This window comes from Notamacropus eugenii, chromosome 7, assembly GCF_028372415.1.
Source record: "Notamacropus eugenii isolate mMacEug1 chromosome 7, mMacEug1.pri_v2, whole genome shotgun sequence".
Taxonomy (NCBI): Eukaryota; Metazoa; Chordata; class Mammalia; order Diprotodontia; family Macropodidae; genus Notamacropus; species Notamacropus eugenii.
The window spans coordinates 24,181,764-24,253,852 of NC_092878.1; the positions used below are offsets into that span (position 1 = coordinate 24,181,764).

At 38.4% G+C, this 72,089-nt stretch overlaps 1 long non-coding RNA gene across 2 annotated transcripts; it reads left to right on the plus strand.

Annotated features, from left to right (window-relative positions):
* The first annotated feature begins 24,589 nt into the window (after positions 1-24,589).
* LOC140513537 (uncharacterized) lies at positions 24,590-57,635 on the plus strand. 2 transcript variants are annotated; one of them, XR_011970219.1, is made up of 5 exons: positions 24,590-24,689; positions 27,538-27,704; positions 31,991-32,128; positions 33,424-33,487; positions 46,551-46,677. It is a non-coding gene; the product is annotated as an uncharacterized lncRNA (long non-coding RNA). The 2 variants fall into 2 exon arrangements; XR_011970220.1 differs by lacking the exons at positions 31,991-32,128; positions 33,424-33,487; positions 46,551-46,677 and adding an exon at positions 55,267-57,635.
* Positions 57,636-72,089: the final 14,454 nt, after the last annotated feature.

The window sequence follows — 72,089 nt, forward strand, 5'->3', positions numbered from 1 at the left end:
TACTGAGTCAAGCAGGGACCAAATGATGACCAAGTGGGGCTTGGCCTTGGACCTGCTGTTGGCCAATCAGTGAGAGCCAGAACAGGTCCAGAAGACTTGTATATTCCTTCCAACTCTAATTTAATAATTAACATTTATTAAGCACCAGCTATGTGCCAAGCACTGTGCTACATCTGAGGGGTAAAAAGACAAAAATGAAAGCATCTCTGACATGGATTTCCATTCTACTGGGCAATATAACATGTGACAGATAAGTGAATACAAAGCATTTTCAGAGGGATGTGGGGCTAGGGCTGCTAGGTGGTGTCACAGTGCACGGACTGCAGAGCCTGGAGTCAGGAAGACTCTTTAGGAGCTCAAATTTGGCCTCAGGCACTTACTGGTTGTGTGACCCTGGGCTAGTCATTTAACCCTGTTTGTCTCAGTTTTGTCATCTGTAAAATGAGCTGGAGAAGGAAATGCAAACCACCCCAATATTTTTGCTGAGGAAATCTCAAATGGGGTTATAAAGAGTTAGACATGACTGAAAAATGCCTGAACAACTGGACCTGGGGCTGATAGAGACAGACAGACAGATAGAGACAGACAAACAGAGATGGAAAGAGACAGAAATATAGAGATACACAGAAAAACAAGTAAGCTTCTATAATCTCTAAAGGTTAGAAAGAGATTCCTTAGTATGGCAAGGGAATTAATTTCCCTGAATGACTCACTGTTAATATAGCCTTCCTTAACGTCTGAATGCAATTCCTCAGCTACATTTTAGGCCAATTGGCCTCTTATTTGAAATCCAGTCAGATTAGAGAGGATCTGGTCACTCTCCTCTGCCCAGCAACTCTTTATAGGATGTGTGGAAGGTTATTAAATCATCTTTCAGCTTCTTGGAGGATAAGGGGTCCTTTGGGAATGAGGTCTGTTCTCTCAAAAGCAGCCTATTTAACAGGGAAACCAAGTACCACATGAGTGAATCCACATCATGCTAAGAGAATCTGAAGTCTCTTTTTCCTGTAAGAATGTATATAAAAGCCAGCCACATTTTTTAAAAGTCTACAAAAAGTGTTTCAGCACTCTCCTGGAAGATGAGACATGTTGTTCCTCATGGAAAAATTCCTCAGCACACGAGTTTTTACAGCTAAATTATAATTTGCGGTGGACAGATATGCTCTGAAGGGTCCATGACTTAAGGCTTCAACAACGGTTGGGATGCTTATGACTATGGTCAGATAGGAGAATGGCGACCTGCTGGGATCTGGCCTCCATTTTCTTTCTTTTGAAAAATAGATTTTTATTGAGAGTTTTTGCGTTGACTAATTTTTTTTTTGTTTTGACATTGACTAATTTTTCCCCCTGTTTCCTTCCATCTCCCTTGCCAAGAGAACCATCCTTTATAACAAGGAATTTTTAAAAAGAAAGAGATTTAAATTTTTTTCAGTAAAACTGATCAACACATAGAAAAATCTGATGTCCCATTCCCATAGACCACCACCTGGCAAAGGAGCAGGAATCAAGGGCATCATCTCACATCTCTTCTTTGGGGTCAAGTTTTTTGGTATATTTTTGCATATGTTAATCATTTCATGGTGGTTGCTTTTGTCCTCTGCCTTTTTGTAGTCAGAGTATATTGTTTTCCTGATTCTAGGCACATAACTTTGATTTTTTTCCATCCTTTTCATTTGTTACCTTTTGTCAGTTTCTTAAAGCAAAATGATATTCTGTTTGTATGGTGCAATTTGCTTGGCCGTTTCCCATCAATGGGCATCTGCTTTGTTGGTAGTCTTGTGTTACCATAAAAAGTGCTGCAATACATATTTTGGAATGTCTGGCCTCCATTTTTATTGCTCAGTCCTTTATTTTTACTTTGTATTTCTAGGTTACCCCATTCAGTAGCTACCATCCTGGTTCTCTCAGCAGGCAGCAGACACAAGGGTCTTGTCCAGTGATTAGAAGCAATTGGAACCTATCACTGTCAAGTTCTCATTTTCTACCTGTTTTCTCCCTGTTTCTCCTTGACTCTCTCTCTCTCTCTCTCTCTCTCTCTCTCTCTCTCTCTCTCTCTCTCTCTCTCTCTCTCTCTCTCTCTCTCTCTCTCAATTTGGTCATCTGCCAAGCTGCCTGGCAAACTGAATGCAAGGTGAAATTTAAATTGAAGGAGGGAAAAATAGCCTTTCTGAGTGCAGAAAGTCCCCCAAAGAGTCTCCCTCAGTCCTCAAAGGAAAGTTAGTGAAGTTATAGTTCAACCAGGCATATAATGAAAGACTGATGGATGTGCTGATGAAAAAAGGCCAGAGAAGGAAAGAACAGGTTCATCTCAGGCATCTGCGTGGTATCAATGCTAACTTTTAAAATCCTGCCTCTTTTACATAAAAACTGGCAAGAAGTCTGCCTACTGCCTAACAGGCACTCACCTAAGTTGCTGTGCATACAGCACTGGGGATCTGACAGTCAGATGGATATTATCTTAACAAAACTGGAAATATGAAATAATATATTTTCAGAACAGGTCAATTAAAGGATGTCTGTAATGGAAAGTCCAGTGACTGGACTTGAAGTCAGAAGTCCCAGGTTTGACTTCAGCTTCATCACTTACCAGTGTTGAAGCTTTGGGGTTAAACTGAGTAGATTTTCTGAGCCTCATTTTTCTCATCTGTGAAATGGGGATAACAATACTTACATAATTTACTTGACAGTCAAAATCTACTTGAAAGTGAAAATTTAATGATTTGTGGGAAAACCTTTTAAAACTTTAAGTGCTATATGAATCTTAGATATGCAAAGAAGTATATATAGACGGAGCTTTACTTTGTCTGGAGTTATCATAGATCCCTTCCTTTCCCAAGATAAATTCTCATGACCGGTCATTTGTTCAAGAAGGGCTTCTTTGTAGATGTTCTGTTGTTGGAATTCATGTGGATGTTGCACATGGGGGCCTTTTGATTACATTCTTAAGTGTTAGATTTCTATAGGCTCCATATAGATATATTTGACAAATTCAATGGCATGTGTCTGTGATCAGTCTTCCCTATTGCTTGTTAAATGATGTCCATTTGTTCCAAAAGTAATGTCTCTAAGTTTTCAACCCGTTTATCACAAGTCATAATAATGTATATTATTAACCCTCCACTTTTTTTGTTTGATGAGTATTTTTTTCTAGCTGCCTTAAAAAGATCAGTCCTATGATTCATATATATCTACATCTATATCTATATCTATGTATGTATATACATACATGCATATCTATATATGTATATATACATACATGCATACATATATATATGTATACACAGACACATGCTTACACACATATACATATGCATACATGCATGCATATTTATGAGAATACATTCCAAATACATTAAGGCTTATTTTGTAGTAGAAGATATACATTGACATTAGGTAGGTTTTAACTGATTTAAACATATTTTTGTTAAGTTTTGATCTGAGAAAAGAAATAAAGAAGAAAGGGAGAAAGGAAGGAAGCAAAAAATAAAGAAACATGAAAGAAGAAGGAAGGGAAAAAGGAAGGGAGGGGGAAAGAGAGAAGAAGAGAGAGAAGGAAGAAAGACAGGAAGGAAAGAAAGAGGAAAAGAAGACAGGAGGGGATGGAGAGATGAAGGAAGGTAGGAAGGAAAGAAGGAAGGAAACAGTTATTTATTGAGTACCTGCCAGGCACTGTGGGGCAGAGTCAGAAGGGAAAAGAACGTTGATTGGCCTGGGTCTCTCAACAAAATAGAATTCTCTCTAGGAGGAACTCATCACTGGGGAAAGGGTAAGAACCTTGCAGAGGGATAATCCATAGTAAGAAGATCCCATAGTAAGAAGTTGGGCATTCTCCAGTAAATGGGCCCAATATACTGAGGGAAGCCCCAGAATGAGATGGGATGAGAAAGACAGTATGTCCCTTCTCATGTCCTATCATTTTCTCTTTGATATATTTATTCTCAAATGCCTTTTCTGGAGAAAAGCAAAGTGTTTGTAAGTCTTGTCTTCATCCACTGGTTTAATGTATCCATTGGATTAAATCTTTAAGCCTCTCATCTTTATATTTCATTGAAATATATTAAGAGTTATACAGGTATTGAGCCCAATGACACTTTGATATCAACGGAGAAAGATTCTACAAGATGAAGGAGTTATTTAATGGATTTTTCAGTGACACTACATAACTTTATTTCAGCCATGTAATTCAAATGATTAATAAGATGCTTTGATGTCTTAGATTTAGGAGGCATACTTTGTTCTTTTTAGTGAAAGGATAATGAGTGTAAGTCCAGGCAAAACCATAATGAATTTAAACTGTCCTGTAAGATGTTATGTATCATATCCATTCTTCTTGACTTTATTGAGTTGGTAGGATGTTTTAAGCAGAGAACAGTTTTTTATGTAGACATCAAATACTCAAACATTCCCTTTACACTTGGGTCAATTTTACATATTTGAAGTAAATGAATAATCTGTGAGTGTGGAAATGAGTCAAAGGCTTTACAATAATCAACAAAAACGGTATAAATGTTGTGACACTTTTGAGTACGCTGTTCAGTAATTAGCAAATCAAAAATAAATTTGTTTAGATCCTCGAGATTTTTTTGGCACATTCCTTTTATCTCTCTGCCAATTTGTTGTTTTCTTGTACACGTTTGAAGATCTTGTTAGTGATGTAAGCCTTGAAGGCTTTGAACGAAGTACATAAACATATAATTGGAGTATGTTTGGAGGAGTTCATTGGTGCTGTTATCCTTTGGCAATAGATTTGTAACGATTTCAATTAAGAAAGACAGGAATAACCTTGAATCTGAGAGGAAGCTAGTAAAATGTCTTGCTAACATTCCATGCCAACAGTAATGGATCTTATCTAGATTGAACACTTTCCAGTTTTTCAGGTAGGCTTGAGTTTGGGACGTGTCTCTTGACTTAAATGTTGTCATCCATAATATTAATACTGCTTGAAATTTCTGTTCTTTATTTCATTCAAATGTATTTGATCTGAGTTTTCAATTGTTGGATTTCTTATGACCCCATAGATGACCGGAAATTTCTCTATCTTCCTTCTTTGAGGATTCTGTCTTACCCGGCAACTTCTTTAATTCTCAATTTTCTTCTTTTTTTAACTTTCATTTAGTATTTTATTTTTCCCTAGTTACATGTAAAGACAATTTTTAACATTCGCTTTTAAAACTTTGAGTTACAAATTCTCCCCTCTCCTTCCTCCCCACCACTCCTCATTGAAAAGGCAAGCAATTTAATATAGGTTATACAGGTGTAGTCATGAAAAATATATCCATAATAGTCATGTTGTGAAAGAAAACATAAAAATAAACTCCAGAACAATAGAGAAAAAAGTATGCTTCAATCTGTATTCAGACACCATCGGTTCTTTCTCTAGGGAAGGATAGCATTTTTCATCATGAGTCTTTCAGAGTTGTCTTAGATTGTTGTACTACTAAGAATAGCTAAGTCATTCACAACTGATCATCTTACAATATAACTGTTATTTCGTATGTAGTACATTTTACATTGCATCAGCCCATGCAGGTCTTTCTAGCTTTTTCTCTCATCATTTCTGATAAACAATTGTGTTCTATCATGATGACATACCACAACTTGTTCAGCCATTCCACTATTGATCAATATCCTCTCAATTTCCAATTCTTTCTTCCACCTCCCCCCCTTGTCCCCCAAAGAGCTGCTAGAAATGTTTTTGTAAATATAGGTCTTTTTCCATTTTTGGGATATAGACCTAATAGTGATATTGCTAGGTCAAAAGATATACATGGTTTTATAGGCCTTTGGGTATAGTTCCAAATTGCTCTACAGAATGGTTGAATCACTGCACAACTCTAACAGGACATTAATGTCTCATTTTTTGCACATCCCCTCCAACACTTAGCATTTGCCTTTTTTATGCTAATAGCCAACCTAGTAGGTATGAGGTAGTACCTCAGAATTGTTTTAATTTGCATTTCCAGAATCAGTAGTGAGTTAGAATATTTTTTTCATGTGGTTATAGGTAGCTTTGATTACTTCATCTGAAAATTGATATCTTTTGATCATTAATCAATTGGGGAATGACTCTTATTTTTATAAATTTGACTCAGTTCTGTATATATTTGAGAAATGAGATCTTTATCAGAGGAACTTGCCTAAAATTTTTTTTCAGTTACTATTACTAGCTGTGTTTTTCTCCATCCCATCCTCCCATTTATTCTGTTCTCTTTCTCTCCTTTTACTTTATCCCTGCTCAAAAGTGTTTTGCTCCTGAGTATCCCCTCCTCCAATCTACTCCCCCTTCAGTCACCACCACCCCTTCTCTTATCTTCTTCTCCTCCTCATTTCCTGTAGGGTAAGATAGATTTCTATACCTAGTTGTTTGTATATGTTATTGACTCTTTGAGGAAATTCTGATAAGAATAAGGTTCACTTACTCCTCGTCATCTCCCCCTTCCCTACCATTGTAAAAGTTTTTTCTTGCCTCTTTTGTGTGAGATAATTTGCCCCATTCTACCTCTCCCTTTCTCTTTCTCCCAGTACATTACTCTCCCTCACCTTAATTTTATTTTTTAGGTATCATCCCTTTATATTCAAGTCATACCTGTGCCCACTGTCAATATATACTCCTTCTAACTACCCTCCTAATGAGAAAGATTATATGAGTTACAAATATCATCTTCTCATGTAGGAATTTAAACAGTTTGAACTTATTAAGTCCCTTAGGATTTTCCTTTACTGTTTTCCCTTTCATACTCCTTTCTAATTTTTAAGGAATAATTTTCTTCAGTGAGCTTTTGGACCTCCTTTTCCATTACTCCAATTTTTCTTTTTAAAGCATTCTTCTTGTTCTTGGCTTTTGGGACCTCTTTTACCATTTAGTTTAGTCTGTTTTTTTAAGGTGCTATTTTCTTCAGAATGTTTTTGTGTCTTCTTTACCAAACTGTTGACTTGTTTTTCATGATTTTCTTGCATCACTCTCATTTCTCTTCCCAATTTTCCCTCTACCTCTCATACTTTATTTTCAATATCCTTTTTGAGCTCTTCCATGACCTGAGAACAATTCATATTTTTCTTGGAGGTTTTGGATGTGGGAGCTTTGACTTTGTTGTCTTCTTCTGAGTGTGTGTTTGAATCTTCCTTGTTAACATAATAACTTTCTACAATCAGAGGTTTTTTTCCCCATTTTTTTGCCCATTTCCCCAGCCTCTTATAGGACTTTTAACTCTTTGATAAAGTAAGGGCTCTACTTCCAGCATGGAGGGTGAACTGCCCCAAGCATCAAGGGTTTTGTGTGTCTGTTTTCAGAGGTAATACTACGGACCTGTAAGTTTTCAGTTTTTCTATTCTAAGTTGGTATGATTTAAGGAAAAGTGTTTACTCCTCTTCTGGCCTGTGCTCAGATATGTGAGTGATCACAAGAACTCTTTTCTGCCCTAGAACTGCGAGGAGGGTTCCCTCTCCATTGCTGACACATACTCTACTATGCCAGTGCTCCTCCTCACCCCAGGACTGTAACCCAGATCCAAGTATGGCCAAAGCAAGATAATCCTGTCTCAGTACCAGCAAAAGAGATCTCTGTATTCTCCTTCTGATTCGTTGTTCAATGAACTGAGAGCTCTGGAAGCAGCCATGCCCACTGTTGCTGCTGATTCAGTCATTCCCAAGACCTGTTAAGACTGGAATTCTGAGAAGTGGTCCTTGAGTCTGGTTCCATGTATTCCACTGGAGATCATAACCCTGATTTTAAAAGACTACAATCACCAAAGTCAATACATTCTCTTCTAATATTTGACAGAGAAAAATCTTTTTAGGAACTTCACATGGTAGTATATGCAGCAACCACTACAATGTTTCACTATAAGTGGACAGGTAGAGCTATCAAGGGAAATGCCTAAGAATTAGTGTCAAACATCACCATGGTAAAAGTGACTAGGGAGAACTACTAATGTTCTTCAGAAAAAAACATCTTGTTCAAGTCATTTAAGATGCAGATTCTGTTTTTCTTATCCATTTGTATTATCTCTGGAGTTTACATTAAGTGAAGATGTTCTCATTTTCAGACCTCAGGATCTTCAAGTTTTCTCTCTTTAGATTTTATTTCATTTTTATTAGTTTTTATTTTTATTTTTCATTTTTAACATAGTTCATATCACGTAAAACAATTCCAACTTTTGGTCAGGTGATACTTCTTTTAAAGCATTTACAATATAGACCAAAAATGAATTTTTTTTAACATTAACCAACTGAAACACACATAATAACTATGTATACTAACTTCATAAGTCGTTGACCTAATTGTCTCCACATTATTACTAAGAATTAAAGGACCCTGACTTATTGTTGTTGGTCTAAAGTTCTAAGCCTAGTAGCTTAATTTTAGACTTGACCTCGGATGTTCCCCTACCAACAATCTATAATTTAATAGATCTGATATTAAGCTTCTGACTATAGGAAATTGCCACTAAGAGTAGGGACATTGCAGGGAAACAATATCTCCTCAACTTCATGTCAGTTCCAGGCAGGAGCAGATTTTCAACTTGCGTTTAGTGAGGCTTAAAGTCTGCCAAGTATCAGTGGGGAAATTGAGTCAGGAGAATCCTACCTCAGCCCAGGTTGAAAAGCTGCTGCCCCACCCTTTCCATGAGATCACCTTTTGCAGTTCATACTAGTATCTCACAGGCTTACTGGCATCATGGATTGGAGGCTCAGAGTGCCTTTGCTGCTAACCATACCTGGAGTTAGACCCAGAGAACAGTCACTTAATAGTCCCATAGCATCTAAAAACTAGCAAGTTCCAATAACCAGGTTCCAAATATGATTATAATTTCACTTTGGCTAAGGAACATCTTCTCAGGCAAGTCTTAAGTAGCTTCCATGCCTTTCATGTTCTAGTTCCTGATTAAGTAACAATCATAAAATCAAATTTACCATTAAAATCTTAACCTTTCCATCAATGGCAAATTTTACCCAAAGTTACCTGCCTCTAGGAAACTTAGACTAAAATCCTTTTCCCCAAACTAAAGATGTCTCTGATTTAGTCTCAGTAATTAATTCAGTCAATTGTTTTAATACTAATTGCTTTTCCATCAGTTTGTAACACGTCCAATTTTTCTCCCCATCTCTCCCCTCCCCCACCCCCTAATACCTTGCATTTTGATTACCCCTTCCTTCAAGGCATCCTCCCTTCTATCATACCCCACCCTTCTCTTATCCCCATCTTCTCTCTTTTCTTGTAGGGCAAGATAAATTTCTATACCCCATTCCCTGTGTTTCTTAGTTTCCTGGTTATATGCAATAATAATTCTCAACATTCGTTTCTAATACTTTGAATTCCAACTTCTCTCCTTCCCTCCCTACCCATCCCCACTGAGAAGGCAAGCAATTCAATACACACTAAATACGTGTCATTTTGCAAAAGACTTCCATAATAATAATGTTATGTAATGCCAACTATGTTGCCCTCTATCCTACTCTATCTCCCCTTATTTTTTTTATTCTCTCATTTGAGCTTATCCCTTCCCAAAAGTGTTTATTTCTAGTTACTCCCTTCTCCCATTTGCCCTCCCTTCTGTCATTCCCCTCATCCCACTTGTTGCCTCCTCGTCTACTTTCCTATAGCATAAGATAGATTTTCATACCAAATTTAGTGAGCATGTTATTCCCTCCTTAAGCTATATGTGGAGAGAGTAGCTTCACTTTTCCCCTCTCCCCTTCTCCCTTTTCCCCTCCATTGAACAAGATTTTTCTTTATCTCTTTTATGAGTTATAGCCTGCCCAGTGTTTTCCTCCCTCACCCCTTAATTTTTATTTTTTTTGTCAATATCATCTCTTCTGATTCAACACAACCTGTACTCTGTGTGTGTGTGTGTGTGTGTGTGTGTGTGTGTGTGTGTGTACGTACAATCCCTCCACCTATCCAAATACTGAGAAAAGTCTCAGGAGTTATAAATATTTTCTTTCCATGTAGGAATGTAAACAGTTCAGCTTTAGAAAGTCTTATCACTTCTCTTTTCTGTTTACTTTGTCATGTTTCTCTTGATTCTTGTGTTTGAAAGTCAAATTTTCTCTTCAGTTCTGGTCTTTTCATCATGAATGCTTGAAAGTCCTCTTTATCATCTAAGGACCATTTATTCCCTTGAAGTATTATACTCAGTATTGCTGGGTAGGTGATTCTTGGTTTTAAATGCAGTTCCTTTGACTTATGAAATATCCTATTTCAAGCCCTTCAATCCCTTAATGTAGAAGCTGCCAGATCCTGTGTTATCCTGATTGTATTTCCACAGTACTTGAATTTTTTCTTTCTAGCTGCTTGCAGTATTTTCTTCTTGACTTGGGAACTCTGAAATTTGGCCACAATATTCCTAGGAGTTTCTCTTTTCGAGTCTCTTTAAGGAGGTGATTGGTGGATTCTTTCAATATTTATTTTGCCCTCTGGTTCTAGAATATCAGGGCAGATTTCTTGGATAATTTCATGGAAGATGATGCCTAGGCTCTTTTTTTGATCATGGCTTTCAGGTAGTCCCATAATTTCTAAATTGTCTCTCTTGGATCTACTTTCCAAGTCAGTTGTTTTTCCAATGAGATGTTTCACATTAGCTTCTATTTTTTCAAACTTTTGGTTTTGTTTTTAATTGCTGGGTTTATCTCAGTCATTCATTTCCCTTAACTCAATTCTCTCTATCAGAGAACTATTTGGTTCAGTGAGCTTTTGAAACTTCTACTCCATTTGACTAATTTTGCTTTTTAATTCTTCCTTCTCCTCATTGGCTTTTTGGATCTCTTTTTCCAACTGAGTTACCCTCTTTTTTTTTTTTTGAGTTGCCCTGTTTTTAAAGGTATTATTTTCCTCAGCATTTTTTTGGCTCTCCTTTAGTGAGCTGCTAACCTGCCTTTCAAGCTCCTCCACTACCTGGGCTTAGTTTAAGTTTACTTTGGTGGCCCTGGAGGCAAGGGTCTTAACTTTCTGTGACAGTAAGCCTTGTTCTTCCCCATCTGAAAGGATGGGAGGAGACACCTGTTCACCAGGAAAGTAACCTTCTATGGTCTTATTTTTTTACCTTTTTTGGGCATTTTCCCAGTCACTTACTTGACTTCTGAATCCTTTCTCAAGAGATTTGACTCAGCTGCTCTATTCCCCTGGGCTTTGGGTGGGGGCGGGGCTGTCACTCAGGGCTAAGGCTTTGATTAGCTATTCCCTACCACCAGAGGCTGTAAGCTCAGCTGCCTGGACAATGGACCCAGGTTGCTTCCTGGCCACTGTAGATGCTTGCAGTCTGCTGCCGCTGCCTCTGCCATTGCCTAGGACTATTGCTGGAGGAACCGCTTCCCTTCTTGCCCAGTTGGGAAAGCCCTCCCACACTGACCTTTGGAGCTTTCTTTGTTGCTTGTGGGTTGAGGTATCTGGGACCCTCTCTGCTGGGAACTCTGCCCCAGAGGTCTGTTCAGGTTTCCTCCCAGTGGCACATGGTCAGGGCTGGGCTCTGCTCTGCTCAGCGTCCCATGAGATAGACCTTTCCTGTCGGCCTTCTAGGTTACCTTTGGCTGGAAACCTCTTTCACTCTGTTGTTCTATGGCTTCTGCTGCTCTAGAGTTTGTTGAAAGTCATTTTTTACAGGTAATTTGTGGGCTGTGGGGGAAGCGCTAGAGTATATGCATCCTTCTACTCCGCCATCTTGGCTCTGCTCTCTTTAGATTTTAGTAACTGCTCAATTTCTTCCTTATTCTTCCTTCCTTCCTTCCTTCCTTCCTTCCTTCCTTCCTTCCTTCCTTCCTTCCTTCCTTCCTTCCTTCCTTCCTTCCGTCCTTCCTTCCTTCCTTCATATGTGTAGATAATAAAAATAACAAAAATTTAAATTCAAATTGTATATACTGTACACGAGCAAATTACAAGTACACTTCTTAACCATTAAGTACAACTTTCCTCAGTTTAATACATGAGCTCGTTATCTCTCCCTCCTATATGTTTCCCCTTTTGTAACTATATACTCAGATAATTCTCCTTTTTGCTAGATAATTTACTAATTCTCCTCCTTGCTCTTCATTCACTCATTTCCCCACTTTTTATTTTACTTTTTTTCTCACTTTTCCTTCATCTAATTCTTCACTGAATCATAGCTATCTTGCCTTTTTTTCATGCTTCCTGCTTTTGAGCCAGCTATGGGTGATTGGTCTCTGTTTTTTGTCTCTCTGATTCTGCTGTCAATTGATTTAGGACTATGAGTTATATTTGGGACCTTTGAAATCAACTAGTTTAGTCCCTTCATTTAAAAATGGTAATAATTTATAATTATACAGCATAAAGTATATTGGAGGAAACTGAGACCCAGAGCAGGTTCAGTGTTTTGCCCAAGGTCACATGGATAACAAGTAGCATGTCTGTCTTATTAAAACATTAGTATCCCTAAAACCCACATTTGCAAGAGTATACATTACATCAATTCTTATCTAGAACAAAACAATTCAATTTTAATGCATTTGTAATTAGTTTAGCACACTACCTCCAGCACCTAGAAAAGTACCTGGCACAGAGTAGATATTAATAAATGCTTGTTGGTTGATTGCTAAGTTCCGGAGCTCATGACTCCATCTCAGTGCCATCCATACCATGAGAAAGGTATCCACCTCTTTCCTCTGTTTCATCTCTTAAGGTCATAGCCATAGATTTCAAGCTGGATGGAACTAGTGCATAACTGTCATTTTACAGATAAGGGAAACAGAAGCCCATTTGTCCAAGGTGACACAGGCATTAAGTTGTTATAGATGGGATATGAACTAGGATCCTCTGACTTGAAAATCAAGTTTCTTTTTGTTGATCTGATAAGAATTAGCACACATCACACAAACGCCCGCGCGCGCACACACACACACATACCACATTTCTGAGAACATCCATCTGTTCTGACCCAAAGTTAAACTATATAGATGATGTCACCCAATCTGTTGCTTTCTTGGCCCCTCCACCTGTTTCTTGTCTTTGACACTCCCCTTTCTCCTGTGATGGTGTTCTGTTGTCAGAGTGCCCGCCCTTGGATCCTTTGAACTGAAGATACTGACTTCCTGCCTGGCTACTCCCCTACCATGTACTGCCAAACTTCCCAGACATTTTACCCAAATGGCCAGACTACCTCCAATTATCCATGACTGAGATCCTTCCAGATTGCCTGCCCTACCTACCTAGTGGGTCTGTTTAGCCTCTGAATTCTGGCAATCTCAGTTCTGGCTCATCCATCCTGCTACTGCTATTACCTGAGCTCCAGTACTGACAGTACCAGAGTAATTGGTATTTATACTGATGGCCCCAAGCCATCCAGAAGAGGTTAGAATAAGTTCATTCCCTCTCTTCCTTGGAGCTTCCCTGACCATCCCAGGCCATAACACTCTTTCCTCTCTCTCAACACCTATAGCATTTGTCACCTTACAATCAAAATTATGTCTTCCTTGTTTTTTTTTTTAATATGAATATATCCTACCTCTAAATGGTTTGCAAGTTCATTGAAAGAAGATGGTCTTATACTCTCTGTATTATTCCCCCCATCCCCAACTAGTCTCCAGCATAATGCATAATAATGGTAGCAATGACACTGGTGGTAATTATAACTAACATCTTTCTGAGTGCTTTAAAGTTTGCAGAATGCTCTACAAATATTATCTCATTTTATCCTTACAACAGCTCTGGGAGGTGGGTACTATTGTTATCCCTGTTCTAGAGTTGAAGAAACTGAGGAAGACAGAGATCAAATGATTTGCTAAAAATGACATATCAATGAGACTAGATTTGAACTCAGGTCTCTAGGTCCACCACTACACCACTTGGAGACCTCTTGATTCTAGTAGACTCTCAAAACATTTCCATATTGATTGAATATTACTGATTATGAAATAAAAGAATATATGTTTCTTTGAACAGTCTTTTAAAATATGATTTTGAATTTGCTTAAGGTCCAGGAACTTAATTTGGGCCAAGATTTTTCATCTTCTTTCTTTTCTCCCTTCCTACTGACCTATCTCCATCCATTCTTCTTAAAAAAAAATAAATGGGAAATGTGATTTCATTGGTATAGGAAGTTCTTCATGGGAGAAACTCCCTTTTCCAATACAAATCTGTAACTATGCTGCAACTTATAGACTTAACTAGTTAGTTGGGGCATAAGTGACCTGCTCAGAGTCACACAGTAACTAGGTGGTAAAGGTGGGATTTGAATTCTTCCTGATTACAAAGCCAACTCTCTGTCCATTATCCTGTGCTGGCTCCCTCTTTCTTCCTGAAATGATTGTATAAGAAATAAGGGTATTAAATTGTTTCACAGGTTCCAAATAATGAGAGTTTAACGATGATTTAAGTCTCTGGCTAGTTGGCTCAGTTGCTTAGAGTATTCAGCTAATGAGGCAAATTTTGGGTCATGGTTTGAGTCCTACCCATAGACCATATCCTTACCTTCAGCTGTTCACCTCCCAAATGGAAAGCAATGATCACAAAGCGGAGCTGGCTACTGATGTAACTTCACCTTTTGTCTAGAAAAACACTGAAAAATAACCCCCAAAAAGCACCTATCAGGGTTGGGGACTGTGCAACCTCAAGGCCACATCTGACCTTCTAGGTCCTTGAATGTGGCCTGTTGACTGAGTCCAAGTTTTACAGAACAAATCCTTCTATTAAGGGAATCTGTTCTGTGAAGTTTGGATTTAGTCAAGGGGACTCACTTGAGGACCTACGGGGCCACATGTGCCCTTGAGGCTGCAGGTCCCCTACCCTGGTGCCCATGGTTCTTTGTGAATTTTTGTAAAATATAGTCCATTATTATGTATCCAAAAATCACTTAATTGCTCTCAGTCTCTGTTTTCTCTATAGGTACAGTAAGATATTACAGGAAAGAGTGGGTAGAAGTTCAGAAGGGGAAGCAAAATAATCTTTGTTGGGGGCCATTACAGTAGGGATATCAGGTTCAGGTAATAATTGCAGCAGTAATAGCACTTCTATGTCACTTTAAGGTATACAAAGCACTTTACAAGTACTATCTCATCTGATCCTCACAACAAGCCTAGGAAGTGTTATTATTATCCCCATTTTACAGATGAGGAAACTGAGGAAGATAGAAGTTCAGTCACACTGCTAGGAAGTCTCTGAGACTTAATATGAACTCAGATATTCCCGACCTCAGGTCTAGTGTTCTATCTTCTGATTGGATCAGAGTAGATAATCTTTGAAATTCTTTCTTCATTGTTTTATAAACTGGTTTACAAGCGATGTCAAACATAATCAGAAATAGGGGCCACTAATTATACATAAAGATCCTGGTGGGCTGCATGTTGACTTCATTTAAGATTATATTATTATCTATATTTTATTATATAGATTGTATATTGTACAGATTTCCAAATTATATTTTACATATTACATTACATTTGCATATTATATTAAATTACACATTACATATTTCCTAATCGCATTTTAATCACCTTCAGGCCTTGGGCTGCATGCTTGATATCTCTGCCTGGACCACAGAGGGGTGATATACTACAATGGTAGGACAGCTAGGTGGCACAGTGTATAAATCCCTGGGCCTGGAGTCTGCAGAATTCCTCTTCCTGAGTTCAAATCTATCCTCAGATACTAGCTGTGTGACCCCGGGCAAGTCACTTAACCCTGTCTGCCTCAGTTTCCTCATATGTAAAATGAACGGGAGAAAGAAAAAAAGATACTCCAGTATCTTTGCCAAGAAAAGCCCAAATCGGGTCATGAAGACTCAGACATGACCAAAACAACTGAATAGCAAAAAAAAATCTATGTTGCTATGACCCCCAGAGAGAGCGAGGGCTACAGAGTTATATTGAGGTGTCTGTAAATCTGTTAGTAAGAAAACATACCTTTTGTTGATCAGTTAAAAAAACAAACAAAATAATCCTGTCATTTCTTCTGTATAACAATCTCCAGGTGATGACCGCCCTCTTGTAGACTTAGTGCCTTCTCTACAAATTTAGTCTTAGGAGGCAGGACTAGAATGGCACTTTTTTTTGACTCCAAGGCCATTCAGGACTTAGCCCAGATCCTGGCACATTCCTCAGTGCCTAATAAATGCTTATTGCTTTGACTTGACTATACTATGCTACCTCTAGATTGAATATATCTTATACCTAAGTGCATTTTCTCATATTGGTATGATTTTTCAAGTGTATGTAGATGTTGTTAGGATTAATAATATCTGAATCCATTTAAAACATTACTGAATAAATTAATAGCTTTTTGTTATTATAGTATAGCAGAGGTATTATTTATTAGTGTGTCGTTAAAATTTTGTGTTATTGTTATTACGGTGATTTTCTCAGTCACTGCATACTAAGAGTACTATTCCTGCCCACACTGATACACTGTCTCCCACTAGAGAATCAAGGACAAAAATAGACCCAATGCCTGTCCTCATTAGGCAACTCTTCAAATTTCTGCTACTTAGCTTTTTCATATGTAAACTATGTGAACTGAAGAAGAGTAGTTGTAGGGTCCCTCCTAGGTCCAGAGTTTTGTGATTTCCATCCCAAAGAATCTATTGTAAGCTTTGAATCCAATTTAGAGATGTGGTGGAGAGGTTATCTACACCCAAATTGTCCTGAATGCTAAGTTGGACCTAGCAGGCTGGTATGCAGTATGGGATTTCCATGGGTTCTATTTATTCAGGTATAGGCTACACCTGATTCTAGAAGCTTAGACCAAAAGCCCAAGAAAAAAGCCATCTGGTCTACTTCCATAGAGGAGTTAATAAGCAACTTGAAGAGTGAATTGCTAAGGAGATATGCACCCACTTGACTGTTCCTGTGTTAGATGTGGGTCAGGTTGTGTTTCTTGTGGGCTGTTGTGGCCAGGACTAAGGGGCAGAGACCAAAATAATTTGATTATAATGTCTTGGTAGTTTCATTACATAAACTGTACTTAGTCTGCTTTTCTTCTCTTACTTAGAAGCCTCAGACATAACAGTTCCAGGTCTGCTAGTCAAGAGTCTTAACGTGGATTGTTTCTCTTGAGCCCTTGGGAAATCATTGGGTTCCCTCTCTGGGCTCAAATTCTAGTTTTCTTATAAATAATAAGTGACTGATTCCCAGAGTCAGGAAGTTACCACAGCACATCCTGAAGGAATGTCCCAACCAAGGGGAAGGAAGCAGTATGATGAGAAGGCAAGGTGGTACAGAAGAAAGGACACTGCCTTTGGTGATAGAAAAACACTTTCTAACACTGCTAATGTGATCTTGGGGCAGCTAGGTGGTTCAGTGGATAGAGCATCAGTGCAGGAGTCAGGAGGACCTGAGTTCAAATCTCACCTCAGACACTTGACACTCGCTAGCTGTGTGACCTTGAGCAAGTCACTTAATCCCAATTGCCTCATTCTGGGTCATCTCCAGTCATCCTGATGAATATTTGGTCACTCTGGGGGAGAAGTAAGGCTGGTGACCTGCACAGCCCTCCCTCATTCAAAACAAAGTCAAGTGCAAGTCACGTCATTATTCTCTGATGGCATGATCTTCTTTGGCAATGAAGGATGAACACACACACACACACACACACACACACACAAATCTTGGAGAAGTCACATAACCTCTGGGCCTCAGTTTCCTCATCTGTAAAATAAAGAGGTTGGACTAAATAACTTATAAGGTCCTTTCTAAGTTCATTTAGGTGGCGCAGTAGATATAATGCCAGTCCTGGAGTCAGGAAAACTCACCTTCTTGACTTCAAGTCTGACCTCAGATCCTCACTAGTTTTGTGACTCTGGACAAGTCACTTAATGCTGTTTGCCTCAGTATCCTCATCTGTAAAATGAACTGGAGAAGGACACTCTGGTATCTTTGACAAGAAAACCCCAAATGAGGTAAATAAGAGATGCACATGACTGAACCACACCAAAAAGGATCCTTCTAGTGCTACGTCTATTATACATAATTACACATTTCTCATCCCAGTTTCTTGCAAACATTTCCAGAGGGGGTTCTTCATTTAATTTCTTCCCCAAATTCATCCTTAAAGATCACCAGAAGGGTAAGGATGGGATGTGTATGTGTTTGAGGGGGCTGAAGAGAGGGTAGGAGGTGTTGGTGCTCTAATCAGGTGGGGGTGGGGAAATTGATGACTACCTGGAAGCTATAAGGAAGATGTGGTGTCTGTTGCTACCCTGTAATCAACCAAATTTAGCTTCAAAATCATAAAATCATGGAAGGGTAAAGCTGGAAGGGGAACTTAGGCTTCATCTAGTCTAACCCTCTCATTTCAATACTTTTCTTCCTGCCTAACCCTTTGATTTCATTGGTATAGGGAACCCCCTGGTTTGGAAATGTCTTCCATTGCTGCAGATGAGTAACTGATCTTTAAAGAGGAGTCTTAGAGAGTTGCCTGAAGCAGTGAGAGTTCAAGGGACTTGTCTACAATTACTTACTGACAAGGTGTCCAAGGCAGGAGTTGAAGCCAGGTCATCCTATCTCCAAAACTGGCCCTCTATACGCTAACACCCACAGCCTCTCCATTCATAATTTTAGTCACATTGAGGAAGATAATGGTGATTATGTTGATAATGAGATAACAAATATAATGAAGGTAGACTGGTCATCTAGACTGGTCAACAAACAGGTAATGGATGAGTACTGTAATGGCCCCCAAGAAAAGTCAAAAGTTCTAGAAGAAATCCCTTGGCATGTTGGATTGATCTTCTGTGAAAGATTCCTTGTAGGATAAAAGAAGACTTACAAAGAATGAGAAAGTATAGATACAGTTGTGGTCTGTGCTGATGGATGGGATCCATTAAAGCAATGGTGTCAGACTCAAAGAGAAGTGGATTCCTGCTGGCCACATACTGACTTAGAAAACCACAAATCAGTATTGTTTCATATTTTTATTTGTTTTGTTAAACATTTCCCAATTACCTTTTAATATGGTTGGAGCCAACTCAGTTTTGCTAATTCATATTGTGTATTTGACACCGTTGCATTAAAATGTAGAAGTAATAGTAGCTCTCTGGTAGCTAGGTGCACAGTAGATAGTGTGCTGGGCCTGAAATCAGAAATGCTCATGTTCTTGAGTTCAAATCTGGCCTCAGACACTCACTAGCTGTGTGACTCTGGGCAAGTCAATTAGCCTTTTTTGCTTTGGTCTCTCACTAGTAAAATGTGCTGGAGAAGAAATGGCAAACCACTCCAGTATCGTTTTTTAAAAAAAAATTTATTTTTTCTCCAGTTATGGGTAAAAATGATTTTCAACATTCATTTTTTAACAATTTTGCTTTCCAAATTCTCTCCCTCTCTTTTCCCCCTTCTTGAGACAGTAAATAATCCGAAAAAGGTTATATATGTGCAATTATGTAAAACATATAGTATCTCGCCACATAATTGTCACCACCGTATAATTATTGCATCCTGTTTTTTCAGTCCAAAAAATGGTTTATAACTTTTTATTGTGCTGTCATCATATGGTATAATTCTGTTCATTACACTGCTTAAAAGGTAACCAGAGTAGCAATATATTCACCAGTGGCATATGGATACACATTTAATCTCTCATTCATGAAGAGTCTTGATCCTAGAATTCTCAGCATACTTGCGTTGTCAGTATATTTCCAAAAGCCGAATTTTGTGATTTGTTTAGAATGCTACAGTACTAACAGTTTTATCACTCAACCCAATGAAAAGCCATAGACACAAAGGGAGGGAGGCAGAGGATAGGCAAAGCTGCCATGACTAAGTCATGTGATGTAGTAAGACGTGCATCTTTCCAATTTTAATGCATATTCATAAGTATTCTGTGAATCCTAATCTTGCACCAAAGACAGTTCAGTAAAAAAAATGATTCTTAAGTAATACCAGCACAATTTTTAAAAAAAGTCTCACATAATGGTTGCAACCCACTTTTTTGCAAAAAATTTGGTATAAAATCTGCAACAATTATGTGGTGAAATACTGTATTTACATATTAGTCATTTTGTAGGAGAAAATGAGCCAAAAAAAAGTGAAAAATAATAGTATGTTTCAGTCTGCATTCAAACTCCATCAGTTATTTCTCTGGAGGTGGATAGCATTTTTCATCATGAATTCTGTGGATTTTCTTGGGTTCTTGTATGACTGAAAATAGCTAAGTCATTCACAGTTGTTTGTTGTGCAATATCACTCTTACTGTGTACAATGTTCCCCTGGTTCTGCTCACTTCACTCTGCATCAGTTTATGTGAGTTTGTCCAGGTTTTTCTGAAATCATTCTGCTCATCATTTCTTATAGTACAATAGTATTCATTGCAATAATATAGCACAACTTGTTCAATCAACCATTCTTCAATTGATGGATATCCCCTCAATTCTCAATTCTTTGCAACCACGAAAAAGATGTTATAAATATTTTTGTACAAATACATCATTCCCCAACTCCCTTTTTAAAAAATCTCTTTGGGATACAGATCTAGTAGTGGTATTGCTGGGTTGAAGGGTATGCACAGTAAGCCCTCTGACCATAGTTTTAAATTACTCTCTAGAATGGTTGGATCAGTTCACAACTCCACCAATGGTGCATTACTATCTCAATTTTCCCACATCCCCTCCAACATTTAACATTTTCCATTTCTATCAAATTAGCCAATCTGATAAATGTAAGATGGCACCTTAGAATTGTTTAATTTGCATTTCTCTAATCCATAGTGATTTAGACTATGTTTCCATATGACTATAGATAGCTTGACTTCATTGTCTGAAAACTTCCTGCTCATATCCTTTGACCATTTATCAATTGTGAAATGACTTACATTTTTATAAATTTCAATCAGTTTTCTATTTCTTTGACAAAGGAGTCTTTTATCAGAGATCCTTACTGTAAAATTCCCAGATCCCACTTTCTACTTCCCTTCATCAGAGATCCTTACTGTAAAATTCCCGACCCCCACTTTCTGCTCTCCTTCTAATCTTTGTTGCGTTGGTTTTGTTAGTGCAAAACCTTTAAAATTTAATAAAATAAAAATTATCCATTTTATATCTCAATGCTTTCTATCTCTTGTTTGGTCATAAACTCTTCCCTTATCCATATATCTGACAGGTTAACTATTCCATGCTTCCCTCATTTACTTATGGCTAAATCATGTACCCATTTTTACTTTATCTTGGTGTAGTATGAGATGTCTATACCTGTTTCTGCCATACTGTTTTCCAGTTTTCCCAGTGATTTTTATCAAATAATGAGTTATTGTCCCCAGAGCTTGGATTTTGAGTTTATTAAACAATAAATTATTATGATCATTTACTACTATGTATTATGTACCTGATGCTATTCCATTGGTCTACCATTTTATTTCTTAGCCTGTATCAGATTGCTTTGATGATTATTTCTTTATAATACAGTTTGAGATCTGACACAACTAGGCCACCTTCCTTCACATTTTTTTATTGATTTTTTTTCATATTCTTGACCTTTTGTTCTTCCAGATGAATTTTGTTATTATTTTTTTCTGGCTCTACAAAATAAGTTTTTGGTAGTTTGATTGGTATCACTCCAGTCTCTTTGCCAAGAAAACCCCAAATGGGGTCAGAATAATTGGACATTACTGAAATGACTGAACAACAACAAAAAGAAATAGTACCTTATATTTTAGCCCTCCAAGGTTGATAAAGTACTTCCTTCATAACAACATTGAATAGCAGAAGGTAGGTAGCATAAATATTATCACCTTCATTGTACAGATAAGGATGCTGAAGCCCAGAGGTGAAGCAAATGCATCAAGGTCACATCACGTTGGAGACAGTACCCGAGCCAGATCTCTTGATACCAAGACCAAACTCTTTCCACTAGATCACACTGCCTGTCAAAAACGTGAAGAGACTGAAGCCCAAAGAGACTAACAAGTTTTCCAAGGTCATTTAGACAATGGTGGAGGTCTGAATGTGTGAACAAAATCTCTTGACTTTCAGTCCAATGACATGACTTAGAATCCTGGCTCTATAAATTATTAGCTGTATGACCTTGGTCTAATTTTTTAATGTTTGTGACTTTCATTTTCTGCATTTATATTTAATAATGCGTTAGAAACCGGACCTATAGCAAAATAACCATAACATTGGAGATGGTTTCCCAGGATTCCATCAGTGAGGCCACTAACCTGAGGGATCTCAGGGTGTATTCACAAGGGATTTGAGGAAAAAAAGGATGAGGAGGGGTCATCCTTAGGGTCTGTCCTCCATCTTGATGTCTTGTGGATTTTATGGAGCTGGATCTTTGTCTCCCCAAGCTCCTTTCTACAAAGACTGATAGTTGCTTTTCAGAATCACTGCTATTACAGTAGCTGGCAGGGTGATTACTATGTTGAGAGATGGTCTCAGCCTGAATGAAAACTGAGACAGTTGAACTCTATCTTTCTCTCCTTGATCTCTTTCGTGAAAATATTTTGAAAATAGTATATGACTAGAAATTTTAAAAATCTGATGCAATTTCTTTGATATAGGGAATAACCTGGCAAGAAAATACTCTCTGCCAATGTAGTTAGACACCTAGGCACTCTACACCTGACTTTACTATGAGGAACTCCATTGCTAAGGGCCTTACCCAGGGTCACACAAACCATGTGTGTTGGAATCAGAATTAAAAATCTAGGCTAAGACATATTTACTGTCCCTCCCCCAAGGGGCTTAAGTGGAGAGATTGAGACATAGACACTTACAATGATGACTGATTGTGATATGTGGAACAGAATAAATGCCAAATAAAAAGTATAGAAAATAAAGGATTATTGGAAAATAGAGGAGAGAGAAATAGTGATAGAATAAGATGGTCAGGGAAAGTTTCATGGAGGAGATGGGACTTGACCTGAGCCTTGAAGAATGAATACCATTTCTATAAGAAAAGGAGGAGGAAACACGAACAAAGATACAGAAGCTAGAAAACAAATTGAGTATATTCCTATGTAATCCTATTTCAGGAAGAATCCACGTTATTATTCCTTGCAGAAGAGAGTTTATAGAGTCTAAATTGTTACGATGAGTTTTATCCTTTGCAATTGTCTCTGTCTTTTGTTTGGATAAACATTAGCTCCTTAACCAAAACTGCTCATTCCTGTTTGTTTGTTTTTTTAATGGTATGATGTTTAATAATCAGATTATGTATTCATTTTGAACTTATAGTTACATATGATATAAGATACTGGTCTAAACCTAGTTTCCGCCCAATCTCTTTTTAATTTTCCTAACAATTATTGTCATATGGTCAAAGATGGAAGTAACTTATGTTTTCAAATTTATCAAACGGTAGGTTAATTTAATAATTTCTAATTCTTTCTTGTTTAATATATTCCTCTGATTTACTTTTTGATTTTTCACCATTATCAAGTAATTTTGATAACTGATTTATAATATAACCAGAGATTTGAAAGTGTAATTTGCCCTTTCCTTTTTATTTTTTCAAGTTTGTCGTGTTTTGGTTTTGTATGATATTTACTGATCACGCCCACTTTTTGATATTTTAGGTCTTTTGTTCCTCCAAATGTATTTCATTATTATTTTGTCCAATTCTGTAAAGTATTCCTTTTATAGTCTCGATTGGCATAGGAGTAAATCCATAAATTAATTTTGATGGCATTGTCATTGTTTTATATTGGCATGACCCAGCCGTGAGAACTAAATCTTCCTCTTATAATTTAAGTTGTTCTTTATTTCTTTATGGAACAATGTGCAGTTCTACATATCTAGGCATTGACAGCACTTTAGTAAATGGATTCCCAGATACTTCATGTGCTTTTTAGTTAGTTTGAATGGAACTTCCCTTTTCATTATTTGCTCTTGAATGTTGTTATTGTTGAATAGAAATGCTAACAATTTTTGTGGTTTTATTTTTAGCCTGCAACTGTTTCCTAGAGGTCTGGACAAACATCTTAAACTAAGGCTCAAAACAAGGCAAGCCCAGTTCTAGGCTCTGCCTACCTGGAGGCCATATGTCTCCTTCTGCAGTGGTCATCTGGCAAGTCTCCATCATCAGCACTGCCCTCGAGTGAACACAGGCTACTCCAGTCTCAAGTGTGGAGAACCACTGGAGCTTGTCCCAGGAACCACCCAGGAGTAGGTTAATGGATAGGGCCTCCAGTGAATTTCTTAGAATTCTGCCCTAATTTGTTTACCGTACAATTTAATTGGCAGCTCTTTATGTTAGCTACTGATAGAAGTTATTTATAGTATTTTTCCACTGGTGTTCTGTCTTATCAGAAATTCCATATATGTTTATAAGTTGTTTACTAAATCATGCCACACAAATGTCATCTATGCTTAGCACAATGCCTGGCATATCATAGGTTCTTAATAAACGTTCTTTATTGACTAATAAGTGCTATATTATTTTTGGAAAACAACTTGTAGGAAAAAAAACCAACTCATTCACAAAATGGGGACTTAAAGCAAAATGGAGTTAGTTAAGTTGACAAATTTATTCCTACTGCCTTATTAAGGTTATAAAATTTATTCTTACTCTACATTCTAGCACTTTCAACATAGTACTATGCTGCTTCTCTGCGAGTTGGTACCTGGGAAATACTTTGCAGACTTTATCATAGTACGTAAAAGTTAATTATTATTTAAGGAGTGACTTTTCATGTTTCACATATGCTGCCAGAAACTGACTGCAAATCATTCCCAGAGAGAAAGCCCATGGACTGAACCATTCCTATGAGACTCTCAGCATATACCAAGCAACTTTCCACCCTGGAAGAGGGAGAGGTAACGGACTGGACAATGAAATCTGCAATAAGAGTTAAATAATCTTGCTGCAGGGAGCCAATTTCTAGGTTGTTTACCATGTGGAATTCCTCAGAGTAGGAAGATTCTGAGTGAGAGCTAGTAAGGAACAGAGGCAGAAGGATAGAGAGGGGGAAGAATGTCTGTCTGAATCCAGAAAAGGCTAGGGGTGGGGGCTGGTGGAGATGGTACCCTGCTGGGTGACACCTGCACCTCATTCTTTCAGTGATCCTAATCCATCATTTTCCTTTTGTCTTTGAAAATGGCCCCTGGGGAGAGGCCCAGGGCAAACACAGGGAGCTGGGTGTCCTCCTTCCTTACTCACAGCTGGAAACAAATAACTCAAAACTGGTCTGTTTCCTGGCAGTTTCAATTTATTTCAGGCCCCATTTGCAGTGCATTCTTCATAAGCAAATTCTTTCAGGGGGAAACAGAGATGATTCCACAGAAGGTGTTGAGAGGGTGAGTGTCATGGGTGGTGATATTTAAAGCCTTTCGATTTTAAAGACCCTCTCCTTTCCCCATACCCACTTTGTAGTAACAGTGGGAGATAGAGAAAACCAGCTGGGTTTAGGAAAGGGGTCAGGAATACCGTTCTTCTTTAATTGAACTCATGAAGGATTAGAGTAGGAATTTTGGCCAAGACAGATTTCACAGAAATACAGAAAGAACCAGTACAGGGTGGAGATAAAAAATGTGACTCAAGGAAAAACAAAAAAACCAAAAAACAAAAATGAAACAGTCCAACTATTATTAGATGGGGGTAGGGAGTGGATTATGGGCAGGAATAGCAGAGAATGACCTAGGGGTCATAGTGGTAGATAATAAGCCGCCTCAGTCTTTTAGCTAACAAGGTCAAGCTGCAGTTAAATTAATCAGCCAGGGTATTTGGATGTCTACATGGGAATCTAGAATGTTGGAGCCATGAAACTGACCTTCCTAATTTATTGGCCACAGTGCGAGGCTGGGTCTTTGCTAGTCTACTGAATTCATTCTGGGCTTCCTCAAGTAAAGAGGAAGGGGAAGGACTTGGTGAGGGTTCAAAAGACAGCCAGTAGAATGATTAACAGATTGAAGAACAGTTTAGAGGAAGTTAATATAATTGAAAGGTAGGGGAACTAAGATTATGCTCCCACAGAAATAAAGACTTCACAAATTTGAATTCAGTCAGATGGCTGCTCTTGAGGACCTAAAGGGCCAGATGTGGCCTTAAGGCTACAGGTTCCCCACCCTGGCACTCCAAGAGAAGGAACACCCGTTCTGACATCAGAAGAGTAGGGTTCAGATGTGACCTGTCACACTAATTGTGTGACCTTATGCAAGTCACTGAAACTTGTCTTTGAACATTGAAACTTTGCTCCTTTGCTAAAATTCTACCTTCTATAAGAAACTTTTCCTGAACCTCCTTAATCCCCGTGCCTTCTTCTATTGATTTTCTCCAGTTCATCCTGGATATATTTTGTTTGTATTTAATTGTTTGTAAGTTATCTCCCCCGTTGGACTGTGAGATCCTTTCGAACAAGGACTTTTATTAGGGGAGGGGGTGCCTTTCTTTGTATTCTCCAGTTTTAGTACAGTGCCCAGAACAGACTAAGAACTTAATACATTATTTTTGACTTGACTCCTTAAGTCAAGCTTAAAGCATGGATAGAAAGATGAACTGAGTCAGGAAGATGTGGGTTTGAATCCTGCCTTTGACAGATATTGTCTGTGAGACCATCTCAATGCCCTGGCACCCTAAGAGTATAAGTCCCAGAGGGGGACTTTCCTCAGAGGGAATTCTCTTTGCGAATGAAATCACAAAGCTGGTCCAAAAAATAAAAAAAAAAAATTGTTTGACTAATAATTAGGAAAAAGACTTTTAGAAAGGAAGATGAAAGGGCAACTAGGTGGCCCAGTGGATAGAGCACTGGCTCTGGAGTCAGGGGGACTTCAGACTCTAAGTGGCTGTGTGACACTGGGCAAGTAACTTAACCCTGATTGCCTCCAAAAAAATAAAGACAAGGAAGGTGAAGAAACAGAGGAGTCTGTGGAATCTGTCTTTAAAAGCAGTATAGACTCTCATTGGTATAGATTCTACCTGACGACATGGATATAATAAGGATATCACTATTCTTTCCTCATCTTTAACTTTTTCTTGGTCCCTCTTGATAGGTAGGTGCAGAATGGTAGTAGACCCCATAGTAAGTAATTTCTTCAACCAGTAGATGGCATCAATACATAGTGAAAGACATTTGGGATGATCAGATAGTTTTCCCAAGAGCTATGTTGAAAGTTCAGTTCTCTACAGTTTGGGGATCTAAAAAGATCCATGCAGGACAGTTCTACTGGGGGATCTTGGCAAGATATCGACTCTGAGGAGTGCTTTGCCCACCTCCTTCTCATCTCTGGGTTTCTGCATGGGGCTCTTCAATATAATTAAGAGTAACTTCTATGAGTAAACTGGGAAAAATACTTAACTGCCACCGAAACCTTCAGTCACAGAGTCATCCCTGTGAAACTACCTTAATCCTGCTGCACAGAGTGAAAAACGAGCTAGCTGTGGAAATGTCCGTTAGAGCCACCTCAACAAATTCATAGCACAGGAAATTCTTTATTTTCAATGGAGCCAATGATGGGCTGGTGGGAAGAAGAGTGGTGGGGAATGTTCAGAGTAGAAGATGACCCTTGATTCATTAACACTTGAATGATGGAATGTAAGACCCTCAAAAGCAGGGACCATTTCATTCCTGTCTTTTTATTTCCAGTGACTGGAACTTAAATGCTTGTTGAATGATTAATTAACTTAGAATGTTTTGGTGATTAAAAAATTCTGAATCTGTTTTTTCAGGGTAGCATTAAACTGAGTTTTTGCCCTCTTGGATACTATATGGAACTGGCTTAAAAGAACTCTTGGTTACGTGGCCTCCTAGAAACTGCACTACTCACTCAGAAGGAGATGATTATGGGTGTCGGTGTGGGGGGCCAAGGACAAAAGGAGCTGAAGAGGAGTATAAGGTAGGATTTGTAGACCAAGGGAAGAGCGACTTTGTGCCTGATCTCTCGTGCTGTATTCTCACTGAACTTCCTTAGTCAGCACGAAGTCCAGTACAATGGGACAGGACATTAGAAATGAAATGAGGTCCCAGATTCAAATCTTGGCTCTGCCATTTCATATCAGTGTGACCTTGGGAAAGTTACTTGCCTCCCTTCTCCCCGCTGGTCTTTGCTTCCTCAGCCTCCCAAAAGTAGGGTAAACTAAATCTCTGAGATCCCTTTTAGCTTTAAATCTGTGATTCAATAGTCACTGAGGTTGGCAGTCAGCTGGTCATGGATTCAAATCCCATCTCTGCCACTAACTATTCATGTGACCTCACATAAGTCACTTGATCACTCTAGATATCTGCTGAAGTTCCTTCCAGTTCTGAATCTATGATGTTATGATTCTTGGTTTCTTATTCATTTGGTACTTAGGGAATACCACCTTTTTGGGGGGGGCGGAATTATCTTTTTAGTATACAGATATTTCATCTGATCAGATTAATTGTCCACTCTGAAGGCAGGGGTTTGGTTGAAAAAACGTCACTTTATCCACAGAACTAGCATAGGGCTGAACTCTTAATAGATACTTGTTTGGCTGATTGATTGAACAAAACCATGGTGTTTTCAAAGCAAAGGAGAAGGTTGGAGTCAAAGACATGTTTGCCAGAAAGACAAGGAACTTTTTATCGTTGTGGTGCTGAGCTAGAAATGATGGACGCTTTGCTAAAGCCAGAGTTTTTAGAGGTGGGGAGGAAGGGGAAATCCAAGAAGAGATATTCTCTCTCTAGTTCTGACTTGGAAAACAAATTTCTTTATTCTGGCCTATTTCAGAAGTCAAAGGCAACGGGACTGACATCAATACTCAGCAGGCTGCAGATTATGGTTGACTCTAATGACTGCTTTCTGTTGTGTTTATTGTTCTGGATGTTAATATATAGAATAAATGACAGTCCTTTAATTGAAGGTTGGAAATGCTGCCTGTGAAGGCGCTGGCTGACATCATCATTAACTAGCGAAGTGAAACCCAACACACTTTGCTGTCCAGGAAATTGCAGCCTTGTGGGCTGCCTTCCTATTTGTGTATGTAGAAGAGAGCCAGGCAGCCTGCCTGGAAGACCTTGACTCCCAAGTCTTGATTTGGGGTAAGAGGTGGAGAAGAGAGAGGTATTATTAGGAAACTAACAAGTGCTGGGTGACCACATGTGTTCTCACAGGAAGTTTTGGCTAATCACCATCCCAACACAAAACTGTTCTTTAGAATTTTTGAATGTAGAAGTAGAGAGATGAGGATAATTTCCTTCCTTTCTTCAAAAAACAGGGGAAGGGGAAGGCAGGGACCTCTTCACTGCTTTTTCTTTGTTTAGGTTTCCTTGTTTACATTGTGGACCATTAGACATTTCAGAAAAGTGGGTACGGACTCTGGAGTCATAGGGCTTTGGTTCAAATCCTATCTCAGACATTGCTTATAGGATAATCACTTAACCTATGGCCTCTGAGGTCCCTTCCAGCTTCATATCTGTGATACTATGAATAGAATGTTAGGATTTAAGTTGGAAAAGTTAGTGACTCCAACCCATATCTGAATAGGAATTCCCACTAAGCATTCCTTTTAGCTTCTGCTTGAAGACTCCAGGGATAGTGAGTTTGCTAACCCCTGAGACAGCCCACGGTACTTTTAGATGACTATAATTTTGGGGAAGTCTTTCCTTATATGGAATTTCCTTTCTTCAACTTTAATTCAATAAAAATAATTCAACACAGTCTTGATTAGGGTAAGTTAGAAGTCAGAATATGAGGGGATAAGTTTGAAATCACCATCACTGAGGCTTGGCAACATGGGATATAAGCCCAGAAGATGATTCTGGATGACTGTTCCTTATTTAAATGAGTAGTGCGAAGGGGTTGGTAGGAAAGCATTATATATTATGAAGATATATTCATGGAATAAAATGCAAGGAACTGAGTGGGTGAAAATATGGTAAAGAATATTTGGGTGCAGATTAATGGAGGGAGATTCCATAACAGTATTAATTTGAGGCTACAAACCACGAGGGCATTTCATTGCCTATCTTGGTGCCTTTGTACAGGTAGTCAGTTTCCCATGTCTGAAGGAACTCCCTCATCATGTCCATCTCGTTAAATCCTGAGTTTTCTTTAAAGCAAAACTCTGGTGCCATATCCTATGTGAAATCTTTTCTGATATCTCCTGATGCCCTCAACCCATGTGCTAGCTTTTGGCACTCTCTTCCTCTTGAAGGTATTTTATATATATTCTATATTTATTCATCTGTGAAGTCCTCCAGGTGCTCTTATTTGTAAATAATATGGGGCCAACTATACCATAGCTTAGAAGACTACGAAGTATCTCAGATAAGATCTGTGACCATTCAAAAGTGTTTGGTTTAATTATTCACCCAGGAAAATTCAAGTATGTGAAGGAGGCTTATGATTTACGACTGGATGGACAACCTATAGAGTTCATCCATCAATACACACACACACACACACACACACACATATATATGTATATACATATATTTTTACATATATGTATGTGTAAATACATATACCCATACATAAATATATACATACATATATGTGTATATATACATATATATGTAGAGAGAGAGAGAGAGAGAGGTAGTAGAATTGGTAGTATATTGGTATAGTGACAGAGTGAAGAAAGTACTGGATTTGGAGTCAGGAAGACCTAGGTTCAGATTCTACGTAGGATATTCCCTAGCTCTGAGACCCTGAGTAAGTAATTTTATCACTCTGGGTCTTAGTTTAATTGTCTGTCAATTAAAGGGATTGAACTTGGCTTTCAAGGTCTCTTCTAGTTCTAAATTTATGATCCTATATAAGTTAGACAGATAATGCAAATAGGTAATGAACTGGGCCCAAATTGGACAGGAGGAGAACAAACTCTTGCCTTTGGGGAAAATTATTTTAATTGCCCCAAGCTTCTCCCTAAAACAAAAGCCTGTGTCATTGTTGTTATAGGATTATGAAACATGGATTGAATGAATTAATGAAAAAATCATTTATTAATCACTACTGTGTGCAAAGAACCAAGCTACACATAAGCAAACAAGAGAGATCCTCTTATCTGAGGATGGTGGATTTCCTTTCTAATAGGGAATGACATATTAGATAGGAGGTTTCAGCTTCAAGTCAAATGAAAAAGTCCAGTGGTCCTTAGGGTTCAGTGGGAAGGCAGACTGATATATTTTCCTTAACATCATTTCCATTGATCAAGCTATTTCTTATTTTGAAAGTTTTAAACACATTAATATTGAGAAATTTCTTTCCCAGTAGCTTTAGTTGTTAAGGAGACAGGAGCTGTGACACCTATACATGTGATGGCCAAGTTACATTGTCATATTTTTCAGACCTTAAAGTGTTATATGTAAATGTTTGCTCCACAAAAGGGGCTTCCCTGGATGACGATTTTATAGGCTGTGCTGGAAACAGGTATGATGTCTGGAAGATGCTGTTACCCTAGGCTCATAGCCTCAGTGGTCATGGTGATGGGTCTTTTCCCCACAAGTGTTTCTGGTCTGGATGATGCCTGGGGATTGATAGGAGTTGGAAACAAAGCCAATCATATTGTGGCCACTTCTTTTCCCAGGGCTCTTGGGTGGAGGGTGCTGGGTTGTCTCCACTGAAGAATGAGGGTGAGACTTTGACGAAAATGGTATTTTTGACTTTACCATGTGGAATATGCCAACTATGAGCATCTTGTTGCTTCAGGGAGGTTGGCTTGTCTGTCCTGTTTATGGCAGCTTTTTGGCCATAAGTGCTGGTGATGAGCTCTTTTTCCCCAAAGGTCACCTGGGTGAATGATGGTTATAAGAGTGGCCTGGAAACAGGGATGGTGGTCTTGGAGGGCAGTGAACAATTATCTCCAAAGAATTATAAATGAGTATCACCCAGAGGGCAATGGATTGGTACATGGTGAATTTAAATAATTTAAAATATGATAAATAAGAAATTAAGGATGGGCAGAGTAAAGGATGCCACCAAAGAAATGTGTGAGCAATAGAAAGTATAAGATGGTCATGTGGTAAGGATGATAGGTAACTGAAAGAGAGCCTATGTGCTCCATTGGTATCCTTGAGTTATCAAAAGAACTACTGTGGTGAACTTTAGGAAGGACACAGACATACTTCCCAAAATGAAATCATAAAGTCATTTGATTATTTAGTTGTCTATGTATGTGAATGAAAAAAAAATTTATCAAGCACTCACTATATTCAAAGGGGTATATGGGGTGATCAAGAGGACTGGAACTTCTGGAGTCAAGGTTTGCTGAGGCCTTTTCAGGATAAGCTCATCGACTTCAGTTTCCACCTTTACCCAACTCTCACTTGTGGCTCCAAGAAGCTGTATCACGTGCAGTGAGTATATCTTGGTAAAACTCTCTTTGCAGATGGACCAAGCTAGGTTGAGAGTAACTGATAGGCCTCAAAACCATTGGTGAGTTAGGGGGATGTCTATCCCAAGTGTGCAGAGACTTTTCCCAGAAGAAAGGGCAAATGAGAACAATTTGTTGCACTGATGGCCAAGAAGGCAGCTGAAGCAGGAACTTTGGAGTGCTTAGAACTTGGTCAGACATCAAAGAATGCCAAGCTCATTCACTGCATCCCAGGCTACTGTCAGTCATCTTGACTTTTGCTCTTCCATTGGATGTCAGTGACTTAGGGAGAAACAGTGAGGCTGATGACTTTGTGTAACTCTGCCTCACTTAAATCCAACTCATTACCTTCATGGTGTCATTTTCTTCATTAAAAAATGAAGGACAAACTATATTTATATTTAAAACACTGTAAAATTTAAGGGATTCAAACAGAAAAATTGAGATAGTCCTTGTTCTGGAGGAATTCACGTTTTAATGAGAGACTGGCCACATTTCATGTCTATAGGGAACACCAACTCTCCATAAAACTAAGGATGTCTCTTCTTGCCAAAAGAGAAACAGCAAATAACTTCCTGACTAGTCTTACAAATCATTTCATCCTTCAAAAGTCAGAGGTAGCCAAAAAATGGATTGTAAGCCTGAACTTGAATCTAATTAATAAGGGTGACCTGGCTTCTGAATGGAAAAAAAAAAACTGATGAATCCTGGGATAAGTGGTCACTTCATCATAGAGTCCATGATGGAGTAGGGGAGGAGAGCTGGTTTTGATGTGCACACTAAAGTTAGGGAGAATACAGAAAAGAGAGGTAGAAAGACTAAATGGGGTCTAATGGTCTAAGATTCTGCAGGAGAAATTGTCCCAAGAAGGAAGAGGAGCTCTCAGGAATAAAATTCTAAAGTGAGAGAAATAATTCCAGTGATGAGGAAAAACAGGAGATGTCGAGATATATGTAGCTGCCCAGGGCACTCATTAACCAAAATAAGTTTTTGGAAATATATATAGAGGTGCTAAAACCATGAGATATGGCTGTAAAAGGTAAATGAGAATAAAATTAAAGAAGTAGCATGACCCTCTTGAGAAAAATGTTATAACCCAGAATGAATCAAAACTGTCAACTGATGCTGAGGAAAACACTTAAAAATATTTTAGCTGTTTTTAGATGGGGCAATCAAAGAAAGGCTAGAACTGTTATTCAGAGTGGATGGGATAATGATTATGGTTGACATTGAGAAGGCTGAACATTCTGCTTTTTTTGCCTTTTTTTCTTTTCCAAGAGAATGAAACAAACAAGCAATAAAGACTAACATAGAGTTGAAGCTGAAAATAAGTGAAGGGATGGTGAGTGGCCTCAGATGCCTTCAAGTCACTATTTTTGTTGTGTAATCATTTTTCAGTTGGGTCTGACTCTCTGTGACCCCTTTAGGGGTTTTCATGGCAAAGATCCTGGAGTGGTTTGCCATTTTCTTCTCCAGCTCATCTTATAGATGAGGAAACTGAGAGAAGTGACTTGTCCAGGGTCACACAGCTAGTAAGTGATTGAAGTCAGATTTGAACTCAAGAAGAGGAGTCTGACTCCAGGCCGAGGCTCTGATTCTATCTACCATACCACCTAGCTGCCCTCAACTCATTAAGCCTATACCAAATTTATCCTAGGGAATTGAAAAAACTATGGCAGGTGATCTTTGGAAGATAACAAAGAGCAGGAGGGGATTACCCAGGACTGGAGAAAGGTCAATGTTCCCTCTTTTTTTGTAAATCAAAAAGAGGTAGGGTCTACAAGATACAAGGTTAGTAAGCCAGATTATTTTGATCTTGGCAAAATTGTAGAGGATATTATTAAAAGAATGGTTTGTAAACATTTAGAGATTTCCATATTAGTCATGTTATGAAAGAAAACAGATTTAAAAAAAAGAAAAATATTTAAGAAGTATTCTTCGATCTGCATTCAGATTCTGTCAGTTCTTTCTCTGCAGGCAGACAACATTTTTAATTCTAGGTTCTTTGGGATTGTTTTGGATCATTGTATTGCTGAGAATAGCTAAGTCATTCTAAGTTGTTCATTGTATAATATCATGGTTACTGTGTACAATGTTCTTTGGGTTTTGCTCATTTCACTCTGTCTCAGTTCATGTAAGTCTTTCCAGGTTTTACTGAGAACATCTTGCTTGTCATTTATCACGGCATAATATTATTCCATCACAATCACATTCTATAACTTGCTTAATCATTCCCCAATTGATAGACATCCAATTTTTTCCACCACTAGAAGAACTACTATGGATATTTTTTTGTACCTGTCTTACCTTTTATTCAAGGCCTATAACTTGAAGGAACAGATATTTATCCTGGGAAAAAAAATTTAGAGGGATACATGATGGCTATCTTCCCATGTGAAATGGACCCAGAGTGCAATATCCTCATTTTATAGACATGGAAATAATGATAAAGATAAAATAATCAAAGAATAATATTTCAATAGCTGTCATCATATTGCTAGCTCATAATCTCCAAACTACATAGAATGAAAATGCTGAAAAATAAAAAGGACCAAACAGGAAAAAATCAAAACCAAGTGGAGAGAAGGGGAGGTATATCATAGCATCTCTATCTACCACACCACCGATCTGCCCTCAACTCATTAAACCTATACCTGACACCATTGTTGTCCATAGATATTTTCAGTGAGTCTACAGTTAAGCTGAGACCTTGAATTCCAAAGCTCTATTATAATCACAAAGAGCTATCCTTTCGTACACCTCCTCTATCATCTGCCAAACTTTAGAAATGAGAGAATAAGTTAATAATATGTTTGTCCCGGGACTTTTTCTATCCAAACTTCATTGGATAAGATGAGAAGAATGAGAATAATATTAATAGTTGACATTTATAGAGAGCATAAAGGTTTGCAAAGAATTTTATAAAATCAGCTCATTTGATCTTCACAAAAGTCTTGTGATGTTGGTGTTCTTTGTTGTCATTGTCCAGTTGTGTCTGACTCTTCATGACCCCATGGACTGTACAGTCCATGGGGTTTTCTTGGTCAAGATACTAGAGTGGTTTATCATTTTCTTCTCCAGTGAATTAAGGCAAACAGGGGGTCAAATGACTTACGCCAAGTAAGTGTCTGGAGCCATATTTGACTTAAGTTCTCCCTAACTCCAGGTCCAATGCTATGTTCACTGAGCCACCAAGGTGCCTAAGTGCTCTTTTCATCCCCATTTTATAGATGAGAAAATTGAGCCTCAGATTAAGTGACTTGCCCAAGGTTATATAACTAGTAAGTATCAGAGGCAGTATTTAAACCTTGATTGATCTCAGCTCCCACATAGCTTCAAAACATTTTCTTTTCTTTTCTTCTGATTTCCTTCCGTTCCCTTCCCTTCCCTTCCCTTCCTTTCCCTTCCCTTCCCTTCCCTTCCCTTCCCTTCCCTTCCCTTCCCTTCCCTTCTCTTTTTCTTCCTTTTTCTTTCTCTGGGTTTCTCTAATTTACCCAGACTGGAAGTGCAGGGGATGCTCACAGGCTTGATCCAGTTACTGATTGACAAGAAAGTTTTAACCTGGTGAAACTGACCTGGTTAACCTGGTCAATTCACCTGTTCTTACATAGCCTCATGGGCTTCCAGGGGTTCACCCTATTGGTGACAGACTTAATGTAGACCCTTGGTTATCTTTAGCCCTCAGCTCACAACAGCCAAACTAAGCCATCACCCAGCCTCAGCCTCTCCAGTAGCAGGAATAGCATGTGCCAAAACACCAAAGATTATTTTATTTTACCAAGAAGAATAAATCTGATTTCTAGGCCACTCTAGGTCCATATCATATGGGAGGATAGCCATCATGTAGCCCTCTAAATCTTTTTCTCCAGAATAAATATCTTAATTCTTTCAAATCAATATTTGATGCCTGGCAGGTAAATCTCTAATCTCTTCTAGTGTTTAGTCAAGCCATCAACCATTTATTAAGTGCTTATTGTATTAAAACGGGGATACAAAGAAAGATATGTTTGTCTCTTAACATTTTGTAGACAGTACTGTTATGTATATTTTGCTGTGTGGCTAAGCTGTGTACCAGGCCTGGAGTCAGGAGAACTCATCTTCCTGAATTCAAACCTGGCCTCTGACACTTACTAGCTGTGTAACCCTGGGCAAATCGCTTAACTGTGTTTTTCTCAGTTTCCTCATCTATAAAATATGCTGGAGAAGGAAATAGCAAGCCACTTTAGTATCTGTGCCAAGAAATCCCAAAATGGAGTCACAAAGAGTGGAAAACAATTGAACAACCACAGCAACAAAACCAAATCTGGGACAGAGGCCATACTTTTGAATCATTTATATCCCAATACCTATGATAGTACCCCTGTCAGAATGGGTAGATATTTGCAGGGTGATGAACCCTAATGAATGGCTTTGGAAAAGAGGACTTTCTTTGATGGAGAGTAGAAATATAGCTCTAATGAGTCTATGGTCTTTTACCACACTGTTTCATTGTGGCCATGTAGTTCAGTGGAAAGAAATCTGGATTTGGAGCCAGAGACCTGAGTTCCAATCCCAGCTGGGACTGTGGACCTTAGGAAAATGATTTACCTACTCTGGACCATAGATTTCTCATCTATAAAATGATGGGGCAGGACTAGAGCTATGGTTGCTGTATGATCATATTTGACTCTATGTGATCCCATTTGAGATTTTCTTAGCAAAGACACTGAAGTAGTTTGCCGTTTCCTTCTCCAGATCATTTTACAAATGAGGAAACAGAGGCACACAGGGTTAAGTGACTTGCCCTGGGTCACCCAGCTAGTAAGTGTTTGAGACTGGATTAGAACTCAGAGAGATGAGTCTTCCTGACTCCAGACCTCAAGTTCTATCCACTGCACCACCTAGCTGTCCCTAGAGCAATGGTGTCAAACTGAAATAGAAATGAGCACCAGTAAACCACGTATAAAGGTCCTTGTGGGCCTCATATTGACTTAGTTTTGAAACGTAATATTACCTCTATTAATTTATTGTGTTTTTAATTATTTTGTTAAATATTTTCCAATTATATTTTGATGTAGTTCAAGTGTACTTGGGAGTGATGAGGGTCTCATGATGCCTGTGGATTATACTTGTCATCTCTGGACTAGAGGATTTCTAAAGTTCCGTCCCCAACTCTAAATTTGTGATTTTCTCCATACAAAGAAGCGAGGATTAGGCTGGAAGAAAATGGATGATCCAAGGCTCTTAGGGGAATTCATACAAGCAGTGCTTTTTTCATTTTAAATTTAAATTTTTAATTTTATCTTTTCTTTTAATAAAGGAGGGGAAAAACTTTACTTTGTGCACACTAATCACTTACAGAACTCCAAGAACTTTCCATATATGTTACTTGCATAGCATTTTTTGTGAATTAGGTATGAGATACTCCATTAATTTTTACGAGCGGAAACAGAGCCTTAGTGGTCAAACATAAAAAAAGGATGGTGGGTAATTTTGGGCAATTTTGTACTTCCTTGAACTATCCAAAGAGTATTTATTAATTTAAATTAACCGAATAAAGGCCTCAATTCTCAAATATACTTTGTGTGTTTAGACTTGAAAGACAGTTTGATTTAGTTGAAGAGCTCTGATTTTGAGAGTCAGGATACTTATATTTAAGCCCTTTGATTCATTAGATAATAAGCTATGGGGCACTGGGTAGCATTGTTTAATGCGCTTTAGTTTCTTCATTGTAAAATCAATAATACTTGCATTAGCCTTCTCAAGTGACTAGGTTTGTTTTTTTGGGAGAAAATACATTTGGGCTTTTAAATGTCAAATAAGTACTTTAAGTGTCAAATAAATGTGTCATTATCCTTGTGGAAATGAAGTGGTTAAAATGATCTACCCAAGTGGTTAAAATCTAGGCAATGGCAAACTGGGACCCAAATAGAGAAGGTCTTCTTAATCCCAGTGTAGTGCTCTATCAACTAACTGTCTGTTGACCCCTCAAGGACCAGCTAAAATCTCACCATCTGCAGGAAACATTTCCATATCTTCCTTTATTTTACTGCTTTTTCTCTAGGAAAGGGAAGACCCTCAGGGTTCCTGGATAAAAGAGAAACAATTACTATTTAGTAATTACATTCACTCTGTGTTAGGTGAGTGGGGGCTTGTTGTCCAGTCTATGAGCTCCAGAGTGAATTGGGATTAAGGCTTGATCTTTGAGCAAGAGATGTAGCCAGTAAACCCAAAGGAAAAAAGGCAGCTTTTGGCCATGGAGTGTACCTTCCTCCAGGTAGAACACCAAAGGAGAGGAGAGGAGAGAAGAGAAGAGGAGAGGAGAAGAGAGGAGAGGAGAGGAGAGGAGAGGAGAGGAGAGGAGAGGAGAGGAGAGGAGAGAAGCTGCTACTTATTCACAGGTTGTGTTTGTCCTTTGTTTTCAAAGAGGACCATGGCATCAGGATGATGACATGACTCACAGTTGACTTTGATTTGAGTGAGGGAGGACTGTGTAAAGTCACCAATCTCAAAACCTATTCACCAAATGGGTGTATCTCACTAAAGGTAAGAATGTGATAAGACCTTAGCCTGAAAGGGCCAGGGCCTCACACTGCATCCTGGGCCATCTCCAGTCATCCTGATGAATATCTGGTCACTGGACCCAGATGGCTCAGGAGAAGAAAGTGAGATTGCTGACCTTGCACAGCGAAGCCTCACTCAAATCAAAGTCAATTGCAAGTCATGTCATCATCCTGATGTCATGGTCCTCTTTGAAAACAAAGGACAAACACTACGCAAGCTTTCTCTCGGATGATGATTTCCAATTCATCCTGTACATTGTTTGCACATAGTTGTTTGTGTATTCTCCTCCTCTACTAGATTGTGAGCTCTGATAGGTCAGGGCCTTGTCTTTCTTAGTATTCTCAGGGCTTAACCTAGTGCCTGGCACACAGTTGGGGTCTAATAAAGGTTTATTGACTGATTGACTTAATTTCTTTAGGAGAGCTGGATAGTTCTTTTGATGAGTCTTAAGTTATTATGAAAAACCCTAGATGGAGCCATAGAAAGAATACCTAACTTCCCTACTAAAGTGTTGGGTCATAGGACCTGAATTCAAATTCTTTTTCTACAATTTATCACTTGTATGGCCTTGGGCACTAAACAAATTCACTTCTTTAGTGCCCATTATGCACCTGATACTTGTTTGCCTGTGTAATCTGAGGTTTATCACCTAACTTTCCTTGATTTCAATTTCTTCTTCTGGAAAACAGGGGGCTGGACTAGATGTCCAACTATCTGGAAGGTCCCTTTCAGACTTATGATCTTACATTCAGCAAGTTCCTCACGTCAAACATCCTTTGGCCCCTTTTTGCCATGGGGACTTCTAAAATAGCACGAAAAGCACTGCCCTTTATTATTATTCCAGAGGTGGCAAGTGATTGGAGGTAATTACAGGGAGGGAGTTTGCCTGACAAAAGTACTTTTCACTGCCTGCTGCAGGGGGCTGTTTCCTTTCTGCATCAGCGACAACTTAATGGTTTGAAAAGAGGAATTCGGCCAAGGCAAATGACGCCTACTAATTTCCAACCTGGGCTTGATCCAGAAAGAATATTACAAAAGGGTTTTCGATTCTAGGGAGGATCCAAATATCTATGTTTGGTGCTGTGCCAAGTGAAATGAGCTGATCTCTACCCTTAGAGGCTTCTCAAGATAAAATGGACTAATGTAGATGGATGCGACAAGGGACAGACCCATTAAAACAATACCAATAATTTATTTTTATAGTACTTGATATTTTGCATAAATGATCTCATTTGAGGCTCATTCTCTTTGGCAACACCTTTTCCCCTCTGGTCTATTCCTTTGATTGGTGAGTTCATCTCTGACCTTCCCTTGGGGAAGCTTCCAAAAGTCATGTTCACTCCAAACGTGGTTCAACCCATGACTCTCTGACTTTTTTCTATCTCATTTACTCCCTCCTCTACATTTTTTAAGCTCTTTCCCCACAAGAATATAAGATCCTTGAGGGTAGAGGAAGTTTTTCTTTTTGCTTGTATCTGTATTCCCCACATGTAGCAGAGTGACTTCCACGTTTTGCTGTTCAGTTGTTTCAGTCATATACAACTCTTTGTGACTCCATTTAGGGTTTTTCTTGGAAAAGATACTAGAGTAGTTTGCCATTTCCTTCTCCAGCTCATTTTACAGATGAGGAAACTGAGGTCAACAGAATTAAATGATTTGCCCAGGGACACAACTAGGTAGTGTCTGAGGCCACATTTAAACTCAGGAAGATGAGTCTTCCTGACTTCAGACCTGGCACTCTATCTACTGCACCACCTAGCTGACCCATCTACCACTTAGCAAACGGCTAAATAACTGTTGTTTCTTCCTCCCTCACTCCTTCCCTCCCTCCTTCCCTTCTTTCCTACCTACCTTCCTTCCTTTCTTCCTTCCCTCCTTCCTTTTTTATCATCTATCTATCTATCTGTCTATCCATCTATATCTATCTATCTACCTATCTCTTAGTGTGTCTACTTGTCTTTCTGTCTCTACCCACATAAGGTGGGCACTATGGGATATTATCCTCCTCTCTTCACCCTTTGTTTCCCCACCTTTTGGGAGACTGACCCCAAGGTATTCTTCTGTCTCTTCTTCTGGCTCTAAGCTACAGATTATGTGCCAGTTCCTGGTACATGGGCGCTTAATGAATGCCTGTTCCCTTTCCTCCTCTCCCCCTTTAGGGAAAGTTTCACTGAGGTGGTTGAACTCAGGCTTACTCTAGTACTTTTCAACTAGCTCAAAGGACTTCTGTAACATCTTTCAAAGAAGTTACAAAAACCATCAATGGACCACCTACATTTACTCATCTCTTTCCCACTCACTCTTCCTTCTGTGTGACAGTGGGGTGCAGCTTCCAAATTAGCTCATGTGAACTTTATGGCATTAGCATCAGACTGTTCAGATTAAGTATCACGTTCAGGTCTGGGAGCCATATCTAAGGAAGAACCTTGATGAGCCGAAGAAAATCTACAGCAGCCAACCACGAAGAAGAATTGAAATTTTGCCATGGAAGGTGAATCAACTGAAGGAACCAGGGGCTGTTTTAGCTTAAGAAGAGGGACATAGTCAGTGTCTTTAAATACCTAGAAAGGATTTCTCTATTCAAGAGGATTGGGTTTGACACCAGAGGGCAGAAGTTCCAGAGACACATTTCAGCTCAATGTAAGACAAAATTTCCTAACAGTGATTGGTGTTCCAAAATATAACTGCCTGCTTGGAGAGAAGCATGTCCTTCAATTAGAGACTGTCTTGGATATTGTCTAATCCACATTATGGAGGTTAAGAGCAAGGCACCTCCATAATCTGGAAAATCTTTGTAAAATTGTTTGGCCTACCTTTTGGACCAGAGAAGTCTGAATTATTATGGTATTAATTATGGTATTGTTATCGTGATATTATGGTAATAAAAGATAAAATATATTGATATTATGCAATACTATACATGTATTTAATACATTTTTGAGTTTCTAAACTTTTTTTGTGTTGTTTGCTGGCCTTTGAGTGTCATCTGCAGCTCCTACAAAACTCCCTCCAAATTCCCATTTAATTTCTTTTGCCTACCAGCAATATATCAAAAACTTCATGGGGAAAGTGACAACATAGAAGGATAAGTGTAGGTGATTTGTGTTTCAGCTAAGAAACTAAACAAGTCAGCCTCTGAATAGAGCTGCCTCTAACCCTTCTCTGGGCCCAGGGAAAGCTATGAAAAACAAGTAGGACAAAAGAAGCCTGCAAAGCAGACTTGTAAGGATAAATCTGAGAGGCAGCATGGTATAATTGATGTAAAGGGGACTTGGAGTCAGGAAGACCTGAGTCCAACTACCTACTCTGACACAAACTGGCTATGTGACTCTGGCCAAGTCACCCAATCTCCTAGTGCCCCAGGTGATTCTCTAAGAATCTGTTTACAGAGCAGTAGGTAATTAGGAGATAGCTAAGTGGTTCTGTGGATAGTGTGCTGGGCCTGGAGTCAGGAAGAGGCAAGTTCAAATCCAGCTTCAGATACTTACTAGCTATTTGACCTTGAGCAAGTCACTTAACCTGTTTCTTCATCAGTAAAAATGAGCTGGAGAACAAAAAGGCAGACCACTCTAGTATCTTTGCCAAGAAAACCACAAATAGAGTCACAGAGAATCAGATATGACTGGATTGACCGCGCAGCATCAACATCAACAAAAAATAATCAACATCGGGAGAATGAATTCCTTACTGGGAGCTCTCTTAGCCAATGGAATCACAAGTATTATGAAAAAAAAAGATAAATTTAGTTGGGGGTGTTTTTGTTGGGAGACAGAGACCCTAGGATATACCAAGGCCATTTTGCTGGAATGTGGCAACTGGGTGGCTTCCAGTTTTAACTGATAATTCTTGTAAATAAAGTGCTAAATTCAGTTATTTCTTTGCTGCTGAGTGTTGAAGTCCACTTGAATTTTATAGTCCTTGGACAAAGCTCCAGTTTATCCCAGTTATAGCTCTGCCTGTAAGTTACTTTTCCTTCCATATATGGGATTCTATGATTTCAACCATCGTTACCTGTCTAGTAGGGTGAGGAAATATATGTTTTCTGCAGCGAATGGGTTCACCAGTTTCGTGTTCCAATCTCTGATGATGCACACATTGTGTAACCTAAGGGAGATTAAGAGGCTTCCTAGAAATCTACTCCTAGACTGGAAGTATGTCTCTTCTCAGGACGGGAAATTTTTATTTAGAGGAGAGAAACCGAGAAAGGTCCTGAGTTATTTCATAACACCAAGCCCTCATTCTAACCCGTGTTCCTGATAACAAAGCACAGGGATGGACCAATGTGTGTGCTGCTCATAAAGACCGAAAATGAGAGTCTTCCTTTGTCCTTGGGAGTGCACATTCCATTGTTGATCATTACGTGACTTGCCCTGGAATTCTAACTCTGGAATCCGTAGCTCTTTAGAAGTGGCTAAAAGTCATGGCTTTGCATGATGGCGGGAAGGTAGTGATGGGGATTTCCACCCCTCTCACTCCCCCCTGCTCCCAACTCAGCAAAAGATTCCAAAGCACATTCCAGATGGCAACTGGACAACCAATGCATTAACTCTTTCTCTACTCACCTGACTATAGATCTGCTAGGGGTTCATTGGATTGAAAAGATTTTGTTTATATGTTTTTAAGGCTTGTTCTATTTTCTTTCTTTGACAACAGGTGGGGCACCAAGTACAAAACGTTCTACTTTGGCCTTGCAAGATATAATAAAAATGCTTCTTTTCTAGTTTGGAAAATTGGAGTTGGTAATATGTTGGCACTAGATCAAACAGAAACAGCTAAAATGCCTTCAAATGAACCTTGTAATTCATTACGTGAAAACAATATAAGGAATAATAAAGCCAAATTCAATTGAGTGGGAGGGAGTTATTATAATAACTCAGGGACAGAATTTCAGGTTGAGATAGAATTTCATCTCTCTTAGTCAACAAGGTTTAAAGTCCTATATTCCTTAAAAATATCTAGAAACATTTTAATGACATATTTTACTTATACTTCATTTTCAATTTTGAATGTGTCTCTCATTCCTCTACGCAGTGAGTCATTCCTTGGGGTAGCTAGGTGGTGCAGTAGATAGAATACCAGTGCAGAAGTCAGGAGTTCAAATCTCACTTCAAACACTTGACACTCACTAGCTGTGTGACCTTGGGCAAGTCACTTAACCCCAATTGCCTCATCCTGGGTCATCTCCAGTCATCCTGATGTATATCTGGTCACTGGATTCAGATGACTCTGGAGGAGAAGTGAGGCTGGTGACCTGCGCAGCCCTCCCTCACTCAAAACAAAGTCAAGTGCAAGTCATGTCATCATTTCTCGGATGGCATGTTCTTCTTCGGCAATGAAGGATGAACACACGAACAAAATGATTCATCCCTTGTAGCATAAAAAAAAAAAAAGAAAGAAAGAAAAGAAAAGAAAAAAAAAGAGTTCAGTAAAACTAACCAACAATGAGTCTGATGCCATGTTGCATACCCAGAGTCCCTCACCTTTGCAAAGAAGGGACAGTGTAATGCACTTCTTTATTTCTTCTTTGGGGCCAAGGTTAGTCTTATACTTTTTCAGTTCCACCAGGGATTCCTGAGTGAGGTTCCCTCCTACATATTGAGTAGGAGAGATGATAGTATTATGATTACATATATTCTCTAAGGTTAAGCTTTTCTGCTGATAGAGAGAAGACAGGAAAAACAGTAGTCTTCCTGAAATGAGAAACCCTAGGGAGAGGACTGAATGAACATATGACTGGGGATTCCTTTATGAAACTGTAGAAGAGTAGTAAATCTATAGTCTGTTGGCCACTGACTTCTTGGAGCTTTACCCTTGAATAGATGGAACACTGAATTTGCCGTTACCTTCTAAATTTGCTGCTCTTGTGCAAAACTCCAGTTGCCCTACAGTAGCTATTTCCTGACTCTAACTTCCATTCTATATCTGAAAAATTACAGCTCCCATATTTGAATCTTGACTTTGCTGCTTGCTACCTGTATGACACTGAAAAAGTCAACTAATCTAAGCAGGTCTTAGTTTCCTCATTTGCAAAATGAAGATATAGGTTTAAATGAGTTCTAATAGACCTAAGATCTTGCTGAGACCCAGTAAGATTAAGTGACTTCATCCTAGTTACACAAGCAATTAGTTAAGGCAGGATTTGAATTTAGGAATTGTAGAATTCTAGATAAAGAGGGGAAATTAGAAGCAATCCTATAGTGCAGGGTACCTATGGTTTTGCCCAAGGGCACCCAAATTTAGAGGGTCACTACAAATTTAGTGCTCTACCCACTGCACCATAGAGGATGTTCAGTTCAAAGAATCAGGGGCCAGCGGATGTCAGTCCTATTTAACTCCTTCATTGCTAATTTGAGAAAAAAGATCTCAACTATCCTGTTAAATCTCCTTTTCTTTAAGGAAGGCCAGTATTTCTTCTGTCTACCTTCAGTTCTAGAAGGGATATTAGACGATATCTGGTTCCACAGTGAATACAGTGCTAGACCTGGTGTCAGGAGGATTCACCTTCCTGAGTTCAAATCCAACCTCAGACCCTTATTAGCTGTGTGACCCTGGGCAAGTCACTTAACCCTGTTTGCCTCAGTTTTCTCATCTTTAAAATGAACTGGAGAAGGAAATGGCAAACCATTCTAGTGTCTTTACTAAGAAAATGTGAAATGGGATCATGAAGAGTCAGATATGACTGAAAACTGACTGAATAGCAACAAGCCAACTCTAACATATTTCAGATAAGGAAACTGAGGCCCAATAAGTTTTAAGGACTTGCTCAAGGTCATAAAGGTTGCAAGTAGTAGACTAGAATTCAAATTCAGGAGTCATAGAATTTTGATCTAAAGATGTAAGTAAGTAAGGCATCTGGGGTTTTGTTCAAGGGTATCAAAATTTACAGGGTGACTGAAAGAAGATAGGAGGTCATCTAATACAACTGCTTAATTTTATAGATGATGAAATGAGGTAAAAAGAGATGAAATGAGAGCTGATTTTCTCCTAGTCTCCATCTACTCTGTTGAAGGCATACATATGCTAAATTTTCCTTCCTGGGACAAAGTTCCAGTGGCCTTATTGGCTCTGGAAATAGAGCGTAGATGTAGGAAACCAGAAGCTACTTAGAGCTTCAGCTCCTCAATATAACCAACCATCAGCTGGTGAGTTTTCAGATGTCGTCATCTCAAACACCTGTGTTAAGTACAGAACGCAGTCTATGTGAACTAGATGTCTTTTATGTACTAAGATGGTGCTCCTGACTAGAAACAGCAGCCAAAATAGTAGTAGGACTAGATTTACATACTGAACCACCCCACTTTTGTAGTCAAATACAAGCATTTATAGTATGTTTCATATACCATATGTATACATATATAGTATATTGATAGCATACACAAACACACACACTATATGTGTATGTATGTATGAAAAGTCTAGCTGTGGAACATTTTTTCCTGTATCAATTACTTAGCATACATGGCAGATTAAACAATGTCATGTTCTATTTGAGCTAAAAAAGTCAAACAAAAAGTCACATGCCAATAGCTACCCCTTTAGTGGGGTAGACTTACAATCAGAAAAACCAGAGTTCAACATACTCCTCAGACATTCACTAGTGGTATGACCTTGATCAAGTCACTTAACTGTTTCTTGCCTCAGTTTCCTCTTCTGTAAAATGAGGATAATAACAGCACCTACCTCCCGGAATTGTGAGAATCAAATGAGATGAGATATACAAAGCACCCTGTCAACCTTAAAACTCTATATAAACTTTAGTTATACAACTATGCTTATTATTTTAAAGTTACATTATGTTTTGGAAGCAACAACAAAAATTTTATCAACTAACAAACCTTTTCCTGTGACTCTGTCTTTTTTAGGAAGCTCCAGATTCCGATCCTCCCCTAAGGATCTCATTTACTTCAGCTTCCCACCAATGACCACTTTACAGCCATAAGCCTTTTGAATAAATGTGGTTGTCTACGATGCTAACGTTAAGTGACTGATGTGTTATTTCCTGCCAGATTTCCCACTGTCAGTTGGATTTATGTTCTTCTGGGTCTGACCTCCTTCTGATGTCTCCAGGATTTCCTGTTGCTGGGAACCATAGGAGGCAAACACAGACAGCAGTAGTGAGAAACTCCCCTTTAGCTAAATTAATCTCCAAGCTTGTTTGTACATAGTTAATTTGCATGCCATCTCCCTCTTTAGATAGTGAGCTTTTAAAGAACAGGGATAGTCCTTTCTTTGTATCCCCAGAGCTTAGCCTGGTTCCTGGCACACAGTAGGTACTTAATTAATGCTGAGTGACTAACTTCGGAGATGATCATTTATGAGATGGAGTATGTATGATATCTGGGCAGCTAGGTGGTAAAATGAGTAAAGCACTGGGATTGGAATCAGGAAGACATCCTCATGAGTTCAAATCTGGCCTCAGACACTTACTAGCTTTGTGACCTTGGCCAAACTACTTAACCTCGCTTCCTCAGTTTCTCATCTACAAAATGAACTGGAGAAGGAAGTAGTAAACCATGCCAGGATAAACCCAAGTGGGGTCATAGAGAGTTAGACATGACTGAAATGACAACAACAAGATGTGTGTTGTCCAAGAGAATGACATGCTTTCAAATTTTATCAGACTGTAAATATCACCTTCAGAATGCTTTGTGACTATTTTCTTCTGACCGGCAAGGGAGCATCAGTCTGTTATACAGCATGGAACAGTGGAAGGAATATTGGATTTGGAATCGTTGGAGTTGAGTTCAAATCCCAATTCTGTTACTTTCTAGAAATGTGACCTTAAGCAACTCATTTAATCTAAGTCTCAGTTTTCCTATCCGTAAAATGGAGAGGGTCGAACTAGATGATCTCTGAGTTTCCTTCTAGCACTAAACTTTTGAGCTTATGAAACTAAGATAGGGAATCATAACTGGAAAGGGAAAAAATCTCTCACATTTGACTTCCAAGGCAACAGCTTTATCTCATTGACTCCAGTTTTTAGGACTAAATTTAACTAAGCTTGTCCTCCCCATTGAGATTTATCATGTGTGAAGTGTACTGTGGTTCTTTCAGAAACACTGAAAATGAGAGATATTGAATAATAAGTAGAGTGCTGGAATTATAGTCAGGGGGGTTGGTTTGAATCCCACCTCAGATATTTACAAGCCTTGTGACCAGAATCACTTAACTCTTCAGAGCCTCAGTGTCTTCATCTGTAAAATGGGGACAATAGAAATAGTATTGCCTACCAGAGAAGACCATTTTGGAGAAAGTGCTTTGCAAACCCTGAATTGTTTCATGAATGCTTTGTGTGAATTTTTGAAATCTCTTTCTATAACAGTACATTTTTGTGTAGTAATCATTTTATTTATGAAATGGACCTGCACACTGGAGGGAACCATATCTGAACTGCTAAAGCAAGCCAAGGTTTCATCAATTTGACATTGCTTTTTTTCATTAGGACAGGGATTTTAAGACCAGCACATGCCCCTCCCTATTCCAGGTACAGTTTGCCTGTTTGGGGTAATGAATTATGCAGTAGGAAGTCTAAGCCTCTATCTGGTACATTCTGTATTACCAGAATAAACCAGAGATAATAGTAAATACACTTAATGAAGTAATAGTAAAAACATATAGTAAACATATAGTAAAAACAATAGTAAAACCATTTAATGAAGACATGAAATGTCACCCATTATCCCAAATACCAATGAATTCAATCTCCTTCACCTCCCCACCTGGAGGGATGGATGGAAACCTATGGGGAGAAAGCTGCTCCTAAGCATGTGGGAAGATGGAGAGATGAAGCTATCCATAGGTTTCCTCTTGTCTGTTCTCTGGTCTATTACTGGTGGATGCGTGGAGATGAGCTAACCTCTTGGAGGCAGGCTAGAATTCTTTGGAGTCTTTCACTTTGCCTCCAGCATCATCAGAATTCTGCTACAGCGTGTCCCCATCACTATGCATTTCCACAACTCCAGCAGCCTTGTTTTTACTTACATTTTTAAGTTCAAGTCTCTGTTTAAAACTACTCAGAAATGTCCCTAATTGAGTTATTTTTCCTCTGTCTCTCTTTTTGACTCTCGCTGTCTCTATATCTCTGTCTCTCTGTCTCTGTCTTTCTCTGTTTCTCTCTGTCTCTGCCTGTCTCTCTCTGACTCTCTGCCTGTCTGTCTCTCTCTCTGGCTTTTCTTCCCTTCCATATCCAAGTTCACACTGCCAGTTACTAGAAACCCATTCAGTAGCAAGATCCTCCCCTCTTTCAGCTCCTCTTTGGCTCCCTAGAAACCTCACTGATTGAAGTTTTCTCTGGTGAATATCAGTTCTTCATTCCTTAATCATGAAAACCTAAATCCTTGCTGAATAGTGTACCTGAGGGCAATCCTTGCCCATACTTCACAAACTGAAAATCACACGTGAAGGAAGGAATGAACATCTCTGAGAAATGGGGTTAATGTCAATGGATGGGAAGGAATAGAAGTGATAAATTGGGATGGTGTTCATCCTGGAGTTGTTGAAGGCATTGCTGAGCTAGAATGGTACCCTGAGAGAGAGACAGCAGGTGGCATGAGCAAAGCAAGTGAAATCACTGCCACCATCTTGACCACTGTCTTCCCTTACGTCTGATGGAAATAGCCCAGAACACAGAACAAAGGAAAAGGAAAGGGGGGGGAAGGGAATAAGCATTTGTATAGTACCTACTACGTGACAGGCACTATGCTAATCCCTTTAACAAATATTATCTTGTTGGATCCTCCTAACAATCTTGGAAGATAGGTGCTATTTTTATTCCCATTTTGCAGTTTAGGAACTGAGGAAAACAGAAATTAAATAGCTAGTCTAGAGTGATGTAGCCAGTAAGTGTCTGAGGCCAGATTTGAATTCAGGTCTTCCTAATTCCAGACTTGGTGCTGTATTGCTGCCCCCAAGACCACTGGGAATAGCCATGCCCCCAAGACACCCCTCTGGGGATACCACCTGATAATTACTTCTGTAGATGCTGAAGCCTCTACTACCTTCTCAGTAACCACAGTGACTGAGGTCCCAGAGAAGAAAATCAGCAATTGCAAAGTCCTCAGTGCTGTCAAGTGGCTGAACATCAGGAACAGATGTGATATTATCAGTGGAAATGACAGCAAAGATAACACACTCCCATTGGCTTTGCTTTACTCTTAAGACCATAGGACCTTTCCACTTGAGTTGCTTCCAAAACCTCCTCTGTGTGGAGTCCCTCATTAGAATTTGAACTCCCTGAGAGCGGGGCATTCTCTGCTTTTCTATTTGTATCCCCAATCTTTAGCACAATGATTTGCACATAAGTGCTTAGTAGATGTTTTTTCATTCGTTCATTCATTCATTCATTCATTCATTCATTCAGAAATATGAAGAAAAAGATGGAAAAAGTTTAACTTCCAGTTGGCCCCACTCAAAAACTTTGGGTGGATTAGAAAATGAGCTTTAAGGCTAATTTTAGAGTGAGAAAGTATAGGGGAAAAAATGACCTTAAGGGAACCAAATGAAAATTGTTCCACGTCTACTAGTTGATTTTATTTTAGTTCATTTTGCTTATAAAAAGTGAAAATTATTATGTGATGAACAGAATTATCTCCAGGACATTTGTTGCTGTTCAATCATTTCTGTCATGTCTAATGCCTCCTTGTGACCCTGGATGAGGTTTTCTTGACTAAGATACTGGAGTGGTTTGTCATTTCCTTTTGTAGTACAGGAAAGCAAATGGAAGTTAAATGACTTGCCTAGCTAGTAGGTCTCAGAGGCTGGATTTGAACTCAGGTTTTCCTGATTCCAAGCCTAGAGCTCTATACACTGAGCTATGTAGCTGCCTTGCTAGATGCCCCTCCAAGTCATAAAGGTCTTTAATTGTTTCTGCTTTATGGCTTAACCAGCAATACCTGATTTAAGTTGAGGTTATAAATAAGTATTCCAAATTTACAAAACATGTTTACTATCTTATACTCTACATTGATAATAAAATGATTTTGTATTGTTGCCCTTAAATGGCCGATCCGTTCCTCTTACCACTCTCTGAATACATTTTGCACAATCTCTTTCTTCACTCATACTGTTCTCTCTCATACTGTCCTTCTACCTTCTCTCTCCATCCATAACCACTGTTTATTTCAAGATCCAATTCAACTTTTATTTTCTTGAAGAAGCCTTCATTTACGGATCCCACTCCCTTCTGATTAAGCTTCACTTTGTTTGCCCAACCCACAGAGATGCCACTTGCACTACATTATGATGCATTTGTTTGTATATTACTTCGTACTTCTTTTCCCTTTTTTTCATGCGTTGGCACTGTATTTCCCAGAACACAGTAGTTTCTGAGATTAGAGATGATGCCTTTTTATTATATAACTTCCATGGTGCTTTTACTACATAGTAATGAGCAGCTAGGTGGCACAGTGGATAGAGTGCTGGGACTGGAGTTAGGAAGCCTGTTCTTTGTGAGTTCAAATCTGGCTTCAGCCATTTACTAGCTGTGTGTCTCTGGGAAAATCACTTAATCCCATTTGCCTCAGTTTTTCATCTGTGTAATGAACTGGAGAAGAAATGGCCAATCATTTTTTTGACAAGAAAACCCCAAAGAGGGTCACAAGGAGTTGAATATGTCTGAACAACAACCACAAATGGACATTGGAGTTAATATTGCAAAGGATTGGTGTAGCACAAAGAACACTAGACTTAGATCTGGGGATCTGGATTCTGTTCCCAGTTCCAGCACTAACTATGGATATGACCTTTGCAAGACATTAACTTCTCTAGGCCTCAGTTTTTTTCATCTGTAAAATTCAGGCAGCAGGCAATGTGACCCTGGTCTTCCCTTCTGTGAAATGGGCCTATGCATCTGATAAGGTTTTAGCTTTCAGTTTACCCCAATTTAGAAACTAGCAATTCTTATTTCAAGTTAGAAGTTTGCCTTGTCTTATCTTGTCTTTGGCCAGGGAATTGTAAAATCAATATTTCTGGGTCAGACAGGGCAGTTGGCAGATTGGAGAACCATAGAATCCTAAATCTAGAGTTGGAAGGGATCTCAGAAGCCCTCTACTTCAGTATTTTCAGTTTTTACAAATAAAGAAACTGAGACTCAAAGGCATTAAATGACTCAGCCAAGGTCACTTTACTATTAAATTTCAAAGGCAGGATCATGAAGAATATAAGTAAGCTGCACCAATATGGAAACAATGGCTTCTCTGAGACAAATGGAATAAAAGACATCATTATGACTACGTAAAACCATCAAAAGAGGGTGCTGATACTGTGTGATAATAAGAGAGAAGGAAAACAGATAGACAGTTCAAATGCCAAAATAGTATCTATGAAATACTAATGCTAATATACGAATTTCTATCCATGTAAGCTCCTTGAGGACAAGGACAGTTTTGTTCAGTTTTTTCTAGCATTTAGCATGATGTTTATTGAATGAATGAATGGATGGCCTAGAAGATCTCCAACATATTACACACTCTGTGGTGAGTTAATGGAAGGATATGGTAAAATTTTATTTGCTATATACATATATATGTGTGTATACTTATATATGTATATGTGTATAGATACAGATTTTTTTTTCCAAGATGAGAAGGTAAGAGTGGCTTGTAATCAATGTTCTTTCTGGTGGAGGTGTAATAATGTCAGCAAGTTCATGGATCCATCAAAATATGGAAGAATTACTGTCACATAGATACTTGGGTCAAATTTGTGTTGGAGAGCCCAGTTGGATAATATCTATAGCATTCTCAGAGGAAAGCCCAGAAACAGGGTCTTCCATCATTCAATCCAAGCAGTCAAGCGTGATCTTCATTTCCTGTTTCCCTCTTGGCTCTACTTCGTTCAACTTGTGGCTTTTTTTGACCATTCTCTCTGCAGTAGATTCCTCAGAACTGCTTCCAAAATTCTTCCCACAATTGCTGTGAAACAACAGTAAACTAGTCTTCAGTTTCCTAAAAATGGCCCTGTTCTGGCCCTTTGCCATTCCACTGTAGGGTGGAAGAATCTTGGGAACCTAACTTGATGATAAAAACTTTTCATGATCTTGAACTTAATGAGCCAGCCTTGATCTCCTCCCTTACTTCTATAAAAATTCCTGACCACTCTTTATGGATGCTGGCAAACAAAAATGTCCTAGCCTATGAGAGAACATAATGCAATCTGACTCAACCATATGGTCGACAAACATGTATAAAGCAACAATCGTGTTCCAGGCACTGTAACAAGTTCTAAGGATATAAAGAAAGGAAAAAATACCTAAGCAGTAAGGTGGTGCCCTGGATAGGATGACTCCAAGTTGTTCAGCTCTGTTTCTACTAATGATGTGAGTTTCTTGAGGGCACCAACCATGGTTTAATAATAGTAACACCAGCAATAACGTTTGCATACTATTTTAAGGTTCACAAAGTATTGGACCAGGCATCAGGATAGATCTGAGTTCACATCTATCCCGACATTTACTAGCTCTGTGACCACTTGGCAAGTCATTTAGCCTCTATTTCCCTCAGTTTTCTGATCTGTAAAAGGGGGATAATAATAGGATCTACCTCCCAGAGTTGTTGTGAGGATCAAATGAGATGATCATTGTGAAGTGCCTAACACATTGCCTGCCATTACCAATGTGACTCTAGTATCTTCAAGAAAACCCCAAATAAGATCATGAATAGTCAAACATGACAAGATAATAACTGAAAATACAACAGAATTAAAACAAAAAGAACAAAGCTTGAGTTTGAAACTCAGCTGTTCCATTTACTATCTATGTTACTTTGAGTAAGTCAATTCACTTCTCTGGGTCTCAGTTTCTTCATGTGTAATATGATAAGATTAGATTAGATGATGTTTGAATTCCCTCCCAGTACTAGATCTATGAGCCAATGGAGGTGATCTATGTCAGTGAACTGATTTTATAGATAAGGAAACTGAGGCATAGAGAAATGAAGTGATTTGCCTCCCAAAGTCACAGAGGTAATAAGGACCAAGGTTGAGATTTGTTCCCAGCTTTTCTGACTCAAAATCTAGTTCTTTTCTCACCATACCATGCTTTCTGTTGGCAGTACACAATACATTGGTGTGTTGGTAAAAATGTTTAATGACTAGCTTGCCAGAAAAAAAAATATATGTATAGCACAAGTGTATACAGTCTACTTTTAAATTTAATGTTTATTACAAGCATTTCATCCATTACTTTAAGTTTAGAAAATCAACAAAACAATAAATCAATTCCTGATTCGTCGCATTTGCCAATTTCCAAAAAATAAATGCTCACCATGAAAATTTAACAATTGTCTCTAGAGAGCCAAGCTGGCTCCAGCACACCCTTGAAGTCTATATCTGAACCAATATAGATAGTATCTATTTTTTTAAATAAATATTTATTTCAATATTATTAATAGTCATTAAGAAAAGATTCTGTGATTTCTCATTAGAAGATCAATTCAACAGTTAATCACTTTTCATGTAAAGGAAAATTTCCATTGTATGTAACCTCTACAGCTATGATTTATCTCCTTTGACTGGGATGTTGGGGGAAATGGACAACAGCTGATCAATACTCTGGTCTAATAAAAACTTGTAATTTGAAGACCTCTCTGCACCAGACTACACCATCCCAAAGCCTACAAATTTGCTCCTAGTCTGTCTTTAGTGTGCCTTTTTATCTGAATCTTTGAACCCAATGAAATCTTAGATTTTAGTTGTGAAACTCTCCCATCTGCATGAGTTGAGAATATGATAATGAGTCAAAAGCACTGTGGTGCTGAACAATGTTTGGCTATAGAGGTATGGACACTTTTCTTGGCCCATCAAAAATTCCTGCTCTGAAGTTGCTGATGGGTACATTGTCTTCTGTAGAATTGTGTACAGGGAACAAAATGCCTTGGACAGACACCAGTAGTTGCTAATCTCAAATTCTTCTCTTGTGGAGAAAGCGTTCCCATTTGGCAGGGATTGATTTGATTATGAATTGAGAAACTTTTGTAAGGGAAGGGTGGGTCATCATGGAAAGATAAAGGGATAAAGGATGACAAAGGAGAAAACTCCTCAAAGTAGTGATTGAGCCAAATTGCAGATAAGCAAAAAGAAATCTAGATAAAAATGAGGTGCTGCCAGTTCCTTTTGATACTATCTAGAATTCTAGAGGACTCTATTTGGATCTGATTTAATCACTGCTTTAGCAGTGCAGATAGGAAGGGCTTCCAGGTGGTGACAAAACATTTTATAATACAAGAAAAGAAATTGGGAATAGTCCAACCAGTGCAAGTCAAAAAACCTTTTGATTTGAGTCATCATCAAAGCAATAGAACAGTAAGGAAAACTTGATGGAAAAGGACGTGGAGCTAGAGGTAGTGTTTGGCAAGGGAAGTGGCAGCAATCACTCACCTTTGCATGGAATAGACTGACTCAGAGGTGGTACTTGCTATGGACAGGCACATTTCAATCCTCTTACTAGGTTATTGGCTCCATCTGGGTCTTAAGATCATTTGGTCACAAAATTATTTATTATAAACACAGCGACTGACACCTTGTGTGGATTCAGTCTTTTTGTCCTTGGAATATACTGATGCTTAATTCTTGATTTTTTTCCAGGTGACTAACGGCTGTAGCATGAAGGAACAGTATCATGGGATTGGATTCTCAATTTTGCCACTGACTTTCAAAGTCCCAAATGTTGTCCATTATGAAAAGTCGACACCAGGACATGAATTCTTTGCTATTTCAACTGGCAGAAGCATTTTTAGATGTGATTTTCCAATGATAAGCCATCATTTTCCACTTACCTTTTGGAATGAAAGACATGAGATATTACAAAAGATGGGGGATGTCTATCTAGCTGTAACTGATAAAGTAATAGACGAGTCCATAAATGCTGAGACAGGCAATCCATAAGCATTTATTTATTTTTAAAATGTATTTTATTTTCAATACATGGCACAAAACAAGCATTACCATAACACAGTACAATAAAAAAAGATGATTGTACGTGAAGCTTCAAATCCACCATGTATAACTTGCTATTTCCTTCAAATTTACAAAATGTTATCATGTAAATTTCTTTTCTTTTCTTTTTTTCCTTCCCTCCTCTCTTCATCAATAAGCATTTGTTAATTATATGCCAGGAACTGTGCTAAGCTCCGGGGATACAAAGAAATGAAAAAAAAAAAAAAGTCTCTCCTCTCTAGGAATTCACAATATAATGGAAAGAAATATTACCTCATTTAATGCTCACAGGAATCCTGAGAGGTAGATGTTATAATTATCCTCATTTTATAGTTAAGGATACTAAAGTTAGTTGACTTGTCCGAGGTCACACAACTAGTAAGAGTGTAAAGTCAGACTCAAACTCAGGCCTTTCTGAGTCCAGGTCCAATGCTTTATCCATTGAAGAACCTAGTTGCCTCTGAAATTCAAATTTTGCTTCAGATGCTTGCTAGCTGTGTGACACCGGACAAGTCACTTAACTTCTCAGCCTCAGTTTCCTATTGGTGAAATAAGAGTGTTGGATTTAAGGACCTCAGAGGTCCTTTCGAGCTTTAAATCAATGATAACATGAGCATACTGTATCATTACTCTATCAAGATTTACTTTCCCAACTGAATGCACGCACTAGTAGGTCAGTTTGCCAAAACTTAATTGGCTAGGTCTCCCCTTTAGAATTCTCAAGCTCCCCATGGGGATGGGGATGTCTCTTCTCTAATGCTGTAAACTTGAGTCTCCATGCCCCTGATCTACATACACCATTAGCTACTAGGTACCCTAAGACCCTAGTTCTATTTAACCAATTAACATCAATTAACTTTTGCCAAGGAATATTGACTTAAAAAAAGCTATAATGGGGACAAAAATACAAATATTTCCCCAAATTCCTAGGGATACAATCTCCCCTATACCACCTCAATTCCTGGGGAAAGTTAGCTCAAGTTAAAGCAGTTTCCATACAGCATTTGCTCCACCAAGTTCACTCACAAATGAAGCATGCCTGTTGGATTGATGAGTCCTCACTTCTGTTACTAGAGCTATGGGTCAAGTGGGATGCTCAAGACTTTGCTTCCTACTATCTGGCTTCTACCAATCCTGGAAGGGACTTCAGCTTCTCAGATTGCTCTCTTTCTTCTGACATTTTGAGTTTTACAAGGTTATAGATATCTCTGATCTCCTTCCCCTAATAGTAGGAACAAATAGATACAATAGAGGCAGAAACAATCACTAGGGCCATCCGCTCATGGGCCTCATTGAAATGATCCTGGTGGGGAGGTAATTTCCTGAAGCCTAAGCTCTCGCAGAGGACTTAGTCCTTCCTCTTCATTTGAACCCAAGTATCTGGTACATAGTAGATGCTTAATAAATGAATATTGACTGACTGAATGCATGAGGGCCACTCTTATTTTCATTAGATAGTGTCTTGAATGTACCTCAGTTCTGGCTAATTAACAGTCTGCTTAGACAGCTAATTAATAGACAGCTAATTAAAAGTCTGTCTCTTTATGTATGGTTAGCAGACTGGAAATAGTTATAGAATGTCTCTGTATATTCCAAATTGGGGAACAGGACATTTCTATTAAATGTTATCATGCCTTTAGGGAAGCAGACTCCCCAGCTCTTTTTCACATGGGGATAGTATCAGCTAAACAAGCTGCATGCACATGCTTGCTAACCTCCTAGCCCTGTAACTATGGGTGTGGGACATTGAATATACTAGCAACCTGGACTGACATGTTGGTTAATTTTTTTCCTCTTTCTTTTTGTTTTTCTTCCGTTTTTTCATAAGGCATGGCTCAGTTGATATAAAAGAGAGAGAGAGGGAGAGGGAAAGGGAGAGAGAGAGACAGACAGACAGAGAGAGACAGAAACAGAGACAGAGACAGAGACAGAGAAAGAGAGAGAGACACACACACACACACACACACACAGAGAGAGAGAGAGAGAGAGAGAGAGAGAGAGAGAGAGAGAGAGAGAGAGAGACTAATCTGATGAAAACCAGTTAACAAATGAAAGAATATGGAGGCACAGTGGGAGTGGGGAGTAGGGCAAATCTGATATTATAGACCAAAGTGATAAAATCAGGAGGGTATAAGAAGAAGACTTGGGAATCAGAGTAGAGATGGAAGTAGGGACCATAGAAGGAGGATGAGAAAGCAGTGGCAAGTCAGAGGAAAATTGCATACCGATAAAAATATTCTGTAATTAGCATCTTTTCATTCCCCACTCCCTTGCCTCTATTAAAGATAGCTGTTACAGTGCTATGACAAAGTAACATGCATATGTATCATATTCTCAGGCAATGGAAAGGTTCTTTCTCTCTAAGTAAAATATGTATTTTACATAATTCTATTCTATTAAAAGATTTGAAATCTTATGAAGTTATCTTTGCATTTCCATAATTTTGTGACACTACTATGGAATCATGAATAGACTAGAAGTGGGAGACATCCAAAGGAATCATTGAAGTTGAACAGAGACCTTTCAATGAACTTAGTTTTCAGATTTTGCAAATATAAAAGGAACAATAAGAAAATATGAACCAACGAGAACCATAATGTCATAAGAAGTCTAAAACTCAGAAATGGCTGAGACTTACTAAAATACTAAAGACAGCCAAATTGAGTAAAAACAAAGGGAGAGAGGGTACAATGTTACAAATCACACAGAAAGAAGGACAAACTACTCAATTCCTGTTCTGGTTTTGTAAGAAGGATCTTCAAGTTGGTAAGGATAGTATGGATAGTATGGACATGATTAAACAGGTACTGATGTCCAAGATAAATGAGGATTCAATAACAGAGCACTTAGTACCTTTAAATGAGTTGAAGTTTTCTGGTCCATACCAATAACATCTCACGGGATTACAAGAACCTTGTCAATCTTTAATAAGGAAAACAAGAGTGGTATTAAAAGAGATTATGGACCAATGTTGCCACAATTTCCCCCCCCAAAAAAAAATAGACTAGAAACTGCAAGTAGATAGGATGGACATCCATTTCTACTAAAATTTTATAACCTATTATTAAAAAGATAGGAAAATCAAATGAGATAATATTTGTAAAGTTTTTAGTATAGGATGTGGCACATAGTAGTTTCTCAACAAATACTTGTTCCCTCTCCTCCCTGCCCTCTCCAGCCCCTCTGCATTTTGAGCACACAACAACACAAAAAGTTATAAATACTCGTTCACCAAGGACAAATAATGTCAGATTAATTTAAGTTATATTATATTAACTTGTATTATAGTAATTGATGGCTATAGGGTGTCCCAAAACTCTTTGAAGCTAGGTGGCCCAGTGCTTTATCCACTGAAGTCAGAAAGACTCATCTTCCAGAGTTCAATCTGACCTCAGTCACTTACTAGCTGTGTGACCCTGGGCAACTCACTTAACCTCAGTTTCCTCATTTGTAAAATGAGCTGCAGAAGGAAATGGCAAACCACTCCAGTATCTTTGCTGAGAAAACCAAAATGGGGTCACAAAGAATCAGACATGACTGAAACAACTGAAAAACAGCTATAAAAATCTTTAAGTTACTCAAAGCAGTTTTAGGCTATTAAAGCTTAATAAGCACACTAAGATTTTTGGAAATCCTGTATTATTATTAGTTACATATAAATATTTATAATTAGTTATTTGTGATTCTGTTTTGATAATTAGCTATTTATACCTACACATAAACACACATTCATATATTGGGTCCAGACTGGTGATTTCAGTTTCTTGGAGAAGGAAGTCTGAGAGAAGAAGCTCAGATATACTGAAAGGTACTGCATTTAGTAGTACACAGAGAATTGGCCCTGGAGTCTTGAGTCCTATGTGCTAACCTTGGCATCTCATACAATTCAGGAGAAACTGGACAAATGATTTAATCTCTCAATGCCCACGGTAACTCTCTAGGACTACACTGAGAAGCTGCCAGTGTAGAGGGAGTTTTCTCTCTGAGACTTCCTTTTCTATGTCAATGAAATTATAGGTCTGGACCAATATGTGTGTGTTGTTTTATCTGCATTACCAGCTCCTTGAAGGCAGGAATTGTATCTGGTTTCATCTTAATATCTTCAGAACTTTATGCCAATGCCTTCAACATAGTTGCTGCTTAATATTTTTTTTTTATTGAGTTGAATTGCATTCCTGGGTATATTAGACTACTAATTCTCTGTGCAGACAGTTTCAAAACAGAACTGTATATTGGGCACTTTTTTATTATCTTCATTCCAAGTCTCCAGGTATGGTGAAGCATAATAGAAGTAGTATTGCCAAGAAAAAACACTAAACCACTGTTGAAATCTGGAGCAATAACATTGCTTAAATTGTAATCCCAGACCCTCAAAGGTCATCCCCATTCATTGGCATCTGCCTCTTGTCTTCCATTCCCTCCAGGAGCAATCCTCTGGGCTCTCCCTAGCACTTGGGACTTATACTTGGGTATAAGGAGGAAAACATTAATCAGAATTTTTAGCTAATTGTATCCTCAAAGGAACCTCTTTCAAAACTGATGCTTACTTGGTCCAAAGTCATAACTGATCTTTGGCTATTGTGGACACAAATTCAAGGAAATAGTTGCCAGAGACTAAAACAATTCCACAAACACAGACGCAAGATGTGGAGCATATGGAGCAAGATACTTACAAATTCTCAGCTATCGAATGATTTAGGATGGGATGTAAAGCAACTTGGAATGACATAAACTGATTAATTAGATGGATGATTTTCATAAACTCGAGAAACCTTAGAATGGCAGGACTGGAAGGAATCTTAGGAAATAATCTAGTCCAAAGATGTGTATTATGGATTCCTTTGGTAGTTTGGTGATGCTTATAAATCCCATCTCAAAAAAATGTTTTTAAATAATTGAAGGAAATTGTAAATTTCACTTAGAGATCAGTACAAATGAAAGTCGAATATTTTCCACATCCAAGCTCAGAGACACCTTGAAATCTATCCATAGATCCTTGGGAGTCTTTGATCCTAGGTTAAGACCTTCTTAGCTAGGTGTTCCTGTTGTTCAATTGTTTCAACTGCGTGCAACTCTTCATGACCCCATTTGAGGTTTTCTTGGGAAAGATACTGGAGTGGTTTGTAATTTTCTTCTCTAACTCATTTTACAGATGGTCTAGTACAACTATTCATTTCATAAGAAACTATGGTCTCTAAAGACTGTGGGACAAAAAAAAGACATAAAACTAGTTCATGGTAGAACTGGGAATGGATCTCAGGTCTTATAACTCAGTCTAATGCTTGTTCCTAGAGAGACATCATAATCATCTTCAAACATTTACCAATGTCTCAAAGAAAGAATAGACTTGTTCTATGTGGAGCTAGAAAGCATAAAGGAATCAGTGAAGGTACAAAGAGAAAGATTTCAGCTAAGTATAAGAAACATTTTTATTAAGCATATCAGTCCTAAGATGGAACTGGTTGCCTCAAGAAACAGATCCCTGGAAGTGTTCAAGCAAAAGTTGGCAACCATTTCTCAGGGAAACTGAAAGGATTTCTGGAGACTGAATGGAGCCTTTTATTACTTGGAATTAAATGATGACCTGAATTTGGTCAATGTTGTTAGTTGAAATCAGTTATTTTTAGGATCATCTCTGCTTCTTTCTTGAACCCATTTTCTGCTTGATTTTGCCTTAATTATTCATATAAGAGGCTCAATATTGCATTGCTTATGCAGATATATGTAAAGCAGCACAGTCTATTAACTTAGGAGATTTTGCTTCTCTTTTTTTTTTACTCTGATTCTCTCATTTTTAAATAATATTTTATTCCTCCCTAATTACATGCAAATGCAATTTTTAACTTTTTTAAAATTTTGAGTTCCAAATTCTATCTTTCTTTCCCCTCCTCTCTCCTTGACATGGTAAACAATTTAATATAGGTTATACATGTGTAGTCAGTAAAAACATCTTAGTCATTTTGTTCAAGTAGACTTGAATGAAAGAAATAGAAAGTTGCAACAGTATGCTTCCATCTGTGTTCATTTAATATTAGTTATTTCTCTAGAGGTAGATAGCATGTTTCATCATGAGTCCTTTGAATCACTGCATTGCTGAGAATAGTTAAGTCATTCACAATTCTTCATTGTACAGTATTGCTATTACTGTGTATAATGTACTCCTGCTTCCTCTTACTTTATTTGTATCAGTTCATGTAAGTATTTCCAGGTTTTTATGAAATCATCCTGCTTATAATTTCTCTTACACATTATTATTCCATCACAATCATATACCACAACTTGTTCAGTCATTCCCTCAATTGATTGGCATCCCCTCAATTTCCAGTTCTTAGCTGCCACTAAAAGAACTGCTATAAATATCTTTGTACAAATAGGTTCTTCTCCCTTTCTCTCACTCAGTCTCTCTCTCTCTCTCTCTCTCTCTCTCTCTCTCTCTCTCTCTCTCTCTCTCTCTCTCTCTCTCTCTCTCTTCTCTCTCATCTCTGGGATTACAGACTTAACAGTGGTATTGTTAGGCCAACATATATGCAATTTTATAGCTTTTTGGGTATAATTTCACATTGGTTTCCAGAATGGTTGGATTGCTGCACAGTTCCCCGAGTGGTGCATTTGTGTTGAAGTTTTTCCATGTCCTCTCCTGTAACAGCAAGGACCCTGGCATACACAGGAGGGCCTGCTGTTACAGGTTCTTAGATCTGCTTTTCTAAAAGGAAATCAACTTTTGAGGAGTCAATAATCACTTTAATCAAACACATATACCAATAGAGAAAATACAAGTAGGACCAGCAGACAGGGCTTCCAACTGTCTGACCACAGACAATACTACATCACAGATCGACAGACAGATCCAACTATTGGACCATTACATACATATATAGTTACCAGGGAAAGAAGTACCAACATATGGGTTTCAAAGCTGGGAGATGCTTCTTAGTGGCTTCCCAGAGACTCATCTGGTCTAAGCACATGAACACTCTCCCAGTGATTGAGCCCCCAAAGCAAAACCTCACCTCAAAGTATATATAGATCCAGAAGGCATCACAACCCAGAGTGCCTAATTACCAAAAGGTGTGAAAGCCTTCAAGCAAGCAAGCCTCCCATAAGCGAAATAGCCCTACCTGAGGCCTGTTAATGGGCAGGGTAGATTTTTAACTCCCATTACTCCTTCATTTGTCCTTTTCCTTTTCTGACTCTCTCATTCTTGCTTAGATCCTGATTTTTCATTTAAAAAAGGGACTTGCTTATTGTAATTTTTTTCCCATTTTACAAAAAATGCAAAAAAAAAAAAACAAACAAAACCATAGGTCATTTCAGTGGAAGTCATTAATGTTGGCTAACATCTGGGGAAATGTTGGCAATATTCTCCCCCTATTTCTATCTCTCCCTCTTGCCTACCCCATGGATTTTGAGTTATCTAAACAGAGTTCATCTTCCAAAAGATGTAGAAAAGCTTTTAGTGGCCTAATTCAGACAGAATTAACATGGTCTTGGCTGAAGGTCAACACTCTTTCCATTACTCTTTCCATTCCCTGTATCAACTGCATGTCCTTACTAAAGAGAATCCAACTGGCTTAAGAGGAAAACTGAGTCACATGGATTAAAAACTTGGCTGGAAACCTGTAAACAAAGAAAAGTACTAAATGGCCTGGTGGTATTCAGCTTTCGGGAAGGGAATGCCTTAGATGGCAGCAGAGGGGTGAGGGATGGGTCCTATTCTATTTAACATAATCATTGAGAGTCTAAAAGTGAGAACAGACAGTCTGCTGCTGCCATTTATTAATTTTGTGAAAAGCAAAGGAGGTTTTATTTTTGGTTTTGAATGTTTTAATTTTAATTTTTTAATTATTAATTTGTTTGTTTTCAGTTTTCTACAATCACTTCCATAAGTCTTAGATTTTCTCCCCCTCCCTCCCCCCTTCCTTCCTGAGCTAGCATGTAATCTTATATGGGTTCTACACATACATTCTTATTAAACACATTTTCATATTGATCATGTAAGCAAAGGAGTTTTTGCCAATAAAATTATAATGCCACAGGTATCTCAAAAAGGCAAAGGAAGGTACTGGAATAATGACTTATGATTGATCCTCATATTGATATTGTTCCTTATTTTGATCCTTATATATTGATCCTATAATGGAGAGATCCTGGGATTTTGCATTTAGAGGATGTGGGCTGAAATTCTGACTCAGACAGTTGTTATCTAACTATTTGACCTTGGATAAGTCACTTAACCTCTGTAAGTATTAGTTTCTTTATTGGTAAAAATGAAGGTGTTGGAACAGACAAACTTCAGCAATCTCTTCTATCTTCAAATTGATTTTCCCATGATTTCAAAAGGGAAAAAAAGGCAAGTCTAGGTTTTTCAAGAGGATGGGGGAGAGCAAGAGCAAGAGGAGATCCACTGTGGTTAGGACACATCTTCTAATGTCATACTGTAACACCAAGGCTCCAAAGAAGGTTAGGGAATCTGTCCCCTAAGAGATACTCTGACACAGAATAATGAGGAAAGAGGAATTCTGTGTTTATTAACATGATGTGGATGCTGGTGTAAAAAAAAAGAATAACTCCACTTGATTCATAAGTCAAAGTATTTAGGCAAAGTACTCAGACTTAGGCTAGTCTTTGCTTACTGGAAGGAAAATGGGGTAGATATGACACAACAGATAAGAATATTGCTAGAAGTAATGACACATGATAGCTATTCTCATGGTATTATCAGGAAATGATCTTTTAAGGGAAACAGTGGGAGAGTCACTGGGTATTTAAGAGGATTCTAAATTTTTCCTTTGAAGAAGTCTAGGGAAAGATTTAAGAACAGGTTTTAGATGGACAGTGTGTCTCACAGTGGTGTGGTGGGTAAAAACATGCTGGATTTGGAATCAAGAGGATCTGAGTTCAAATCCCTCATTAGAGACTTACTAGCTTTGTAAGTAAATTAAGCTGGCTTATTAACTGTGTGACCTTGAATGAGCCACAACTTCTTACCTTAGTTTACCCATCTGTAAAATGGGGATGATAGTAATAACATCTGCCTCCCAGGGTTGTTGTGAAGATGAGATAACATATGTACAGCACTTTGTGATTGAAGCACAAAATTCCAGTTCTTATTATTAGTCACTAAACTGAGGATAGCAAGTAGCTGTTCCTTGCTTCCACTCGTGTTCGTCCTTCGTTGTGAAGAAGACCATGCTGTCAGAGAAATGATGATGTGACTTGTACTTGACTTTGTTTTGAGTGAGGGAGGGCTGTGCAGGTCACCAGTCTCACTTCTCCTCCACAGCCATCTGAATCCAGTGACCTGGTATTCCTCAGGATGACTGGAAATGGCCCAGAATGCACTGAGAGACCTTGGGCCCTTTAGGTCAAGGTCTTTGCAGATACTCATTTAGGGTGAGGTGACTTTGAATAGGCCTGTTTAAGAAGTACTTCCGCTAAGGACCTGATAAAAGAACATGGACTTTTGTGTATGGGCATATCAGTGCTACCTTTTCCACAACAGCTAGCATTTATCCAGAGTTTTAAGGCTTGCAAAGCACTTTGCATTCATTAACTCATCTGATCTCACAACAACTCTGGGAGGTGGGTGCTATTATCATTTCTATTTTACAGATGAGGAAACTGAAACTGAGAAATGTTTGGTGACTTGCCCAGGGTCACACAGCTAGTGAGTGTCTGAAGACAGAGTTGGACCCAGGTCTTCTGGCTTCTGTCCACTGTACCAACTAGATAGAAGACCTTTTAGAAGACTATTACCACAGACTAGCCATAAAGTGATGAGGGTCAGAATTGAGATGGTCGTGGGTGTGGGGTAGGTGGGTGGTAGGAATCACAGGATGGTAGAGATATTTTTAAAAGTTTCAGTCATGACTTTCATTCTTGTGCCTTCTCTGTTTTCCAGTATTCCACACTGGTTCTCTTGTAACAAAGAAAGATAGACAAGAAAAACTGACCAAGAAAGTGAATTTACATGCAGTGTTCCACACAACTTCCTCTCTCCCATGAGGAACATTGGAGGCTGGATTGACAGTTGAATGGCAATAGGGGTGCAGGGGGAGAAGGAAAAATCAAAGACCATTTGATTATGAAAATGGATTACTTAAAGGGTGTTATTAACAAGATGTTTGATGGAGTTTGTTTTGGGGAGGGGATAATAAGTTCCATTCTCAGGATGTGGTTTTGGAGATGTTAGAGGGATATTCAAGTAAATGTCTAACAGGCAAGTAGAAATGTTGAAGTTGGACATACAGATATAGATGTGGGAATTCTCTGCCTAGCATCGATTATTAAAGCCAAGGAAATGAAGGGGACCACTGTATGAAAGGAACCCCACTGACCATCAGGCAATCTCAGGAAAAGATGTCACTGAGATACAAACAGTGCATGATGGTGCTGGTTATGAGAGTGTTTCTGCCTCTGCCTGGATCCTTCTGCAAGAAAACATCTTAGGTTGTTTTAGAGGCCAATCATTGTGAATCAAGATCTGTCAAGCCCTGGTCTTGTCGTTCCTGGGTACCATTTGGATGCCAAGAGAGATACTCCTTTTCTCAAGCAAGGGCACGTTAAAACTGAAGTTCTGTGCTTTATATATGTTCTATAACTTTGATTTACTGGTTTAATGGGCTTTGGTGTTGGCATAATGCATACCAGGCAGTGTTGTTTCTATCAGCCAACTTGTTTTCATTGCGATGCCCTGAAGGAGAGGAGTGATGGAAGCTCCCTGTGGTGGGTGGCAGCCGTACAAGTTAGAGCTGTACAAAGTAGCATATTGTCTGAGTGGGCTGGATGGATGCAAACTCGGGGCTTGTCCACTTCAGGGAGAGAAGAAGAAGAGATATGTTCAGCATTACAGCATGATGCAGTTTCCACTGAGCTCAGCATGTTTCCATGGCAAAATGGTCATGCCCTTAATGACTGGCTTGTTACTAAGGTGACTACGTTTATGGTAGTTATATTTTTACATTATTAACATCCTGTAGCATAAAGAGGCATTGAAAGATTTTGTATTTTTTGCAAGCAATTTCCATTGGCCATGACCAGATAGGATAGTCTTCTTCCCTCTTCTATCACACACCAGTGCCTAAAATTTCCAAAAGAAATACTATTTTAAGTAATTGAAATTTGCATTACTAAATTATTATAATTATTTCTTATATTCCTAATATCCATCTTTCTATCCTAAAGGGCTCATGAGGAATTAGACATTTTCAGTATAGGAGCTTAACTGAAACAGTCCCTCTGAGTAAGATGGCCATTAACTGTTCAAATACAGTCACTCAGAGGCTGAAGAAAGTCTTTGTTTTAATACCAAGTGACTGCAGAGGTTATTCTTACCAGATGAAATTTTAGAGATAAAGATGAATGGAAAATACTCCTCCATGGACCACAGTTGATAAATTTAGAATTGAAATGCAATTCAGATGCCATGTAGTCCCATCTCTTCATTTTATTTAATGCAATTCCTCTACAGCCTACCCCATAATTTACATGTAAAGATTAGGTCTCCTAGAAGATGTGGCATTCACAAAACTAACCTAGGAGTATAGAACTATAACACCAAATGATGTTTACCTTTAAATAGTTAGCCAAAGGGCTCAAAGCAAAGACATTCACTCAAATGGCATAGTAAGAAAAAATATAGGCAAAACATTTTCCTTCCAAACCAGGGGTGTGCAATCTCACAAATATACTCCAGATCAACAGAGAGTGGATATACATAATGTTCATAAGTAATGAGATGTTCACATGGACAAAGTGTACATATAGCAGGAGGGACAATGTCAACTTCCAGTTCCACAGAGTCTTTCATATTCTCTTGTGATGTTTCCACACTATTCCTCCATGACTGAGGCATTTGGTTGGGTGTGTTGCTCTACTGGGCTCACTGGACTTGAATTTTGCCTTAAAATTCTATTAGGCTGATTAAAAATCTTTCCCGATTGGATCAATGACTAACACTGGCCAACACTCTATTATGTCATCATTATGTTTAGGAAATATCTTTACATTTTATCATTGTGTTTAGGAAAACTCTGAAATTTGAAGTTGAGGAAATAGAGACAATAAGTATAGACCTTTTCTAGGAATCTGTGGAAAAAATAAGATATTTAAACTTGAAGAGATGATAATGTCAAGTCAAGGTTTTTGTTTTAATTTTAATCATATATATGTGTGTGTGTATGTGTGTGTATACGTACATACACATAGATATGTGTATACTTGTACACACATATATTTGAATATGTATACACACATATACACATATGTATGTGTGTATATATGAGCATGTGTGTGTGTGTGTATGTGCAGAGGAGAGCATGTAATAGAATTGGTCAACTATAAGATCATGATTGTGAAAGGGAGGCCAAAGTAAGAGGGATAAACTGAGAGAAGAGGAAGGTATTAAGGGATTAGAGAGATAATGAGAATGAAGAGTAGGTTTAGGAATTGTGAAACAGGGAGAAATAGGAGGGTGGAAGGTAATAAATAAAGGCATTTCAGAGTTCTGGATCATAGAGGTAGTGTATTTATGAATTACGTTGAGAGCAGAGTTGTGACCAACCCTCTGGGGGGCCAGGAAAGAGGCCATAGATGAGAGGTGAAAGTAACAGGTGTTAAGGTGGTAGATAAACTAAGATGTAGAAGGGGGGAGTCCATGAATGGAGGGCAGGCTTTCAGATGGAGATGCAGACTGTGAGCCATGTATTGAATTCCTGAAGAAAGGAGGGAGGAATGATCCTGGATGCCAATAAATGACAGGATGTAGATATAGCGATATAGAATGTCAGGAGGAGAAGTTGCTGAGAGCATTATGGTGGAGTAAACATTATGTTTATTTTTTCTTCTGGTGCTTTGTGTTGGGAGGCATGTGTAAAGGATTACCCAACACTAGAGATGATAACCACAGAAGTCTTCCAGAGAGGGCCAAGTTCAAATCAGTAACAGAAGTGGGAAGAATGTGTATTGAAGAGACAAAGAATAAAGTGTGTATGTGTGTTTGTGTGTGTGTGCGTGTGTGTGTGTGTGTGTGTGTGTGTGTGTGTGTATGCTGTTGAGGGGATGTTAAAAATAGGTGTTCACTCTGGGTATGGGAGAGTTGGGCTAAAGGGGTGAGGGTGGATGTGGTAATGGCAGTAATGGAATAGTTGTGGCAAAACCAAGAAGGGAAAAAGCAAGGATTCCTGCATATAAAGTGATAAGACCGGATTTCTCATCCCAGCTCTTCCATTAACCTGCTTGACAGACAGTGCGAGGGAGTATTGGGTTTGACATCAGCAGATTTGGGCTTTATTTGGCATCTCTGACATTTCCTGCCTGTTTCATCCTGTATATATCACATAACCTCTCTTGTGTCCCAGTTCTTCTAAACAATGGGAGGATAGAAGAAAGATAAGTGGTTAGCCTTTGCATAGATCGCCTCACTAAAAGGGCCATTCCCTGACTACTTCTTAAAGAGTCCTATTCACTCAGTGGGCATTGCCTCCCTCCAAGTGACTACATAAAAAGGCCTGGCCTAAAAAGGTCAAGGTGTCCCATTGCATCCTGGGCCATCTCCAGTCATCCTGATGAATATCTGGTCACTGGATTCAGATGGCTCTGGAGGAGCAGTGAGGCTGGTGACTTGAGCAGCCCTCCCTCACTCAAAACAAAGTCAAGTGCAAGTCATGTCATTATTTCTCCAATGTCATGGTCTTCTTCGAAAACAATGGATGAACATGACAAGAAGATCCTCTATCAAATAATTTAAAGTAACTTCAATATCTATGGATGAGTAGATACTTCTCTCCCTACCAAACTCCACCAATTGTTTGAGGTGGGAGTGTTGTGAGGTTCAAATGAGATGATGGCCATAAATGATGTTTTGGTTTTTTTTGCAAATCTTTAAGTGCCAGCTATTGCTGTTATTTTTCTTATTCTAATCTTTATCATCATCATCATCATCCTCAGTCTCCAGTTATCAGACTTCAAGTCTGGTGATGATTTCATACTATGAGACTTCCTAGGTCCCCTCCCTTTATATTTTGCCAATACTTCAATGCTAATGAATAAACCTCACTGAAACTGACCAACCATCTTCTCCCCGAAAATCTGAACGCTTCAGAGATTCATCTATAATTGCAAATATTTTGGATTCATGAACTCTGACACTAACAACTCAGATCTCAAAGTCAGCCCCAGGAGTGGTCAGATAGGTCCATGGAGAAGGTGAATGTCAGACAAAAATGGAACATGGAGAAGTACAACTTCATGAGAACAACCTTGTTGGCCCCTAGTCCATTACAACTAAAAACTCACGAAGGAGGTCAAACTTTTAGGGAAAACTAAAATCTTCCCTAATTTTGCACTTAAAGTTGATTCATAAAATGAATGATTCTGAAAAGTCATTGGCCCCTGAAGGCGTTAGTCAATTGCAACAAAAACATTTAATTAGGAGATAATAACTTGAAATTTCCATCTCTATTATGAGTTTCTTCATTATATTGTGGGTTGGGTGGAGGGAGAAGAAAATTTTAGTCTTTAGTTTTTCTGAAGGCTGATGGGGAATTAGCACCATCAGATTCTAGAGAAGTTTCATTGGTTGCTTCCTATAATCCATTCTGCCCTTTGCTCATAAGGATGCCTAGAATCACAGAGTTGGGAGGGACTGGGGAAAATGCTCTAGTCTCAGATGTATATGCAAATGAGCAGCAGCTAAATAAATTTAAAAAATATATATTTTTTGAGGAGATTGAGGTTAAGCAACTTGCCCAGGGTCACACAGCTAGTAAGTAGTTAAGGCTGTATTTGAATTAAGGTCCTCCTGACTCTAGGGTCAAAATCTAGCTGCCCCTTTGAGTATCTTTAGAGAGGGGGGTGACTTTCCTTTCTTGAATGCAATTCCTATGTATGTTTCAAATCTACAATCTTATTGGCATTCTTTCTCGCCATTCATTCTATTGTCCTTAAAATGATATATTCTGCTACCACTGCTAGGTAATAGCATAAGTAGCTTCTAATTACCCCTCTTCTCAAAGGTCTTAGAAGAGGAAAAATATATATATTGAGTAAATCTTCAATATTTGCACTAAACTTTTGCAACTTCAAGCATTTGGGGGATCTTATTAGTAACCTCATTTTCACTTTTGTGTTGGCAATAATATACATCTGCAGTTATGCACAGTAGAGAAAAAAATGAGAGATGAGTGCAATATATGCAAGTTTGTAGAGTGACTGGTATCTTACTAGGTACTTCACTGGTTTTGTTCAGCCTACCATTGTAAAGAGCTCTCCATGCATTCATCCTTTGCCTTTGAAACTCAAGTTTTGTATTGCAATTATGCCCCTGACGTGTCATCTTTGTTCTCTAAGCTCAAGCATGCAAAATTTAGTGAAAAAATAATGATACTAGATAAATTTTGTGCTGTAATGTCTTTAATCATGGCTGGTTTTGAAATATTACAGTTTTTGGTGGATGGGAGAAACTCACCCTTTATTTCCCATAGGTTCAATGTATTAACATTTGCTTTCTTAATTTTTTCACCATTTTCAAGTTGGGGACTTATTGTGCATATACCTACATGTATGTATATATATTTAAGTTTTAAATAATTTAATTTAAAAAATTAAGTTTTTAAGTGTATTGTATTTCCTTCCTATATATTTAAAATATATATGTATATAGTTACTTTATTATGTTACCTTTAAAATGTATAGGAAGGAAATATAAAAATATGATAGGAAACTTTACTTACATGTACTGTATATGTATTTAAAATGAATATATGTATGTGTGTATATGTATATTATATATTTAAATTTTCTGTCTCAAGGCCTTTGAGGACACACACACACATACACACACATATACATGCAGTCAATCTTCAGCTTTTGTGGAGTAATGTTCCTACAAAACACTAAGAAAGTAAAAATGTGCATGTTGATAATATTGAACCTATGGGAAATAAGAGTTGAATTTCTGTGACTACTCAAAACTGTAATCTTTTGCTAGAGATTGCTGAAAATATACTTTTCTGCATATAACACTTTATAACAAAATTTTAACTCTAATAGCATGTACTTTCCTAACAGAGTAACCATGAAATGACTCGTAAAATCTGGTATTCAAAATAAAATTGGTAACATACAAAATATTTTTCTCATTAGCAGCTCCTAGAAATTCTATGGCCTTTTGTGCTAGCATCTCAATTAAAAAACAAACATTAATTTCAGATAATATTCACTTTTCATAGCACATGAAATCTACAGTACCATAAATACTCTACAGCAAATAAAATTCTTAAATTTAAAATATTTAACCTGAATCTTATCTTCCACTGTGTCAGATGGCAGCGTGAGAGTACTGTATTGTTTACTATGCTGCTGTAAACCTCTCAACTTTGGGTCACTCTCTGAAAACAAAGGGAGAGGTTGCTTGGATTTTTGTCACCGCTGTTGGAAGATGCAGACACTGGCAAGGACTCAACACCACTTTA